Below are 54,398 nucleotides of genomic sequence, written 5' to 3'. Positions count from 1 at the left end.
GAGAAATTGTCCGAGTTTTTATTTCCAATTTCTACACTGGTGACCCCGACGTTTGTCTGCTAGACGTATCTAGAGTATGGAAGGCCAACGGGGCCAAAACGTCTTAAAAAACACGTCGATTTTTCACATGCAAAAAATCAACACGTCGGTTTTTCACATGCAAAAAATCAACACGTCGGTTTTTCACATGCAAAAAATCAACACGTCGATTTTTCACATGCAAAAAAATTAACACGTCGATTTTTCACGGCTAAAGACGTATTTTTTTAACGCCTTCAGACGTCAAAAACAGGCAGAATTTCTCTCTTTTTAAATGAGGACATACACTTAATTATTTTAAAATATGATAAAATATGTGCATGTGCCTATATTATTAATATTCTTAATTACAATTCGTTGGTACTAGTAGTTGTATTTAACAAATTCTTACTACTCTTCTTCTTCTTATTATTATTATTATTATTATTAAAGTGAGTAATAGCTTCCTCATAGCTATGTCATAGCATTCTGCTTACAATCTTGTCAAGTTTTATACTGTATAACACGTATGCCCACTTCACCTCTATTGGCACACACAGATATAGAGAACAGTCAGAGAGAAGGAAGGTGATTCAAGATTCAAGATTCTTTATTTCTCACATGCATAGTCATACAGGTACAACATGCAGTGAAATGTATAGTGAACCGCTCTTTTTGACTGTGCCTCCATTAAATAATTAAACAAAAAATCAAACAAAGAACACAAGTTAAAAAGATAACATTTGTAAAACAATGTAGGAAAATAGTAAAACTTTGAAATAGATTAAACAAGTCTGAGACAGATTTACAGATGTGCAAGTTATAAAGTTAAAGTGCATTTTGCAATGTCTGCACAACAGTGTGAACAGCTTAGAGACCCTTGTAATGGTGTAGCAGCATGAACAGTGCATGTACAGTAATAAATGATAGAGGCAGTATGGAATGACAGACAATTATTATTAATACAGACAAAAATTAGGCTGCTCTGCAGTGATCAAGAATGTAATACTACAAAAAGGAGGGGTTGTACATGTCTCAGTTGAGAAGCTGAATGGCCTGAGGATAAAAACTCCTCACAAGTCTCTCTGTTTTGCCCATAATGGTGCAGAACCTTCTGCCTGATTGCAGAAGCGGAAACAGTCCATTCCTGGGATGAGATTAGTTTTTTACAATCCTTGTTGCTCGGCCCATGTCAGCCCCTCTGAGATATGGATTCCTAGGTACTTGAATATTCAACAGGCCACACTACTTCATCTAGACTCATAGACTTTATAGATCTAATAGATCTAGAGTATGTATACGTATTTGTGTGTGTATATATATAAGTATTAATAAAAGCCCTACTACAATTATACAATATATATATATATATATATATTGTATAATTGTAGTAGGGCTTTTATTAATACTTTATACTAGTACTTTCTTTTGTGCTCACATGTATTTACATTTCTAGTATTTATTATCTTGATTGTATTGGAACAAGGTTTGTTAGGTCAAATTCCTTGTAAATGTCACATTACTTTGGCAATTCTGATGTACAATTTTCCAGGTTTCTCCTAAGAAAAACTTGGGTTTACGTGCGTAGATTAGCTGCACCACTCTGGATTTGTCAATTAATGGCTGTAGTGATTTTTTCTGCTTTGGGACAATTGAAACTGTAATAATAATATACAATTGTAATATATGTTTAATATAATACACCTGACAAACCTTGTTGCTGAGTGAGTGTTTGAATCTCGGCAACAAACTCCGAAATTGTTATCATCTCATCAGCAAATTCATTTTCAATCAATCGCCCACTTGCCCAACGTACACTGCTTTCCATTGTAGTCATTCTATTATAGCAAGATAGAGATATTCAAGGACACGCTAAGGGCATAAATCATAATAACAGCTGTTATATTAAAGTAGCGAAAAATGAGTTACTTCGTCAGTATTGTGTCTACATTAGCTTGTCCATTATTAGACAATGCCAGCCGGGTGTATTCTGTAAATATCTGATTGCAGTTCAAAAGAAAGCTTCTAAGAGCCATTTTCCTTTGCGCTCCGAATCAAGTTCTCTATCTAGTTTAATGGCACGCACACCTCCGTTAAGCAGTCTTCTGTGGCTCATCACAACCACGCAAAGAATCCGTAATCAAAAACGTAAAGTGATGCAGAAATACGTACCTGCGGCGAAGACCTGCGTTGTCTCTTAGTCACGGTATGTTTAAACACGTACGGCGATACGTCCCACTGCTTATTAGTATAATTTATGTATTCATTGATGCGACACGAAACTTCCACTTTCGTAATAATAAATATTTATATTATGTTAATTTTTTCTATGACGTAAGTACACGCGTGGATCGTTGAGGTGTGACTGCAAATTACTTGACAGTGATGTAGGTTAACTATTGTTGTCGTATTTCCTCTTTTCGATTATTCAAATTAGAGCACAAGGTGATTCTGTGTTTATTATGTTGGTTTTACAACTTCAAATCTACAACGTAAAGTGAAAACGAGCCTAGAATAACGCAAAATGCCGATAACAATTTCGATGAATGAAGCACTAATGTGACGGATTTCTCCATCGGGGGAGCTGATCAGACATTGCACGGATGATGTATTTGCGCGTTGCAGTTTTTCTGCACAATCGACCATTTTCACTGATGCCCGAAATGGTAGTCAGAGGCACAATATGCTGCCATCATTTTAACATGTTAAATTTTTAAAATGCAGTAATTTTTGCTCCAACATTTTCATGTTGACTAACTTTAAAATAATGTCTGTGGGACAACGAATGATGAGAAAAAGTAACAGCTGTATATTACAAGAATTAAAATAATAATAACTAATATGTTATGATCTGTCCTTGCGTTTGGAGACGTGTGTCATGACCTGCTCGTATGATCCTCGTGTGTGCCACGCCCCCCTCGTTAGCTCGTGTTAATTCCTGATTGTGATCACCTGTTGCCTGTTATTTTCGCCTTGTCCTGTGTATTTAGTCTGCGTCTGAGTCCGTTTTCCCCAGGTCTGTCATTAATGTTCGTCCTGTGCTGCTCCCTGTCTGCTTTAATAAACCCCGTTTACCCGTCACGGCTTCCTTAGTCTGATTCTCCGCTCCCTGCTCGTTCGTTCGCGCAGGTCTCAACAACTTGTATGTAAAATGCCATTTATACATGGATAATAAGACTTCAATATAGACACCATTAAATACCAGCAGTGCTGGGATAGCTGAATAAATATGTTGAATGTAGTCACTGGATGGAAGTTACCCACCAAACATGAGACGTCCATCAGACGTGCAGATCATGTCTAGATGGAGTCGGTCGGTCCAGAACCATATCTGGATGTCTACACAACGTGCAAATCAGGTGCAGTATCTGCACGTCTAACTCTGACCCCTCTTGGGCGTAGATATGTAGTTCAAGCTGAACGTCTAGGTAGGCGACTTTTGGAAATTTGTAGGCAGATCGTCAATTCCATGTAAACATTGTCAGCGTCAATTCTGGTGCCTATTGTAGCTCATGCTGTTGTCATTTTAATGTTTTAAATTGTCCAAAAATAAACTGCTACACGTAAGCAAATCCCATAATCACAATTTGCCGATGCACGTCCGGTGTGTGGTTTGGCCAAGTTCTGTTGCCGTAGCGCTAAAAATTAAAAAAAAAAAAAAACCCGACACTGTCGCGCATGCGGTCTTTTGCAGTAAAACGGTTGTGAGAAACTGCACGTCGTTGTGGACAAGTTTAAAGTTTAAGGTAAGTAGTATTTAGCATTGTTTAGTTGTGTACATTGTTTAATAATCGCATTGCTGACTTTTTTGCAAACCAATATGTCCACATAATTAATCTGAAGGTAAGACACATCTGTACATATGGAACTCCAAAGTGTTCAAAAGTATTATGAAATATATGAGAATGATATTGTGAAATACAACTCATTATTGTGAAATATATTGCATTCTGTTATATAAATTTACTTATTGTGAAATATGATTTAATATATTTTTAGCGCTCTTGTGAGCACAGAACGACTTCCATTTTGCAGTAAAGCGGGAAAAGTAAAGTATTTCATCATTCAGCGTCATGAAATGATGAAAAACGGCATTATGAAATAAATACTGATTTTGAAAAAATATATATACATATTTCACAATAAGAAGTAGTGCTAGGCGATAAAACGATTTTTTTATCGATAAAAAAATGAGGATGATCACGATGATACACATAGACAATAAAACTCGATCAACCAAGTTGGCTCCGTTTTATAGAATGCGCTGAGACAGACAACTTGATGGCCTATCGAGCAGAGGTTTACTGAACGCTAGCAAAACAGCCAAAAAGTAATCAATGGGTGCGTTCTACTTGGGCTTAGGTCTGTCTGCAGCTGACGCGACGTGGAACGCGATCTGCCGGCGGCTGCAAGGGTGGAATATAAACTGACTGCAGCCAAGTCGGACTACTTATACTCCTCGTAGTCTGTGACACCTGACTGCAATGGCAGCACTACCAGAAGGGTGTAGATAAATCTATACAAAAATCACCTGCATGCACATTACTTCTTTTACAATAACCAACTCCTGATACAAACTGTTAGCAGTGAATAAAATTATTGTGTATTGTGGCTCTGTGTAAAAAGATAGCTGCCAGGAAAATTATCAAATACATGTATTTCAAGGATTCAAAGTTACTATTGTCATGTACTCAGTACAATACAATTCTTACTTGAATGCCTTCTCAGACTGGACGATTAAACCAAATAAAGCAGCGCAACATCACAGTAACTATGTGTATTGTGTATTGAGTGAATTATTGATGTTTAAATTCACTTAGTTTTTGGTTTAAATGTATTTATTTTTGCTGTGATGTTGTAAGACACAAGGAGAGGGGGAGGTGTGTTATCATCTGATCTGATACTCCCAATAAAAATGTATTAAGAATGCTGTGTGAGACTTTTTGTACTGAATTTGCTTAATGATACTAGGTTATTGGGGTGAAACATAATATGGTATTAGAATATATAGTGGGGATTATTTTGTAATGAATAAAGCTGTAAATACATAAATTACGTCTAAAGTAAGTCTATGTGTGACGTTAAAACGACGTCGACACCGACCATTTCCGGACTGTTTTCTCACCTTATACAGACGTCTTATAGTTGTCATAACTGAACATCCAGAGGACGTCTAAAAAAGACGTCATAAAAACTTTCATTCTGCACCCTCTGAAGACGTCTTTTCTACGGTAGGCCAAGACGTCTAAAAGACGTCATTTCAACGTCATATTGTTTGCTGGGTACAAGTATGTGCAATTGTTTGTCTAATGGACAAAAGTACTTGAGGCAGGTGTATGACAGCAGATAGGCAGTATAAAAAGGCAGTATATCCATGTTTTTTATGTTCAGTGTGCATGTATTAATTGATAATGAATAGATAATTTAAAAAGAGGGAAACACTCAACTAAGGGACGTTTGTGGACAGGAGTTGGTGGTGCTTTTATTTTGAAAGGGACGCTTTGTCCATTTCAGCATACGTTGCAAAATGCTGCCTGTTTTTGACGTCTGAAGGTGTGAAAAATCGACGTGTTGATTTTTTGCATGTGAAAAATCGACGTGTTTTTTAAGACGTTTTGGCCCCGTTGGCCTTCCATACTAGAGACTCCCCCGAGCGACCAAAATCTGGATAATTTTTCGCTTTATTCATGCATGAAAGGGCTACAGGACCCCAACTGACCTTTATGGCTGACTGACAATGTTCATGATATTGTCCTTTCTTTGTAAGACAGCCAAAAGTGTCAGACCGGAACTCTCTTCACTAAGTGAGAGGTGTTAACAGTCCATTTCAGGTCCTTTGATATGTGGATCCCCAGGAATTTGATGTCATTTATGGTGCGTTCGATTATTTCTCTCCAAGTCGGAACTTGGATGAAAACGTCACGAAAAACGTCACTTCCCGTCGGAAACACGCCCCTTTTATGACATTGAAGTCGGACCAGATTTTGTTGCCCGAGTTGCCCCTGTGACGTAATTTCAACATGGCGACTTAGTTTGTTTGTAGTTTGTCTACCGATCGAAAAAAGAATATCGCTATAATGTACTAAAATATTTTATAAAGCTTTTAATGTGGTTTGACTGGTTCGTGTTTCTTGTTTGTCTCTCGGAAAAATCTCCATTTCTCCATTTGGAAAACTCCAAATCTGCTAAAATATAAAGCAACAACACACAGCAACGTGTTCATGGAGGCAGCCATGTTTGTTCCGAGATGTGGGTAGCTCGAACGGGAGATTGTCGGACGTGATGTCACTCAACTCGGAGTTTCCGAGTTCCGAGAGAAAAACGAACGCACCATAACCCTCTCCACTTCCTCTCCACTTATGTGGAGGGGGGAAGGTGTCGTTTTCCTGACTGTCCTAAAGTCCATAGCAATGTCCTTTGTCTTGGATATATTCAAGACAAGGTTGCTGTCTGAGCACCACTGTACCAAGTGTTGCACCTCCTCCCTGTAGTGGGTCTCATCCTCTCCTGTTATCAGTCCCACTGCCGTGGTGTCATATGCAAATTTCAACATGTTGTTGGAGGTGCGGATGGGTGTGCAATTGTGCGTGAATATGGTGAAAAGAGCTGGGCTGAGGACACTCCTGAGCTCAGTGTGAGAGTGGATGATATGCGGTTTCCCACCCTAACATTGTGGTCTGTTGGTGAGAAAGTTCAGAGTGGTGGTTAGCCCCAGGTTGGTGAGCTTGGTAATCAGTTTGTGAGGGATTATTGAGTTAAAGGCGGAGCTGAAGTCAATAAATAACATTCTGGCATATGTGTCAGGATGCTCCAGATGAGACAGGGTAGTGTGAAGTGCAAATGAAATTGCATCTTTTGTTGACCTGTTTCCCTGGTAAGCAAACTGATGGCTGTCCAGATCAGTGGGAATTCTGGCCTTGATGTGCGCGAGAACAAGCCTCTCAAAGCACTTCATAGCAATCGGTGTTAGAGCAAGAGAACGATAATCGTTGAGACATGTGACTACTATAAAAAGCATGATTTTCACTGTTCTGCCATCCCCTGATACAAGGTTTTCATTGCTCTATCACTTCTTGAGAATTAGGCTAATATTAGATTAAAAATAGAATCCCTTTCATTCAAGAGAGAGAGCAGAGTACTATACAATACTGTGTAAGGGATAATGTACAGGCAGCCGGTAGTTATCGCAGAAATAAGCCCCGACAGTGTGATCAGGACCCGACGCGAAGCGGAGGGTCTTGTATCACACTGAAGGGGCTTATTTCGCGATAACTACCGGCTGCCTGTACATTATCCCGCTTATTACACGGCTACTTGCCACATAAGGAAAAAAACTGGACATGAATATAAATTTGAAACATTTTATTGACATATTTGTTTTAAATTAACATTTTTAAACGATAATCTTTGTTGGCGCGGACTGATTTTAAACATACAAGTAGTACCGGCTATGCGTTATTACTTTGGAGCGGTCATTATTTGAAAAGAACGAACCTGCAAATGTCTCAACTGACCAATCAGAATCAAGCATTCCAGAGAGCCGTGTAATAAATAATGATAATGTACAACATACTTTATTATTATTGTATTGTTGTAAATGTCTTACAGTTTTCAATTTATCAATTAGACTTTACCATATGCATGTACACGAAAATCACATCACACATGAGTGGTTCACTCTTATCTGCGGTTTTTGCTATCCATGTGTGGTAGGTCTTCGGACGTATTATCCGTGGATAAAAAGGGACTACTGTGTTCTACTTATCACAACTGAGGAGACAGGCATCATTTAACTTAAATAGGCTGATTATTTTAGCCTTTAATGCAGTTTGCTTTTTGCATTCATACAGGACTGTTTTTAATACCACACAGCAATAATAAGACATGGCAGAGCTCAGAAAGATGTATATAGCACAGGTGTAAGTTCATTTTGAATCAGCAGGTAGAAAAAGCATGAATGTTTCAGTGAGGATCCTACACATTCAAACATGTTTGGTCAAGGCCTCTGTTCCCATCAAACTGCGTACAGCGGTTATTTTCACAGCAGTACACAGGCACAGAGTTGATTTGCTTCAACACATTGTATAATTGGTCTACATCAGTGTCTTTATAGAAAATTCTGTCGTAAACAAATGCCTTGTACCCAACTTGCTGCTTAAAGACATCCCCTAACATCCAAATTATATTATTACGATTATTTTCATCAAGACATTTGGTTAAACAGGGGCTGAAGTAAGTGTAGACGACCAGACATTTGGCCTGGTTTCTCCCGAGTCCTTTGAGAACTCGATATTCTGCATGATCTGTGTATATATACTGACCATTATTATTATTATACACTTTCCATGGAATAGCTGCTGTTACACCAGCAGTATTAAACACAGCCTCATTTGCCATTTGATTCCTGACCGCTGCAAAGTTAGCTGTGACGGATGTCATGCTTCCTGAATCACAATCGTCACTTGTGAGCTGGAGACCCACGCTGTATTGGACACCCCTGTAAAAATAACATGCCGTAAATTCCCCATACTTCGATACTATGATTAGATTTTTTTTCCCAGTAATGAATTTAAACTGCACCGTGGTTCTGGGGAACATTATTTTGTGTTACTGAATGCTGAATGTGGATTGAATATAGATGGTATGACAATAAAGACCCACTTGATTGATAGGTACATCTGGTAGTATACATCTCTGCATGTCCTTTAGTACATGAATTAGCAGAAATATTTGGTACTCACGTTGCCATATTGGGGTTGTTTTTATTTCTTATCTCATCTCGTAACTTCTGAGGGTCCAACCTGTTAAGACAGCACATCTTCAGGGTTTAGTGCAGGTATACATGGAAATCAAGTTTCACAGTTTTTTTCCATAGACTATGCTAAAATTCAGTAATGAAAAAATATAATTTTATACGTTTATAAGATATGTCTACTTTGTCCACTTTACCTATTCTTCATTTCCTTTATGATGTTATGCAGGTTTTGGTTGTTTAAGTTACTCTCCCCTTCTTTGAAAATGAGGAAGAGAGTCAGGAGACCCACAGTCCAAACCCCAGACATGACCTGCAGCAAACAGTGACAAACCATGTACATCATACAGTGCACTACGCTCAGCCAGACAGTGACAAACCATGTACAGCATACAGTGCACTACGCTCAGCCAGACAGTGACAAAGCTTGTACAGCATACAGTGTACTACGCTCAGCCAGACAGTGACAAATAATGTACAGCATACAGTGCACTACGCTCAGCCAGACAGTGACAAACCATGTACAGCATACAGTGCACTACGCTCAGCCAGACAGTGACAAACCATGTACAGCATACAGTGCACTACGCTCAGCCAGACAGTGACAAATAATGTACAGCATACAGTGCACTACGCTCAGCCAGACAGTGACAAACCATGTACAGCATACAGTGCACTACGCTCAGCCAGACAGTGACAAATAATGTACAGCATACAGTGCACTACGCTCAGCCAGACAGTGACAAACCATGTACAGCATACAGTGCACTACGCTCAGCCAGACAGTGACAAAATACTTTTAAAATGACTTTAAATAGTTTTAATATTTAAACTGTTTGCCACTGGAACAGAATCAGAGACACTTGAATGCAGTATATCTGTTATATAGCATATTACATTTGTAGTATATCTGTGTTCAAGTATATTAGTCAAAATAATTCATAAGTAAAAGTTTGTATTTTTTTGCCCATTTTAGCAAATTTTACAAAAATGTTTCCAAGCTTCACAAGTATTTCATTAAAGAAACTGGAGAGGAAATTTCCCAAACATGTTTTCGAGAAAATGCTTGCGGAATTTTGGAAATTCAAATGAAAGTTCTTCATTGAATTACATGAGGACTGAGTAAGTTTGGGTTCTTAATACTGTAACATATGATGAGGAAGTCTGACTTCAGATAATTGGAGATCGCATGTCAGAGGCAAAATGGACAGCGAGTTCTGGAAATTTGCTCTTCTCTTGTATTATTAGATGTTTTGAAAGACTGGAAACTTGTTTCTTTTGTATGATTTACTAAAAAGGGCAAACATTGTCCCACATATGTGGCTGCTAGAACTTTATCCATCACGGGTGTGCTGTCAGTGTTTATAAAAAGTACCAAATCAGCTGTGCTCACCATGCTGTTTTCTCAGTGACTGCGTGCAGGAGAAGGTGAACCTCTTGCGTTACTGATCTTCCTTGCAGGATTGACGTTATCTCGTGTCGCTGGTGAGATGGAAATACGCTCCGCACCAGTCTTTATAGTGCAGTCACTGGTAATGAACCCGCCCCTGGTAGGAGTAGCTATGCTTCATTAGAATACAGTGGTACCTCAGTTCTCGAACTCATTAGAACTCGAATTTCTTAAAAGTCGAACCAACCGGACCTGAATTACCTAGAACTTGATTTGAATCTCATTAGTAAAACCGTGAACGCCGACCTAAGATAACTTGTACACGCGGGGAAATGAGTCACGCGGCATGTCTCTCAGCGGAAAAAAAGGGTAACTTCAGTCTCAGCCTCGCATTCGCTGTGATAGCATGTTTACACTAACTGAATACATATGTTTAGACTGTAAAAATACATTTAGACAATGATACACAGTAACAGTAATTATTATTATATAATAAAATGCATTTAAAAATAAAGATTTCTTATTCATTTTTATATTAAAAATAAACCATTAATACATTTAATTATAATAATATTGTCCTGCCGAGCGTGGACGGAACGGAGACAAAGGCGCAGACATCAGGGTATCGGGGAATACGGGGTTTAATTACAGGTAAGGACAATACAATGACCGGACTGGGGAAACAAACTGAAACGCGGACGAAATACAGAGGACTAATGACAACAACCAGAAACAGCTGATCACACGGGGATTCCACACGGTAGTGTTGCCCGGGTCGGCTTTTTTTAACACCCGCCCCAAACCGACCCGTCAGGAGATCCAAACCGCCCCGCCCAACCCGCAAAAATACCCGTGGATAATGACCCAAAACGCGATCCGACCCGAGGAAAAAAAAACAAACACCAGTGAGCCTGTATTGCCATGGAACCTACCAATGAAGTGTCATTTGTGACACTGTAACCCGGAGATGACATAGATTTATGCTAGATTCGCATTGAAGATGATGACACAATTTTATGCAAGATTAACTGTGTACCAAACAACAACAAAGAAACCGAAAGATCGATTTTTACGTCGTTATTTATTGAAGGGTTGCGGAAAATTGCACAAAATTGCATCTCTCTCGCACACACACAAACACACACAAGAGTGCATGTATGCAAAACACACTAGTTGTCAAAACTGTAACATCTGATGTAACATAGGCCTATCAGATCTGAGAACTCTGATTTGAATGAACTTAGTGAACTCTATCAGATTTCCAATTCCAAAAAACTTTATTTGTCCACGAGAGGCAACCCAGATAGCAAAAATCATTTGGCCCAGATCTGGCCCAGGTCCTTCGTAAGTTCTGGGCCAGATCCGCACAACGGACTTGGGCCGGTGTCCTTTGGCACAACGGGCCAATACCGGCGTGGATCCGGTTTCCTTTATCTGGACCAGAACTGGGCCAGCTCCAGACCATGCAGATGAGGATTCTTTTATAGTGATTTGGCCCAAATCTGGGCCAGATCGGGACCAGTTCTGTACTGAATCTGGTCCACATTTGGGACAGATCAGGGCAAGTCTGGCTCAGATCCGTATTGGATCTGGACCAGCTCATTTTGTGGATTTAAAAAATACTTCATATTACTAATAAATCAAGTAGTAGCATACATTTGTTGAACATCAAAATTATTTTCTTATGCTACTAATTCAAATGAGTAACAAACCCCTTCACCACAATAAAGTGGCAATTCTGGAAATTTAGCAACATGACAGCACCACCTAAAATAAAAATAGACTAGCATTTTTGGCATTATGAAATATGACTCAGGAAATTTAAACATTTGAAATTTATTAGAAACAAAACTATACAAAATTACATCGACAACCACAAGTACTGACTGGATATTTATAACTTCTTTATTTTTAACATACAAAAATACATTATGAAAAATTATGCACAAACATCATTTTGCTACTCAACATATGGTTTAATTCCCAAGAGGCATCTGCAAACAAAAAGACCAAGAAAAAAGCTGTTAGTTGAATATTAAAGATTATCTGTCATAATAATCAATGCATATATACTTACCGTAACTTAAGGTATATAAGCAAATTAACTTACTGAACTTCATTAACGTTTAAACGTTTTTCCCCTAATTTGTATAATTATCAGACAACAGTTTTACACGGTGATATTTCTATTTTTTCCAGACAGCTAGAATTATAGAAGAATAAAAAACACTTATCCTTGAATATGTGGCCGAACCTAAAATGGAGACAGAATATGCTATTGAATGTCAAATGTTTCTGCACATTTTCTCGATTAATCTACTAAATTCACCTGAAGAATACAATTAATTAAAATAAAAACATATTTCAGGGTATTATAACTCTCATTATTGCCTTTTATTACCCGACCCACGCTTTTATTAACCGACCCACGCTTATTTTAGTACGAGCTATAGCTAACACAGACTCAGTTGCCAGCTAGCAAACTAGTTATAAGTCCAAACATTTTAAGATTAACTTAACAATTAACAGCCCACCAAAATCAAAAAGGTACTAATTTACTTCTAGCACAGTTTGACCGCACTATGTGACTAAATTGCACGTACCTCAATAAAGCGGCTTCCTAGAACTTTATCTGCACGCTCCGGTGATCCTGTCAGAAAATGAAAATTCGCGCGCTCGTCCCCCGGATCCGGCCCGTAGCTGCTTTGATTCTGCTGACATTATTGCGTTCCCGCCACGGAAGCCTGGGCCCGGGCCATGTCCATATCGCAGCTGTAAAACGGATGTGACTGTAACGCGGATCTGCCGGACTAGAGGCGGATCCGGATCGGAGTCAGCTGCTATCTGGGAATTTAAAAGGCATAGAGGAGCAGCGCACACAAATAACAGTTGTAACATTTGACACAACAGATGACACAATAGACACACAATGAACTATGAACAATAATAAATAAATGACTTTTAAGTACAGAGGCAATAAGGTGCATGATGATGAAAGTGGAGAAATGAGAAGTGAGAGACTCAGATCTGAGGAGGTCTGGATTGTAGGGGGAGGGGAGGTGGGAGTGTGAGGTGATAATTGTGGGTTTGGGGGGGTGTCAGGAGTTCAAAAGAAGGACAGCTTTAGGAACAAAAGTGGCCCTCCTCCTCTGTGTCTTGCAACCGGGACATCGGAGCCGGCGTTTGGAGGGGAGCCACTCAAAGGCAGAGTTCAGTGGGTGTGATGGGTCTTTAATGATTTGGAGTGCTAGCCTGTGTGTCTGCTGGTCACAGATGTGTGATATGGATCTCAAGGGCAGACCAATAATCTTAGAGCACATGCTGACAGTGCTCTGTAGCTGATTTCTGTGCTGCGTGCTGGTGAAATGGAACCAGCAGATGATGGAGAATGAGATGACATTCTCTATGAAGGAGTAATAAAAAGACCTCAAAATGTCTTTCCTGACTCCAAAGGAATTCAGCTTCCTGATGAGGTATTGCTGCTGATGACACTTCCTGAGAATCTCCTCTGTGTTGGAGGAGAATTTCAGCAGGTGGTCAAAGATGGTGCCCAGATATTTATACTCCTGGACTAGCTCCACTGGTTTACCATGGATGAAGGTGGTAACTGCTGCAGCCAGGTCCCTCTGTTTGTTGGTGTAAGTCACCATCATCTTCTTGGTTTTACTGACGTTTAGTTCCAGACATGAGGTGTCACACCAGTCCACAAACTTCTGCAGAGCCTGACCATGGTTGTGTGAGAACACACAGGAACAACAAGCAACAAGTGAAACTACTAACAACAACAAGCACATGGAAGCTGGGTGACATAGGAACACCGAAAACTAAGAAACAAAGCAAACACTAGGATGACAATACTAAGAAATACTGGAACTATCAAAATGATAATAATAAGTGATAATAAAACACGGCAGAGGCTGGGATAAACCAAAACAGGAAAACAAAATTCGATAATAAACACTAGAAGACACCGGGGAACAGAAAGCTAACAGATACAAATGAGTGGTGAGGCTGGTCACTGGCCAGCCTCAGACCCATGACCCGAGGGTTTTAGCGTCTGTGCCACACGATCAACCCACTGAGCTATGAGACGGTCCGGGATTCAGGGCAAACACACAAGGGTATTCAGAAAGGGGGTGAAAGGTGGGATGGCCAGCAACACCTGGGATTGATGAGGAGTCACATTTCATTAACAATGAACAAACGTGAGATCAGTATTTTACATGTGTTATTCATTATTTGTTCCTACAGTGGTTCCTTCAGTAGTTCACTGAGATTTACAGAATTTACAGATATAGTATCAAATATAATAATTGCTTGGGATAAAAGTTGCATCATGATTCATTAATGATGAACAAGCATCAGTTTATAACTAACATCTATTGTGGTTAATTAATACGTAAGTAATAGCATAATTATTTGTGTACCCTGAAGTATGACCGAAACTCAAACTGCCATTAAATTTTTGAACATGCTGTATTCATACACAATGGGACAGAATGGGAATTAGGAATATTTTTTCTATTGCCTCTGAAAATATTCAGTTTTGAATATCTTCCAGCCATTCATTCTTAAAAAATATCAGATGCATCTTTAATACTTATTCTTCTGTATATAAACACTTACGGATAAATTCTTCCATGCACTTAACTAAAAGGCATGCACTTCCCATGCAATTAAGTAAAAAAAAACATGCAGGCCTAGCTGCATGCTTTTTGACTTAAGTGCATGGGAAAATCGACCCCTATATGTTCTGAAATAAAATAAGTCAAATAATACAAAACAACTTAAGTGCAACAAACTGCAACTTGCAAATCGTTAGCTTTAATGCTATGTTTTAGGAAAGCTTTTAATTTTTATTCTAGGTTTTACAAATTCTGCCATTGAAGAACAAACAGTCAGCCACAGTACAATTAACTGTCAGCAGGCTGCTAGGGTGCTGTATTAACGGTTATCTGACAGAACATGGAATTTTAAGTTTTTATGTCTTCTCTTTTACTTTATCCTGTTTTTCTGCGTTTCTCAATTTCTTTGAGACAACTGATGCCTTTGCACATAAGAAGTTAACGGCTCTTCGCAGTCTTACTCTGTGTTTCAGAGAAAATGCTAAAATCCTTCTCTGGTAATTTCCACCCTCTGTCATCTAGAGTGGTGGAGAGAATGAACAGGACTCTGAAGACAGCCTTGAAAAAGGCTGTACTAGATGCTGGGCAGGACTGGTGTCGTCACTTACCAGGAATCCTAATGGCCGTTAGGGCCACCAGCCGTAAGAGTACTGGCATTAGCCTTCATGAACTGATGACAGGCAGGAAGATGCCTTTGTTGCGTCCCAACATGGGAGATGTGACAAAACCAATTCTAGATCGAGTGCAACATGACCAGTTTCTGAAAAATGTCCAGAGTACTCTGGAAGACAAATTACTGTTTGCCACTCACAATATGGGAGTAGCCCACCAGGGAAACAAAAAACGATGTGATGATGCTGTAAAACCCAGCATCCACAAATTTGAAATAGGGGAGCAAGTATTGGTCAAAAATTACCTCCAGAAAGGGCCTTGGGATGCAAATTGGACAGGACCACATGAAATTGTTGATACCTGTGGGGAGGGCAATCTTAAGCTTAGGCTGAAAGGGAGGAAAGAACCAGTATACAGATGTTCCATGCTGACCAATGCAAATTGTATAAAAATCCAAGATGTTAACCTGACATAAGAATGAATGCTGCACTTGTTTTTCAGGTTTTTATCGCATCAAGTCATGACACAGAGGAGAAACGATCAAGGGGGGCTCATCCAGCCCTTCCTACTCATGGTATGCTTCGCATTTGCGTACTGCAGCGACACAGCAAGCAAATACATGGTGCATGACAATGGAACAGCATACCTTCAGTACAAGGACTACAACGTGACATGCCATGCAAATTCCACGTGTTCAAGGACTTCCTTTGGACAAGAACAATGCCACTGCTCTGCAGGCCTCATGGGAAATGGAGTTGGTAGTTGTGAGGACATTGATGAATGCAAAGGAAGTAAGACACCTTATGGTCTCAACCAAATTTGCATCAATACAATTGGGAACTTCAAATGTGATTGTAAGCTGGTGTGGGGAATGAATCAGGAGCAAAGGTGTGAGGAACGGTGTCCCAGGATGTGGCCCATTCCAGTCAATGGAATAATCACTGTTCCTACACCCTACACGTATATTAATAATGTGCAATGGGGATTCGTAACAGTTGTGATGGATGGGAATGATTTAAACACACAACTAATTGATGCCTGCAGAGATGAGCCTACCATTAGTAAGCCTTTTGATGACATAATGCAGAAAGAATGGGAGGAATGAGGACTCAGAGGGACGGCCGAGAAGTGAAAAAATCAGGTTCATTGGTAACAACACCTATTGCATTAATGCAATTAACAACAGTTTAACCACAACCAATTTACAGTGCAGAGCACCGAGCAATGCTTTCTGCATTCAGGTGATCTACCCAATGAATATTGGAGGCAGAAAATTGTACTATACCAAGAATAGGATTTATCTTTACTTAGATGACCCATATGCAGAATTCCTCCAGTTTGAACCTTTACCTGAAACAAACAGGATTCAAGACCTGCAGGAGGTTGAGCAGCAACTGAAGGTTCAGCTGCTTAAAATGCATGAGCGTGAGAAGGAACTGACAGAGCAGGTCAGTAACTATATCAGTGGAATGTCGACGCTGAAGGAGAACTACCAGGACATGTACTGGGATGTACAGTTCAAAGCAGTTATCACTGCATGTGTCGTGGTACTGCTGCTGGGTGTGGCCTTGATGGTCTATCTCAGATTCCTAAGGGAACAGCGGAAAAGGGACCTTGGATATGTGGAGAGGAAAGTGTGCATGACACCAAGTAGGGTGTAGGTTATAGAGACGGACAACCACACCGCTACGACCTCCCCTGTCCTACCCTTGTATGTTGACCACTGATCAGTTTGATGCTGGTACTGTGCGCTAGGTAAACCTTTCACTGCTCTTCCACTGAGGCTCAAGGTTTAAGGGGGGATTATGTAAGGAAAAGTAGTAAAGATGTCCCAATGTTCTTGGTTGATCATTTGAATACAGACAGTTTTAGCAATTAATGATCATGGGGGGAAGCCAGGGAGAGAATGGGGGTTCCAGTCGGCACCACTAGGGTGATAAGGAAGATAATTGAATTACAATCATTAGAAAGTCTCCATCCTGTCCTGCCCCATTTCTGCCTCTTTATACTGTATGTAAACTCACTCACAACACCTACACACAGCACCTTGTTGGGGAGAGTCTTTTTGGGGTATAATGGGGGGTGAAAAAAACTGTCCTTAATTTGTATTTGAGCTGCCTTTCAGTACCCGGAGTATGTCTACACTGTATTACATTATATTATTTTTTACTGTTCAATAAACCACCGTTTTGCCGAAACTGCCGAGACTCTGCAAGTGGATTCCTTACAACATGGTGGGTTTTTTCGATTATGATGATCAGCATAGTTGATTTTTAAGTTTAGTTTAATGGCTCAGGAAGTCTTTTAAATACAATTACACAATATATTAAACCTAAGGTTTGTTTTGCTGAGGACTGGGGTATAGTCATTTTCTCTGATGAATCCCCTTTCAGATTGGTTGGGGCATCTGGAAAAAAGATTGTCTAGAGAAAAAATGGTGAGTGCTACTATCATACCTGTATCATGCCAACAGTAAAGCATGGTGAGACCATTCATGTGTGGGGTTGCTTCTCATCCAAGGGAGTGGGCTCACTCTCAGTACTGCCTAAGAACACAGCCATGAATAAAGAATTCTTGCCTAATCCTATAACTTGTCTTAGCCATTGTGTAACGGGCTCTTTGACGTCACATCTGCAAGCGCGAAATACGGCTCACTTGCTTCCTGTTTGAGGAATTATGGGTGCAAGAAAGGATAAACATGTGTTTCATCCATCCATTTTCCAAACCACTTATCCTTCTGGGTTGTGGGGGTCCAGAGCCTATCCCGGAAGCTACGGGAAGAGAACAAGCCAGGACGGAGGGCCAGCCCATCACAGGGCACATCACACACCATTCACACCTATTATCGTGACCTGTGCGTCCAGTCCTCATGTGTGCCACACCCACCTCATTACCCACATGTGAATTCCCATTGGACCAGCTGTCTTGTGTTTATTCTGATGTCATGTCCTGTATTTAGTCCACGTTCGGGTCTGTCATTAACATTGTCTACCGTTTCATACCCTGCCTTGACGGTTCTCCCAATTAAACCCTGTATTCCCTGAACCTTCATCTCCCTGATCCTGATCCCCCGACCGACCGCAACACCTATGGGCATACCTCAGCATGTCTTTGGACTGTGGGGGGGAAATCAGAGTACCCAGAAGAAACCCCACAAAAACATGGGGAGAACACACATGTAAGCCAGGCGGAGACTTGAACCCTGGTACCAGAGTTGGGAGGCAACCGTGCTAACCACTGCATCACCATGCCACCAATGATATAGTTATTCGTGCACAAATGTATTTATTTAATAAAATTTGAATAATCACTCCATACAAAAGGGTTCATCTCGTGAACACAGTAAACATGAGCCCATTTGAACGTGCCATAAAAGGCATGCAACAACAACAGAATCGATAACACAGCAACCTTTCACATATGTGAAAGAACATATTAAGTTAGACATTCTCCGTTAGAAAGACTGGGGATGCTCACAGATACTTCATTAGCACATACATACACTGTCCAGGAGTAATGTTTATTAACGTAAGCTATAGCTAACACCAGCGACAAAGTTGAAAGAATAAAAGACTCCCATTCGTATCCGTGGATGCAAGATGAGGCATACATCTGAAAACCCTCCTCTGATTTATTTTTTTGTGCTTTGGAGATGGATTTACAAAGGCTATGCTCCCTAAGGAAATGGTCCAAACTTGATAAAGGCTACAAATCCTTCATCGAACAGAATCTGTTTGATTATGAAGGTGATTTCATTGCGTTAACGAATTTGAAAAAATAACTATAGCAGGCTATAAAAATGGCTTGCATACACAGATGCTGCTCATTGGGTTAATATAGAACTGATAGTGTGTATGTAATTTCAGATTTGAATTCAGCAGCGAAAACGCCTTTAGGAACACCACTTTTTATTTTGGAAGCAGAAAGTAAGTTAAAATTTGTTGCCCAGTGCTATTAGTGTCATTGTGTAGCCTGGTGCAGGTGGAAAAAAGGGGACGATCCACTTATTGCTTCAAGACAAAAATGGTTTAATAAAGAGAAACAGGACACATTGGGATAAAGCACGAGCAAAGAAACCACGAGGGGTCAATAACAAACAGGGAAAAATAAGAATACTGCAGGCAGTAACAAACGGGTCCAAAGCGTAGGATGATCGTCCTGGTAGGACAAACAGTAGAGGAGGGTACTAACAAGTCAGACAGAACTACAGGTCAGCAGATGTCAGACAGAACAGGACTGGTTTGGGTCAGATGGTCTGAGTAGTAGGTAGAAATCAGGATGGAGATTGTTGAGTGTCGGTCTAACAGGTCAGCAAATGTAGGACAGAATGTAGAACCCTGTGGTGCAGTGCCTGAGCCTGATTGAATGCATGGTTTGGGTCTGATGGTCTGACTAGTTGGTAGATTTAGGCACCTTCATAACTGATCTGGTAAGTCTAGATGTTACAGGGTTGCTTTGTTTACACTGACTGGGTAAACATAGGCTGTGTTGCATATTCTTAACAAAGTGCTGAGTTGCGGGACTGCTGCATGTAACAGCAGTAATATCATGCTGTATCCTATTCTAGGCTGTTCATTTAGACAGGAAAAAGGCTGAAAGTATTGGATGGCATTATTGAAATGGAGCACTGACTCCACCTGCTGGCTAATTTATTAAAAAATTGTAATTGCTGCAGTGAACACAGCCTGAAGTATCATTGAAGTTTGATAAATTTCTAAAAGTCAAATGGCAGGAAAAATGAAAGGGAATCTTTACTCACTGAAACAGTTTCACCACATTGTTGTTCTTGCTGTACATTCTTGTCATCTATACGTTTGATAAGAATAGTACACTTGTATGATTTATCAGTTTCCTTTGTGAAATACTTTGCGAATTCCATCTCGGCCAGTCTGTGTAACAGTCTCGATAATTGTACAGATGAATTCTGGGTAGACTTGGGTACGTCTCAGAATCGTAGTGTGAGCGGTATCAGAGCGAAATTGGAGCGACCGCTCCAGCCTTTATTAGAAAACCGCTCCGCGCTCTGACCAAATTCCGCCCGCTCCGCTCCTCGCTCACAGTCCGCTCCACTCCGCTTACATGCTCTGGTAAACATACGCCAAATTTCACTTGGTTAGGCCAAGCAGTTCAGGAGATATTGGAAGTAGGTATTTGTAGCGCTCCCTATTGACTAAATGCGGGCCGCTTTGTATGGTGTCCCCAGAAACGGAGCAGGGAGGTAGGATTTTAAGTTTGGTTAAGGTAGGCTAAGGCAGGGAGAAGTTATAGCAGTCAGACTGAAACTGGCCAAATTTGGGTGGAGTTTGGGCGTGGCAGATGACCGTATGATACAGAAATGTTAGACTTCTTTTATAACAATTGATCAGCTCAGAGGACTGATCAGTTTGACACCTCATTTGTCTGATTTGGTTAGATAGTGTAGGACTTTAAGGCAGAAGTAAGTTTTGCAAATTATGCAAATTAACAAAAAATCTAAGTAGGCATAACGTAATAGTTTCACTCTGAAAGTTGTAGTGAATATGTGCCTGTATCAATAGAAAAAAGAATTTCAATTGTAGGACTAACAGGACAGGAGATATTGGCCGAAAAGTGTATGGGGGGCGCTATAGCGCCGCCATCTGGCTGACAGACTTGGGTCGGAGGGTCTGAGTAGTGGGTAGGAATTGACATCATCCTACCAAGTTTGGTCAGCCTCGGTCTTACGATTTAGGCTGCGAATTCAGTTTTAGGGGAGAATAATAATAAATACTCCTAAGAAAAACAATAATGGTCCATAGCGCTACATGCTTTGGACCCTTAACAAAGAAACTACAAAGTAATGCAAATAGGGAACTGGGCTAAACAAGGAGCAGGACTAGGAAACCAAGCAGAGCTTCAAAACGCACAGTAACATGAACAATGACGGACTAAGGAACAGAAACAGGGCAGCTGTACTTGTGGCAGATGTACCAGAGACTGGGTGAATTCCATGAGAAAGTATTAATATAAATGTTACCTTTTTTCAGTTGATTAGTGTTGAACTTCTGTAATGTTTAGAAATCATCCGACTCGAACACATACAGATCAGTCACGTACTCGTTCTTTATTATTATTTTTAGTCCCGCCTCCTACTCTCCTTTCCCGGTCTTTTTTATCTCTCTTAGCCTAGCCCTAGACCATTGGGACCTCTTGAGGACACTCCAGACATAACAACTTCCTTGTATTCCAAAGTTTCACTAAGGAAATGAAGATGTTAAGTGTCAAAACCAAGATTTAATCCAAGAATCTCACCCGCCATTAATTAAACACCACATACAACCTGCAGTTATTAAAACATTCTCACAGAAACGTGTATAAATGTCTGCACTGGGCTAGTGTCCCATCCTGCCTTACAACTGTAGCTTATTTATGAGGCCCTGTGATCCTGCATAGGACAAGCAGGTGGATGGATGGAAGGATAAATATATAAATATCCGGTGATACTACACAACAATTCACCAGCAGGGGGCCCCTGTTTACTGCTTTATATTGACATCTACCAGAAGCTAATAATGACAAAATGTATGTTTAGTTAAACTCAAAAGGTATAACATTACTTGTCCCTTGAACAGAAGTTGTGGGGTCCAACATTTTGTACACCAGACATTAATTACTGACATTTTTAAACATTAATTTAAAATTAATTCACAGACATTCTTAATTGTTCCAAATTTGTTATAACAACATGACAGAAGATAATGAGGCTTTAACCCTAATCAGAGTGACATCAGCAACCCAAAATTCATGATCAATAGGAAACAAAACAGAGAATATACATCAGCAAGGAAAGAGTGTTGAAAACAGTCAAAAAGCTAAAGGTAGTATCCTGTACTGACACATTAATGTCTATATAAATAGACATAAATAGACAGATCCATATGACACATTATCAGGCACATTTTTAACAGATTTTTTTTTATTAAGGACAGGGTTTGTTCATTCATACACCCTAAATGATGATGAGCTATTAACCAACTAACCAGTTCAAATGGCGAAGTATTGGACTTGTTCCCAACCTGCCCAGCTCTTATAGAGGCAAGTTCACCTTAGGAATACATTTTCACTGTTATTTGGAGATACAAAAATAAGCTTTCTGCTGTTAGCGAAAAATTGGCTTACTAAAGATGCCGATTGTTAAAACTAGTTTTCTCATAAATGTCGATCGTTGTTATGACATCATTAGTAGGTCTATTTAGCTTACCGTTTGGGATTCAGCTGAATTCAGTGCTTTTTATGGGTTCACTTGATAAATGCTATCAATTAAGTTGCCATGTCAAAGATTGCTGCAATGACACGCTAATCAATAGAACACAATAAAGAAAATTAATTTAAATCACCATTTCCCCATGATTTATACCATAATTTCAGCTTAATTAGAATCAAATAATTTGTGTGTCAAATATAGATAGAAAGAAAATTTGATGCAATCCTGAGGAACTCTATTATAATTTCAGTATAAGATGCAGGCTGTCTTCCGTGGATGCAAATTGGACAAAATCATCTGCTTATCCTCATCCCCGTCCTTCCTAGTTGCATTGCCAAAACACCTGAACAAAATAACATAGCTACAGTAAAAATCATGCCTTCCATAATACCATAATACAACTTGCATTAAATAAACTGAAGAGGACGGGACAGTTCTTCAGTCGATTGAATTACAGAATATGTACCTGGTACTTTCAGTGAAACCTAGGCAGTATGGTACACGCCGATATGTCTCTTGCCATCACCTGACATGTTTTGGAAACTTTCTAATTAAACATTTTATGTTAAATGTGTCCATTCAGGCCATAATGCTTGGCCTTAATGTAGAAGAGATTGCCTTTATTTGTCATTGTACAAAGAGGTTAGAGCAGGGTTCTTCAAATCTGGACCTCGATTCCAAATCCAGGCCTTGTTTTCAGTTCAACCAGATAGCTAGATTAATAATTACTGATTTTATTTTTATTTTATTTTTTTATTTGTGATTATTTGTTTCTGATTGGTCAGAGGCTTCACACCTGACTGACGGGTAAAGGAAGGCTGGAAAACCAGCAGTGCTTGGACCTCAAGGACCGTGATTTGAATAACCCTGGGTTAGAGTAAAGCTAGGGTTAAACATTTATCTGGTGCCCGTAGAGCAGCTGAGCCTAAGAACCTTGTCCAGGGGCCAAATGGCAATATGATCATAGAATTTGAAGCGGTGACCTTCAGATTACAGTCATACACTGCCCCAGGGGGACCATTCTGCCCCCGGTTAGTGTGTTTAGGGCAGGAGTCCCCAAGGACGAAATTCCATTAGCAATACAAAAATCGGGGGTGGGTTTGGGGTGTTCCCGATGGTTAAATTTGACAAGCTGGGGGCTCAGATTCAATTATATTTTAAACCGGAGTCCACCAGTAGGTGATAAATGGTTTAGGGCAGCACCACTACCGTCAGGGTAGGCTGATTCTGCTGGAACTCGGCCCTCAGAAGAGCGACTTGCCTTCACATGCCCATGTAAACATCTGTCCTTTGTTTCTCTTCGGGTTTGTTTAATACTGCGGTGGCACAGAAGAGACAAGTACAACAGGCTTGATTGTTGCTTATTAACTATTGGAGTCCATATAAGAGACAGACAGTCAAAGATGAAATTAGACCAGCCTGTAAAGGAGAAGCAACAGCGGCAGCAATCAGGGCTAAAAGCGGAGCTGCTACACTGTTTCTGTGACAATGATTAGCATTTATCTGTTATTATTTAGCCATTTGCTGTATGTTTTATGCTAGAGTTCTTTTACCTTAATTTAGATAGATACTCATTCTGACCTAGTTAGGTGGTGCTTGAAGGTTCCAACTTAATTTACGTTATAGTTTCTAGTTTCCCTCTAATTCCATATCCAAAGTACTTTTGCTGTATTCTAGGACTACACAAACCTAAAAACATCCAAAAATAATGCTGAATAGCCTTTGTTTGCCAACTATAGCACTGACCAATGCCATTGCTTTCAGAGGAAACTGATGAAAATGTAATGCTTGGATAGCAAAGAGTGTTAGCTGATTGAGTGAAGATAATGATTTCATATTTGAACACTCTGGACGGCAGGCTGGGGGTTTTAACGTTCTCTTTGATCTGATCCTCCTGTGTTGTTTGGGTATCTTCCTGCAGTCAAAATACATGCAATCAGGCTCAATGGCCTCTCTGGATTCACAACAATTTAATCTGGTTTCATACTGGGTGAATTCGAGTCATCCCCTCGCTTATAACCCAGTGGAGGTTTGGCATCTAAAGCCTGTCATAGGCTGAAAAAGGCACTATAAAGGGGACACTCTGGACAAGATGCCAGTTAATCATGATGAGTAGAACACAGTTACACACACTTTGGGCAATTAGAAAATGCCAGTTGACCTAAAAGCATGTGTATGGTGTGTAGGGACTGGGGGACGAAACACAGAGAAAACGTGAGAACAGAAAAGGGCAGGAGTTACACCCGCAACTCTGGGCCTTTGAGGTATCTATGCTACTCACTGACACACCATTCTCTCCTGTTTTTAAATTAAATTTCATATGTTTGGTGTGTTGGGTTGAGGGAAAGGGTGCATTTCTTTTGAGATGATTGTTGAGAGGATTGTTTTTTGTGTATATTTAAAAATGATGCTTTAAATATTTTATTAACTGTCCTGCTCTATTTGGAATGTATGTTTTGCTTTTAGGGAGTGTTGAAATTGCTATATTTGCTTAACATTTGGTTAACCACTGCCCACACTGACACAGAGAAAGTGAATCCTTCAACTGTAAAGTAAACGTCTACAGCAGGTAATATAATGTAAGTGTAAGGTGAGTGTAATATTTTTACACTCCATCAACCGATCCATCCTCGGCAGTAATAAAACCAGGCCTTTCTGTCTAATGCCACAAACTCTATCCCCCTCTTGATGACTGCCAAACGATTCCAAGTCAACTGGTAAGTATAATCCCTCCAGTATGTTCCTGAGTCTGTCCCCAGCGATCTGGCCAATGGGAAGTTTCTGGAAGCACTTCCTTGGGTGCCAATGAGGTGGTATCATTATGAGATGTCAGGACCATCCACAGTTCCCTGCTCTCAATCTGAGGGAACAGCAGCTCTGCTTCAAGCTTACTTCAGATATTCAAGCTCTGATTAAGTCCAGCAACATTTTGAGAAACCTCATTTCAGCCTCTAATCTCATTTACATTTTATTTATTTAGCTGATTTTAGCTTTTTTTAATTTTTTTTTGAGAAAACAGGGTCAAACAGTCCCTGGAGGCCCAATGGTGAAATCACTCTACCAGCCATGAGATTTGAACCAGCATATCAAAAATGTCCCATCTGGCTGAGCCATACATTGCCCCCAAAGGAATTTAGTGACGTTGTTCAGTCATTACTCGCAACTTATGAGGAGAGTAAACCAGTAAGCCTTGTCTGATGACATAGTTCCTGCTACCCCACCATAGACCTGCTCAATGCGCTCAAAGCTGCTATTGCATGTTTTCAGGTCCTAAGATTTGTGTGTGCTTACTTGGCACAAAGTTTTTTAGAACGGACGTTGGCCTCAAGCCTCCTAACACAGAACAGGCCATACTGCTCAGAAATGAGGATTTCTCCTTTCCGATGAGAAGGGAGAGTCTGCCCTCACTAAACCATTTTAGAGACCTCAGTGTAATGTTTTATGTGTTTTACTTAAACTGACACATTAATATTACTGGAATAACAACATAAACTCAAGGCTACAGCAGAACATGCTGTTTACTTTTTTCACTTCCTCTTGCATGAACATTTCCTGATATACACAATGGCTTCTGGGTAGTGTGGCTGAACACTTAAGACACTACACTCAGGAGAATGTTGACTCTTCAGTGCTATTTATTATGCTGGTGAAGAATATATAGGAAACCTTTATGGCATTAAATGAGTAGTGAGAGGAATTTTCAATAAAAAATGCCACCAGTGTTATGCAAGATACTGAAAATTCGTAATTAATTAAAACTGTAACACTTTACTTGATGGAACACAAATATTTAGTAATAACTCAGTTACTACTGAAGTACAGATCATAAACAAACCATGAACAAATATAGTTGCTACTTGAGATAAAACATGCATCATGATTTTTAATGATGAACAAACATTCATTCTTCTTCTGACTCCTATCCAGAGTTGCAGGGGGTCCAGACCCTATGGGCATAAGGCAGGGAACAACCCAGGATGGGGCACCAACCCATCACAGGACACACTCACACACACCATGCACACTCACACACCATTCACTCACACGCACACACCTACGGGCAATTTGGTAACTCCAATCAGCCTCAGCATGTTTTCAATGAACAAACATACGATCAGTATATCACTTGCATTATTCATTACTTGCTCCTTCAGAAGTTCCTTAGTAGATCCTTTAGTAGTTCACACGGGATTACAGAATTAACAGATATAGTAACAAATATAGTAACTCCTTGGCAAGAAAGATGCATCATGATTCATTAATGATGAACAAACATGAGATCAGAATTTAACATGTTATTCATGACTTGTTCCTTCAGTAGTTCACAAAGGTTTACAGAAATAACATATAGTAACAAATATAGTAACTGCTTGAGATAAAACATGCGTCACAATTCATTAATGATGAATTAACATGAGATCAGTATGTAACTAAGACTTAGCTTGTGGTTAATTAATACATAAGCAATGGCATAATACTGTATCATTTGTACCCTGTCAAGTAAAGCGTTAACGTTACAATTACTAGTTACTTCATTCAAAAGTAATTGAATTACTTTACAAATTACTGCATATAAAAGTGCTTCTACTTTGTGTGAACAGTTTGGGGAAGAGCCCTTTTCTGTTCCAGCATGACTGTGCCCCACTGCACAAAGCAAGATCCATAAAGACATGGTTGGGTTAGTTTGGTGTGGAAGATCTTGACTGGCCCACACAGAGCCCTGACCTCAACCCCATCAAACACCTTTGGGACGAACTAGAAGAGAGATTGCGAGTCAGGCCCAACATCAGCGACTGACCTCACGAATGCTCTTCTGGATGAATGGGCACAAATTCCCAGAGACGCACTCCATAAACTTGTGGAAAGCCTTCACAGAAGAGTGGCAGCTGCTATAAGAGCAAAGGGGGGACCGACTCCATATCGATGCCTAAGGATTTAGAATAGGATGAAGTAGAGGTCCCTCTACATGTAATGGCCAGGTGTGCTAATACTTTTGTCCATGTAGTGTATTGTCTAGATTGATGGAAGGATCATTTCTGTTGATTGATCCCATTGCTAATGCTCACTTTGAGGCACCATACTTAATATGTGTATATGTAATATAATGCTCTTTACATTTTCTCTCTGTACTAGATGTGCAGCTGTATACAATATGTTCGCTCATTCTAAGTTGATATGCCCCATAAGCCAATTGTTAACATCGAACTAGGCTGATGGACTGGTCAATAACATACTGTACATGGCATTGATGTCTATAGATTTCGAATGGGATGTCATACCAACACTGAATGTCACAAATGTTTGTTTTTTTTGGAAAAAAATTAATGAATTACAGAATTCTGTACAACAAAACGTTATCAATAACAAGTGAAAAATACTTTCAAACACATGCCTGAGTATCTACGTGTCTACTGTATATTCCAAATAATGAAGAAAAAGCATTACAGTAAGTAGAAAGTAGTTAGCAGGCATTACAGTAAGTAGAAAGGACATGATCACATTTCCATGACATGGAAAGAACCTAAGAAACAACTTCCCAATAACATTAAATACTGATATATATATATATTATCTGTACAGTATGTACACACTTTGATTGCATTTTCACTTAATTTGCCTTTTTTCTTGTAAGAACACTTTAAGATTTAGATCGGATTTATCTGAATTTGCAGTGCGGAATTCTATTTTTATCTAATATCCTTCTCACAGACAGACCTGTTCAGCTGCGTCACAATGGCTTGATAATAATTAGCATTTCACACACAAGGTAGAAACAGACAGCCAGTTCGACACAGAAAACAGATGAACTGACTTTTCTTCCCAGAATCCTTTATTTGTCCTGGCTTCTCCCCACCTCTGCCCTGTAACTGGGACAGCTGTGTCTTTAGCATTAGTCTGCATTCCCTGGCCACCAGTTAGTATCCCACTCGTCACTGCAGATTCTGTGCAGCTCCTTCACAGTAGCTGTATTATTATTGACTGACTCTCATCACAGGACAGATTCATAGGTGTCCTCTCTTTCTCACCTTAAAAGCATAAGGCGATCAGATATAATATATTGTCTTAATTATTTAACTCTTACAGCATTGCTAATGGAGCAGTTCATGTCACTCTGAAATCTGATACTTTTCGGTGTAGTGTTAATTTCACAGTGTTACTACTTTTCTGTCCTTTTCCCTGTTACTCCTCATATTGGCACTGGTGCCTCTGTCTCTTTGCTTAATCCCTCGCGATATGCTTCTCCAAGATGTCTTCTCATGCGTGGAGACTTGCACGTGGGTGCAACAAACGTGCAACTACACATTGACACTTTAAAGTGTTCGCATTCCCTGTGACAGTTCTGCTTGTTGTCCATGCATACAACTGTGTGTTAGTATCTATGTTAATCTATGTTGTGTGAATGTCTCTCTCTACTTCCTTTTAAATGCAAATTTTTAATTCCAGGGCTTTTAGATTTCTGAAGATTACTGCTTGCATTTATCTTCTGTTGAATCTATTTACATATACATTTAGAATTCACTGTTTCTCTGACTTAGTTCTGTATGGTATTAAGGTGTATCTGAGTGCAGTTATGTGGTCATATTTTCATATTTTGTCTTATCGGACAGCTGCCAGACAATGTCTTAATTTCCTTCTTTTTCATTCAATTCCTTTCATCCCCAGCTACTCCTACATTGCCAGACTCACATTAAAAACCAAGGTTTTGCTCATCTAGCGGATCTACTGTTCTTGTATTGACAGAGGAGGAGGTGTTTGAAGGTCTTTTTGAATGTGACATTGCAGAGGGCATAGCAGGCGGGGTTTACTGTGCTGTTAATATAGCAAAGCCAATAGCCAATAGTCCACATAGTGATGGGGATGCAGCTGGAGCAGAACGTGTTGATGAGCACCATGACATTGTAGGGCGTCCAGGTGACCACAAATGCCACGAGGATAGCCATGATTGTCCGTGTGACCTTCTTCTCCCGCGATGATGTCATCTTCTTCTTTTTGGGTGAATTTATGGGGTTCTTCGCTATATTTTGGGTCGTATGGCTCTGCTGTTCCACTTCAGGGACAATCTCTACTCTGGCACTGGTGATCGTGCAGTTGCCATCCTTGTTAAAAACTTTAGACCTGCTACTATTTGAATCCAACAGATAGGAAGGTAGAGGGCTGGGATTAACCTTAGAGGTTCTCCTCGACAGAGCTACATCTTCATATTTAAGGTTAGAGGCAATGTGACTAATGGACGTAGAATCATTAGAGCTCTCCCTTTCCTCTCCTGGGGTACAGCCATCCATTTCTGTGTCTGCAATAAGCTCCTCTCTGCCAATTGTGAATGTTCCATTGCCATTGGGGAGCTTCAGATTGTGTCCACTGTTCTCTTTTTCTGTGCTCAGTGTCTGGTTTTTGTCAGTGTTCTCAGCTTTTAGTTTGTTGTCGTTAGGTTTATTGCTGTGACTTTGTGTCTGTTTTTTGTGAAGAGCCTTCTGAAGAACCTCCGAATGCATCTGTTTGTCCTTCTGCACACGGCTCCTGCTGGCCCGGGAGACCTGCCAGTACAGGAACGTCATAATGATGACAGGCAAATAGAAGGCGGCGATGGCAGTGCCGAAGGTGACTGCGGCATTTGAGAAGAACTGGATGTAGCACTCCTTCTCAGGCACGGTGCGAACCCCAACGATAAACTGCCAGAAAAGTATGGCTGGAGCCCACAAGATGAAAGACAAGACCCAGGCTCCCGCAATCATCATGCCTGCCATTTTGGTTGTCCTTTTGATTGGATAGCTGAGTGGCTTGGTGACACAGAAATATCTATCAAAACTAATGATAAGGAGATTCATGACTGAGGCGTTACTTACAACGTAGTCCAGGGCTAGCCACAGATCACACACTACCGGCCCCATCGGCCAGTATCCAATCACAATGTAAACTGTGTACAGGTTCATGGAGCAAAGGCCAATGATCAGGTCTGCACACGCCAGACTAAAGAGAAAGTAGTTGTTGACAGTCTGCAGGTTCCTGTTAACTTTAATAGATAGCATGACTAGGATGTTCCCAATTATGGTGACCAGGCTAAGAGATCCAGCAACCAGGACAATGAATATAACCTCCATCATCTTGTAGGGGTCCTTCAGTAGCTGGGAACCAGAACCCCAAGTTTCATTGAAGCTAGACAAGTTGAGCGTCATTTTGTCATCGATTTCGAAGCTTCAACACCTAGAGGAAAGGCAAACAAAAACTGTTATAAAGCAGTAGACAGGTGATAAAATTTAACTCTGTTTTATTACCAATCATGTAACATTGGTTTCTGTTTTTTTTCTTGGGCCCAAGACCAAGCTGTATCTGGTTAAAGAATACCAAAATAATTAATAAATAGTACCAAAGTAATAAAATAAACTACCATATACTGGTATAAAGACAATATCTTCAAATATGGAAAACACCATCCTTTAACTACATCAATCAACTCGGTAATTGCTTATCTTATCAAACTGACAGGCACTCGACAAAGAAAACCCCAAAATATGAATCTAAAAAACCCTATGGCTTACATTTGGTGTCATAAATGAAAGACACTAAAATAAACAGAAATCTTGCACTTCTATTTACATTTCATGCATTAATTAACATCAAAAACCTTCATAGCATGACTAGGATCATATGTGTAAATTTGGCTGTGTTTTGCTAGACTGTGTGTGCAACAGAGTTCAAAAGAGGAGGTGGATCCTTCATTTTGGAAACATCTGCAAGCCTTCCATATCTGATCACAAACAAATATCCACTACCATAAACAATCACGAATGAGGCTTTGAATCTTCACTGTCCTTTGCTTTATAATCCACGGTTGCTTCATTTAATATAAATACACAATAGAATCACAGAATTTATCAATTAAAATACTTAATGGAGGTGCTGAGCCAGCCAATTTCAGTAGTCTAAATAGAGGCCGTACAGGCACCAAAAGATGAAATCGATGTCAGGAAGAATTATACTGTTTGGTGTTTACAACACGGGACGTTCTTTCAGACAATACAGGAAACGGTGAAGGAGAGATACGATCCACATTCACATTCACACTGTTTTGTTGCCTCTGGATAGAAATGATATACACAAACTTTACTGGGTTTATTGTAAACCAGAGGCAAACTTTATTGAGTTGCTTATATAACGAACATAAACCTAGGAGGACAAAAATCTGGACTTAAAAGGAACCTTTATACTTAGATGATGCCTCTGTTCACATCAGAGTGAGAAAGGATATATTCCAGTCTATTAAAAATCTCAAGCAATTTTAAAATACAAGCAGCCTGAGGTCAATCATTGGCCAGTTAAACAATAGGCACTGCTTGTGGTTCATTAGGGCACATATAAAGCACTCCCTGACATTCGACGATTAAACAGTGAAAATGACCGTGCCATTTCAACTTGGTGATTTTGGTAAATCTTAAAGTGTTTCTCTTAATACAGAGCCTAAATTGTAGAGGTATATGTAACAGTGTAAGGATCTACTAAGGAACTTCTGAAGGAACAAGTCACATTTCTAAATGAGAGCCAGAATGCCTGACAATGGAACTATTATGGATCCGGAAGGGTTTCGTGCGAGGACAAGACATGATGTAGGCTGAACAGAAATGCGGACGACACAGTTGTGGCTCACCGGAACAGAAGGGGTTTATTTAACGAAACAGAAAACACTACAAACAAAAAAAGACCTTGAGGAGCCAGAAACAAATGGGATAAGCAATCTAACTTCTAAAAGGGGCAGGGCAACAAAAGGTGGGTAGGCAGGTAGGCAGGTAGGCGGGCAGGCGGGTAGGCAGGTAGGCAGCCTGCCGGCCAAACGGAGAAGGGACATAGAGTGGAACAACAGGAGCTGATCCTGACAGGAACACTCCTTCATAGGACTAATCACTCTAATACGTTCCACTAACGTGTTTGTATATTGCCAACTTGGATAAACTCTTACATCTTCTTTTATATTTAAACATTTATGTGACACAACAGGAAAAGAAGTGCTGAAGGGAATAAAAAGATATACAATCTTATGTAATCAAAGAAAGTGTTTAAAGCTATTTATCTGTGTAGTAACTAATATGTGTATATTTGCTCAAAAAGAAACACAATTTAGGATTAGAATATATGCAAATGAACAGAAGCAGAAGCACAATGAAAACTAACAAGAACGTCTTCCATCCTCCAAAGCGTTACTGATATCTTGTTGGATAGCTAGAAGAACCTTGCTTTGGCTCCAAATTCATTCAGTCCAACTCAATTCAATCTATGTTTATATAGCGCCTTTCACAACAGTCACCCCAAGGTGCTTTACATGGGTGTCTTGTGATACATTACAACATCATTATTCGTACTCATGTAAACTGTCCATCAGTTAGCTGTTTCTCATTCATATGCCCAAATATGCATCAGAGCTGAGTGAGGAACAGGGGATGATATGTGGCTGAGACAGTGGTTTATAGACAAAGGACCAGATAATGACTTCTGTACTGTAACTATGCACAGAGCAAATATACAGGAGCTACTTCTGGGTTCCCTCTGCATTTTTAATATATGTAGTTTACATACTTTACAGAGTATGTGTATTTTATAGAGTGCATATTTATACACATATAACTATATCTCATTTTTTTTATAATTTATTACAGAGCCCCTGAAGGGACTTGTGCAAAAAATGAAAATGCTCTGTACTTTACGTGTATTTCATATACACTGCTCAAAAAAATTAAAGGAACACTTTTAAATCAGAGTGTAGCAGCAGATGGGGTTGTTAATCAGTTTCGACTTGAGGGATTTCCCTAGTTAAATTGTAGTTATTTAATTATGTTCATTTAGTTCATTCATTTATAGCCTTCATATTTCTTATTTATATATTTCTTTCTCTCCTCGCTACTCGCTCATCATGTTCTTTGCCTCTCATACAACTTACTCTCACCAAGGCCGTCTGACCCCCCCGGCTCCGGGAGTCTGTATGAAGACCATAGATAAAGGGGCTGTTTCCCTCAGGGGGGGCAGAGACAGACACAGACAGACACTGAACCGGCCGTGTGAAACATCTTCATTCTGTCTTAATAAACTGCTTAAGCTTAAGGAACCAGCCTCATCATTCAACTAAAAGAACCTGAGGTTTCACTGAAGAAATCTATCAGGCTGCTTTGGTGTTAATGAAATTAACAACAGGTGCACTAGAGCGGCAACAATGAGACGACCCCCAAAACAGGAGTGGTTTACCAGATGGAGGCCATTGACATTTTCCCTCTTCATCTTTTCTGACTGTTTTTTTTCACTAGTTTTGCATTTGGCTACAGTCAATGTCACCAATGGTAGCATGAGGTGGTACCTGGACCCTACAGAGGTTGCACAGATAGTCCAGCTCCTCCAGGATGGCACATCAATATGTGCCACTACAAAGAAGGTTTCTCAAGGGTATGAAGGAAATTCCAGGAGAAAGGCAGTTACTCTAGGAGAGCTGGACAGGGCCGTAGAAGGTCCTTAACTAATCAGCAGGACCTGTATCTTCTCCTTTGTGCAAGAAGGAACAGGACAAGCACCGTCAGAGCCCTACAAAATGACCTCCAGCTGGCCACTGGTGTGAATGTCTCTAACCAAACAATCAGAAACATACTATATATATTATAATTTTCAATTACACATTCCTATTTTTTTTTTTTATTCTATCATATGGTAGCAACTACTATTATCCTCACATAGTCACTTTTATCTGTACAGTTCCTTCCCCCTCAACATTTGCAATCCTTGTATTTTATCCTATTACCATGTGTCTTACTGTCTCTACCACTGTATTTTTCGAGGTACTAGATGCCTAAATTTCCTTCGGGATTATTAAAGTATTGCGGCGTTGGGCGGACCGAGGCATCGCGGGAGCAGAGAGAGACACAGACAGGCACTTGCCGGGGAGAACACGCTCTTTATTAGCAGTCCTGAAAAGGACTACATCAGGCACCCAACAAACACCGAACCAATTACACGCAGGAAACACAAGGTTGTCAGACGCCGAACTGTAAGATACACACACAGTGGGAGATTTACGTAAACTATAAACACACGCGAGGATCGGACAGGGTACACATAAGGCATGGGAAAACAAGGGCGCAACAATAAGGAAATGTAACCATTAAGTTAACACTAACAACAACACAACAACAGCTAATTATAACTGCACGCGGTGCATGCTGGGACATACGCCCCGCCTTGTGCTACAGTATCTATCCATCCATTAATCCATCCATCTATCTATACAAGTATGGGAATCTATATACTCTGATACTTAATCTCTGTCTCTTTCTCTCAGGTAAGGGGTTAGTTTTCCCCTACGGACATCTCTCTTAGAAACATTAATCTTCACCAATCCCAGCAGGGTATTACAATAAGATCTCTGCTTATTTTAGAAAGATCTCTTTTTTTCTGTTTTGTTTTTGTCTTCTGACCTATGAATAATTTATGTCTATCCATCTTCCAACCACTTATCCAGCTGAGGGTCTTGGATAAAAATGATTCTTAATGCAGACTTTTACATTTCATTTTTGCTGGTCAGAATATCCTCTCCAGTGCAAATCTCTTTAAGCCAGTGTTTCCTCAGGGGCCCCCAGTCCACATTTGTACTCATCGGGAGCTAGGAGGAAGGGGGGGGGGGGGGGGGTCCCCAAGGACCAGGTTGGAAAACGCTGCTTTAAGCTATGTCTGCCCTGTCTACCGAGAACCTGGTTTTCCTCATGTTACCTTCAGGACCATAAAACAGGTGGACGTTCTCTTCTTTTGGAATGTAGGTTGCTGTAAGTTACATCTTTCTGGCCAAAGTTCATACTGCCTCAGAAGATCTTCTTTTCCTTTTTGTGGTATTCTGTCCATTCTTGGTCAGATAAAACCACTAGATTTACTACGTATTTATTCAGTAGGTTAATTTAACCCTAAGTGTTTATTTCTGTCCCTGTATATTCAGGTATGGTTTTGCTAACTTTTTCTTCCGGTTCGAATTTATTATATAACTGTTCATGTGTGTTGGGATTTATTATCTGTAGTCTATGTTTGAGCCATCTGGAGAAAAGTGATCAAGGAATGAAAACCCTGAGCGTTAGTTTTACTGGGGCTGCTGTATTTGTTTATAGTAGAGGGTCAACAGTCCAAAGCTCAGTGTGATGCTACATTCTGTGTCTGCATGATAGCTGTGACTCTGAAGGGTGCAAACAGGCTGGACTGAATAGTTCAGAGTCTGACCTCAGACCTGAGAGGACAGTGTGAACGTGTAAGAAACATCACTTCTGTGGTTCATCCTGGAATTTGTGTCTGCTATGGGTTAATGCAGTTCGTTAGCTTTGTGTTATGTATTACTGAATGTTTTTACGGTTGTTTTTTTTCCCCTTGTGTTTTGACGTGCCACAGATTTCTGGGCACAGGTCGCAGTTAGCTTTATTTGTGCTGTAACCATAACACTGTATCGTCTGTGTTGTCCTGCACATTTCTCTATGACTCGTTCTGTGTGTTGCTGCCAATGGGCCTTAAAAGTGATTGTGTGGTAAGAGGTACACAGGAAATCACAGTAAGAATCACTCCTGATTGGTCAGCGCAGATAATCACACTAACCTAATTGGCAGTGACAGTAAGCAACATTGCTGTTTTTAACCTTCCATGTAGAGGAGAAGGAAAGCTCCAGTGAAATAAAATTATCTAGTAATGAAAACTGCATTTCAAACTGCAACACCTTAGTAGCCATCAGATACTGACCTCAAAGACTAGAATAAAAACATTGATGTTTTTTAATCAGCCTTTTCCCTGATCGTTTGATGTGCAGCCAAAATGAGGCATGAATGTCCTGTGTGGGACAGCATGAGTATTCTCTCTAAATGAAAAGGCTTTCAGAAACATTAGCAGAAGATAGCACTGAAGCTGTTAATGGGGGGTGAGGGTCAGGAAGGGAGAATGAGGTTGGGGGAGTGAGCGAGTGACGTGGTTAATGGGAGTCAGGTAAGTGAAGCTGTGAAGGAAGCGTGACTGAAGAAATGGGACACTCAGATGGGGAATTGGCTTAGATATGAGCTGCAAAATGTCGATGGATAATAAAGACAGACGGATTCTAAAGAACAATATTGTTTTAACAATGTCAGGTCCAGAACAAAATCATTAAGACTGCATCAGATATTATTGAGGGGGCACAAACCCCATAACCATGTGGCAGTCATGGACTGATTGACTTCCGCCTGAGGGAAGTCATCATTAATTTGAGGATGCTGTACACCTTAGGCACCCCGGTTTTTCATTTTAATTTGTAAAATTATATACTGTGGAATATAAGAAGCACTATCACAGTAAGTCTCTGATGTCTGTACTTCAGCAGTAGCTAAAACTGGTTGTTCATATTGGCCTGATAGAGCCATCTCTCAGGAAGTGTGTGTGTGTGTGTGTGTGTGTGCATGTGTACATACACTTTTCTGTAATTATTACATTGTGGCCCAGATTTTCCCACATTGTGACAAAAAGCTGTTGCTTTTTATCATGTGGGGACATTTTTCCAGTCCCCACAAGGGTAAGCTCAATTTGATAAAAATCGGAATGTAAGCAAACAACTAAAAATGTAAAAAGTCATTGTCAGGGTTAGGACTGGGTAGGGGTTAAGTTTGTCATTGTTGGGATTAGGGTTTTTCCCATATAATTGAATGGACAGTCTTGTATTTTGTTTGGTTACTTATGGTTAAGGTTAGGATTGGGTAGGGGTTAAGGTTATCATGTTTCGATTAGAGTTCTTCCCATAAAAATGAATGGAGAGTCCCTGCAAAGATAGAACTATAAACCTGTGTGTGTGCATGAAGACAGAGTCAAGAATCTGATGGTAGTGTAAACACAGCTGGTTTAGAAGTCACAAAATGCCTTATAGTACATAGCCTGTACAGGAACTGAGATCAGAGAGAACAGCTTTGGGTAGATTTAAAAAGTGGCTTCTCATGTAAGAGTCAGGAGTGTATTTTAGTACATTTTACTGTAAGATTTTTTGACAACTTCTACTTCCTCAGTGTCTTACACATCCATTTCACATTTGCTCTCTAGACATCCCACAACCAATGACATTCATTCGACAATAAATTTGTTACATTTTGCAATCATTCCACATCTATTCTGTATCTTTGTACCATCATCCTTTCCTTGTTTCACCACTGTTCCGCAGTGTATAATTACACACTGAGTGACTACTCGAAAACCCATTGCATTCTGCTGCAGTTCACATGAACTCCATTGTATAAACATTTTCATAGCCTTTCCCCAGCAATTCTGCCACCCAGATTCGCCCATAGCCTTTTCTGGGTGCACCAGAGTTGAAAAGACACATGGTGGGTGGCAGAATGCGCTATAAGAATATTTCTGGATCTCAAAACAAAGGCAACACCTTAGCAGTGACTCATGAATTCATAACTTCAGCAGTAAACAACTTGGATAGACTCACAAACTAGTGTCAGGCAAATCTAATCAGTCCCTGCACCAAGTACAGCAGGTGGGTGAGCTGAGGCAAACACTTAGTAAAACCTGTGAGCAATCACTGGGCCTTGAATAGTTACATATCAGCCTAAAGCATCAGACCAACCATCTTCGATGGAGTTAGGGACCTATTATTAATCCATCGTAAACACACAAGTAGGGCACTACAAAAGATAATGTAAAATGAAAAGGGAAATGACTCCCTGGTTGTTCAGAGCTGTTTACTCTGACTTTACTTTCTGTTTTCTAAAGTTTGAGATGGAGAAACATACAAAGTCATCCTCACAAACCAGCAAAGCTGAAAGGGTGCAGAAACCCTCAATTTAAGTGTTGAAACAGACTATATTTACAACATGGGATTTTCAGCAACAGTGACAGCATGTAAGGATTAAACTGATCAATAGTTCTCAAAGTCTGAAATATAAGCTACAAATCATACCGTATTTTCTAATGCGGAGCACTGACTTTCAGAGAAGCAGCAGCATTCCTTTGGGCTGTCATAGTGTCCTGAGAAATCACTGAGGGCGTAACAGTCTGGACTTGCCAAATCCACAGGTAATGTGCCAAATGAGAAGCACCCTTAAATAATCAAAATCTCTGCTCCATGAGTCTCTTTGTCATACCAGTGATTAATCCACACTGTTCAATATTTGGGTGTAATACAGAGAAGCATTAAATCCAGCTTGACACATAAGTGTTGCCAAAGGGCCATTGGATCTGCACGGCAACATTAAGGAACCCTCCCTATCGGACCCTATGCCAAAAACCAAGGCTGAACTGGAGGAACCTATGTGCACTGGGGCTCACTGGGTAGCACTGTCACCCTGCACCTATGGGGCTGCAATCCTGACTGTGATCTGTCTGTTTAAGGTTTGCATGTTGCCCTATGGGGCTGCAATCCTGACTGTGATCTGTCTGTTTAAGGTTTGCATGTTGCCCTATGGGGCTGCAATCCTGACTGTGATCTGTCTGTTTAAGGTTTGCATGTTGCCCTATGGGGCTGCAATCCTGACTGTGATCTGTCTGTTTAAGGTTTGCATGTTGCCCTATGGGGCTGCAATCCTGACTGTGATCTGTCTGTTTAAGGTTTGCATGTTCTCCCTAGGCTGCCTCCCACAATCCAATGATAAAGTTGGCTTACTTGATTTTTTTTAGTTTCCTATTATGTCTACGATGGACTGGCATCCTAAAAGTCTCCCAGAAATAGGCACCAGCACCCTGACACTGAACAATGATGGGCAATGTCCCTAAAACCAAGGTACAGATAATTAAAAATTATGTAATAATGTCTAATATGGGATGTCTGATATTGTGCCATTAAAAACACAGTTCAAATTATGTGTCGTGCAGTAAACTCATCTTAAATATTACTCGACTTAAATATTTTAATGGAGAAATTAGTGTTATTCGGTATTGTAAGTGCAATATGGAGTGCAGGGTGTGGAGGTAGTGATGCTGAAGATAGTCTTTTGAAAAGGAGCAGCAAATTAACAAATGTCAAAGCCCATTGTTAAGTCTATGACGCATTACACATGCCATCCCATGTAGGATATGATGCAATGATCTTCTAATGCTCATGTAAGAAATACACAAACATACACTTGCAGAAAAACATCTAAGGTACATTTACAGAGAAATACACGTAAACTGCCAAACCCTTTTTCTTTTAAGTGGCAACATGTCCCACCCCGACCCCCACCCCCACCCCCACCCCCTACCCAGGACTGCTTGAATCCTCATCTGACATTTTAACAGTCCATGGTAAACTCACTCACCGTCTCTGTGATTCTCACTGAAATGTCTAATTCCCATTGAAATTTTCTAATTAGGAACAACTGAGGCACCGAGCTGCAGGTAAACTGCATGAAGACACTGACATTTCCAAAATAGCTAAGTAGCCACAGGACAGGCCCTGTATAAGAAACACCAACACCCCTTCATTCTTTGAGTTTACAGCTTTTTGCTATTCCCTCTTCAAAACAACGACAAGGTGTCCTAGATATTGATTACTTAAATTCTTGTTCATTTATTTAACTTAATTTAGTTTATCTAATTTTAAAACTGGACAGCTGAAGACTGGAAAAAAAGAAGCCTGGTGTAATGAATCTCGATTTATCTCGAGCACATAGATGAGGTCAGAATTTGGCATCAACAGCATGAATCCATAGAGCTAACCAGCCTTGTGTCATCAGTCCAGGCTGCTGGTGGTGGTATAATTATGTGGGAAATATTTATTAGCATGCTTTGGACCCATTAATACCAATTGATCATCACTTGAATGCTACAGCTATTTCAATACTGGTGCGAAACATGTGCATTGTTTAATGGCCGCTCTTTACCTATGTTCTGTGGATACTTCCAGCACGATAATGTACCATGACACAAGGCAAAAGTCTTCTGAAACTGGTTTCATAAACATGACAATGAGTTCAGTGTTCTTCAGTGGCCATCACAGTCATCTGAATCCAACAGAACACCTTTGGTATGTGATAGAAGGGGAGATTCACAGCATGAATTTGCAGCTGACAAATCTGCAAAAAATGCATGATAAAATCATATCAGAATGGACCAGAATCTCAAAGGATTGTTTCCAACATGTTGTGGAATCCATCCATGCCATGACGAATTGAGCCTGTTTTAAGAGCAAAGGGAGGACCTACCCAGCATTAGTATGGTATTCTTAATAAAGTATCCTGTACGTACACAGAACAGACTGGAATCATATTGTGACAATCAGGCACAGAATTTGGCATCAGGGCCTGGGAGCTTTACTGGGGGTGGGAGAAAGTAAGCCTACATCTGCATACCGGACCTTGCCCCCCTCCCCTATTACTGTAGCACAGGTATAGTGTAAGTACTTTGCTACTGTGAGTGATACTGTCACACCTGTTGCCGATTAATAAAGTAACTGAGCCTGCTCTGTGATCTTGCTCTGACCCAGTGGTAATTAGATCTCAACCATATTTAAATAGGGCAGGGAGCAGTAGCTGCTGCACAGTCATCATTACAGCTGTTAAAGTGTAGGGCTCAGAGTGGTATTCAAGTCAGAGGCTCATTTGTGAGGCCTGGTGTAGTCTATCCTATGTTTCTCCCATGCTTTTGTCAGTTGCAAGCATGTTGACTGGCTGTGTGGTTTTGGGTCTCAGTGTCGTGTTTTAGGGTCCATGGTTTTTGTTGGCCTATGTCTCGTCTTGAGTTTCTGGGCCTTGTTAGCTAGAGTTCTGCTCCTGGAGTCAGGGTGCTGACTAGCTAGCATTCTGCAGCTGGTGAGCTGTGCAACTGGAGTCTTGTTCTTTGATTGTCTGCAAGTGTCCTGGTTTCTGTGTTTCAGCCCTACTTCAAATTTCCAGGTTCCTGTTCTGCTTTCCTTTTGTTTGCTGCAGAGTGCTGTCTGCAGGTCTCAGGAGCCAGTGGGCGGAAGACCTGGCATGATGGATGGATGGTCCAGGTTCAGATGCTTTGTCTCAGACCCTGTATATGAAGGCCAATAAATATGTTTTTACCTTAAAGCTGAGTGCGAGATATTAAGATATTACTTGGAAAATTCCGGAGTTTATCGCACTTGATGATCAGCCCTTCTCTGTTATAAATATATAAGATGTATACAGTTATAAATTACAGTGCTCTGGAACTGTTGTTGTATGCCACAGTTGGTGTTTTCTTACCTGAAAATGAATACTTTTTCATATTTTTGTAATGTAATTTATTATATTAAATAATTGGCTATTGCTATCAGCCAGAAATGTCCTTATTGGTGCATCACTAACATAGACTTTAAATAGGTCAGGGTTGTTGTTTCAATCATTCTGCTGTACTTGACAGAATGCTACATCCATTGCACTCACCCTGCAAGTGTGGACACTGCAGGACAAATTGGGCACCCTCCCTGAAATTTTAAGATCCTGACAAAATATAATCTAGAGTCAATATATGTTTTTCTGGGTAATTCACACACAGTGGTATCTTCTAAGGTTCAAGCAATGTCTGTATCTGGAAGGTTCATCACCTCCTGCTCACGTTCCAGCTGCACAGCACAGGATCTCAGTGTTATGTGTCCTACTCTTCAATTCACTGATGCAACATGGTGTCAGAAAGGTATTCGAGGTCTCAGGTGGCTCGTTGGCCATCTCTCTAATACATGCACCCTGTCCTGTATTGTTCGCTACCTAAAACCCACAGCCTCTGGGATAGGCTCCAGACCCCCCACGACCAGGAACAGGACAAATGGTTTCAGAAAAAGGATAAATGGACATAAGGATGAATGGACATAAGGAGTGATTTATTATGTAACCCATGTTAATCATTTCCGTTCTAGTTCGCATCGCAAGTTACTTCAGTCCTTTATTCATTAAGTGAATTATAAGTGTTTCTATAAGTATGCAACAGAAAACCAGGAGCCACCTATTGACTCCTGGGTCACCAAATCCGCCAATGTCCAGGTCAGACACTCTTGTTTTCTCTCTTCTTACACACGGTCCAATTCTGATACTGATACTGGTAACTGTTCAGTGTTTTTGCTGACGCTGACAGCAATTTCCTGTTTTTCCCCAATATTCTGGAACATCCACAATGTTCTTTCTCCTAGCATGCTGCTGCCTCAGCTTTCCCCATTTTCCTGCCTGGACAGGGACATTCACAAATACTCACACAGACAAATAAGTCAAGGCTTGACCACAGTCCCATCATGCACTTCCTCTCCAGGCCTCCCAGTCTCCCCCACCACAGCATCACAAAAACAAAGCCTCTCTAGGACATGCCCATGACTGTGGAACATGCACAGCAGCTCGGGCTGGACCTGAATGTAAAGATTAATCATCAGCCACTTTTCAGAAAAAATCGATACGTGTACGATGTAGGCTGTTCCAGTCTGGCTGACGCCACAGAGACACCAGACCTTAAAATTCTGCGCCTCTGGTTCTCCTCAACTCTAAAGTTAGCTGGGTCATATGCCCCCCTTATTTAGACCTAATGTCTGCTGGATCCAATTAATTTACCGAAGATCTCCTTTATGCAGTTAGTATAAAGAAGCTTGCTCTTCCTCAGCTTGTGTCCAGTGAGGGCTCCATGACCCACTTGTTCAGTACGTTACAGTATCCATCCATCCATCTGGCCCTAATCCCTTGTATCGTATTGACTCCTGAGAGTTCCACATAATGCCACTAATTCCTGTGCCCAGAAAAAATACCATAAATGCCATAGATACTGTAGCTCCATACAAGCCTCTGGCAACTTTCTTGTCTCCTACATTTGAGTTCCTGCAACATTTCTGGATATAAGTGATAGGAGGCATGCCTGAGATGAGACTCAGTCACATCACTCAGAGATGACAGCTAGCAGGGGAAGCCCACCACCCTTACACACTGACAAACATTTACACAGAGACACTGCTCTTCTCTACATTAATAGTGCTCTTCTTTCCACACAATGTTTTTAACATCTTTACTGGGCTGCCAAGGCTGTGTCCTTCTGAACCTTCCTTCTTGTGAAATAGTCTGGACACTGTCCCAAATGTTTTTTATTTCCTTCAGGCAGTTACTCAACTTATTCAAGCGGTGGAGCTGAAATCAGTGTCTATTTCTCTTGGCAAATATCTGCAAATTTGATGAATTGCATCATCTTGCTCTACACTTTAAAATGAGAATTTTCTAACATTTGAAACCTTCCGCATAATTGTATTTTCCTGAAGACGTTCAGATATTACCTCACAGAGACAGTCCAGTGTTCGCAATAGCCCTGTATTCTATTCAATTGAATCAGCTTTTTATCTAGCACCTTTATTTCAATGGTTGCAAAAACACTTAAGCCATGCACCAAGTGAAATTCAAACGATTACAGTTAGTAACACTGTATCATAAACACCTGAGATCCTAACACACAACTATAAGGTATATGTAGACATTTCACAGAGCAGAGGATCCGTATATGGATCCTCAGATTACAATGGATCCGTTTTACGGTCTGATGTGGTAGCTTTATTAACCTGACAATCAGCCATGCAATAATCTGGAGCCTTGGTGCACTCATTTGATCTGGAAGAGTAAACCTGTCACTGGGGCAGATGTCTGTGAAGCCGGCCCTTTCTCCTGTCCTGGAAGCTGAGAAGGTCAGAAATAAACTAGCAATAAATTCCAAGCATACCTTATGCTCTCTCAAATTTATTTTCCCTCCGTGCCAATCGAGTATGTGTCATAAAATGCAGAATTAAAATTTTAAAAAAAACGAACTTAATTTTTCAATTTCAGAGCATCTCTGATAGGAATAGCAGGTGTTCGTTATAACATAAATTTTTCTACACTGGATTGGATGAGATAAGATAAAACTATTTTGCATACAGAAACACAGGTTTAAAAACATTCGGTAGGAATTAAATATAACGGGTAGTGTAATTTCTATTTAAATTGTACAAATAATAAAGTCCAGTGCTCTCTTTTAAAAATTAGATGCTGTCCTAACATGTAATCCAACACCAGTAAAACTGATTAGTGTCCAGAATGTAATACATACATTGCATTATTCACAAAGCATTTTAGCAACAAACATATATAGTCTTGTTTTTAAATGCTTCACTTAATGTATTTCAGGCTTCAGCTTCCGCTCACGTTCCCGTAGCACAACACAGGGTTTCACTCTAAGCAGAAATCTCAGTGAAACTGGATTCTTCTAGGTTTTTGTTTCCAAATATACAAACCTATCGAAGTTCTTTCAGTCTCTAAATTCAGGCATAGTTATAGACAGTTTCCCCCCATCCTCCAGCATGTGACCATAACTTACGATGCTTAAGTTCAGCATCTACAATAACTTTACTACAATAACTACATCGACTTTAATGCAACACTCACCTTAAGAAGAGAAGTAGTAGATAAGAAGTAGTAGTATTAAAAGACTTTTATGCAGCCCCGGGTCTGAATGCAATATTCTTTCGTTACAGAAAAATTCTCCATGCGAGCTTAACTGCGTGAAAGTATTAGGACGTCTTATGGTCTAGTATCTAAAGCTTAAAAAACTCTCGAAGTGCAGTGAGATGTATAGGTTTATGTAGACGCAGTCTGCTCTAATAAGTAAGCGGATTTTCCCCCCACAATCTTCCCACAGCCTCCTCCCAAACGAGACGAAAAAAAAAAAACTGCCGTTACTTGCATGCCTTTCGTGTTCACATTTTGGCATTCATAACTTCACATAACGTAAATGCACTAGTCATCAGTCAAGAGTACTATTGGCTTTATTTTTATTGATATTAAAATGAAATAACATTAGTTTTAGTAGCAATGTAATGTGAATTACGAATAACACGGTCATTACTCTTGTTTATTACAACACAGCAAGTGGAAATTTTGGGACCTATAGATTATTCATTTGGCTTTAATGCATAGACCAGTGGCATTACAGTCAAAGGCAGACATGACGTTTCCGGTTAAGCAGGAACCCTATTTATTAGCACCTTTCTGCATAATACACAAAAACCCATAACTAACCCACAGTAACGTAACGCAAGGTGGTCTGACGCAGGACGGTAAACACACACACGATGGGCAGTTTACACAATAGCTAAATACACGCGAGGATCGGACAGGATTCACTCAGGACAAATGCAAGTGCACACACGACAATCAGGTACATCACAAGTATTTATAATAACACACGACACGGTAGCTATTCACAACTTTCGCGAGCATGCCGGGATATGCTAATATACTCCACTAAACGGAGCCATCTCACTGGCGCTACATCATGTTTATTCACATCACCACTATTTGAATACCACGAGAAGTAAAAAAAAATTATGGTGGATCCCCAAACATACTTATTAAATACCCGCTTTAAATCTTCCCGGATTTTCTTTAATCTCGTTTTAGTTTGTTCCCTTTATTGTGTTTCACACCTGATAACATATTCGAGCTGCAGTTTGATGTTTGCACTATACGTGATCATATTCTGCAGCTGAAACTGAGAAAAAGAGAAAAAAGTTGGAATTTAGTATTTTCTGAATGTCAGCAGTAACATTATGTAAGTGTATTGCAGTACATTAGGTAAAAAAACAACCTTTCATTACAATGGCAAGAACTATGTTTCCTTTTGCTCCAGCCAGCAGAATCAAGCCAGTCTCTCTTAAAAAATGGTAAATGCTGTGTCACTGTTAAAATTATTTAAAATATATACATAAAATATTTATTCTTGATGGTAAAATGTCTTTATTAAGAGCAACAGCAAATAGCGACCGAAGCCAGTCTGTTCTTAGTACCTTGGAGAGCGCGTCTACTATACCACCTGTTCTAATAGGAAGAAATAAATTAACATGCAAATATTGAAACAAAGTGTTTAGGCCAGGGCTCACCAACCTTTTTCAAACTGAGAGCTACTTCACGGGTACTGAGCCATAGGAAGGGCTACCAGTTTGATACACTCTTCTAAACGATGATGGATGGATGGATGGATGCTTTAAATGCTTTTTTTTTTAGTTATTGTCATTTTCAAATCTATATGTGATTAAAGAAGAATAGCAACAGCATAAAATAAAATTTTAGAGGCTGCTTACTGGTGAGTTGTGCTATTTTTAGAACAGGTCCGCGGGCGACTCCTTGAGGGCATCCTGGTGCAGATGGGCACCACGTTGGTGACCCCTGGCTTAGGCTGTATGACAAACTGTACAACCTTCGTATAAAATAACTCTTTAATCGTTTATACTGGTTTAGGCCTATATAATGTCGCCTTCAGTTTCATATAGACTGTAAAAAAAACGTTTTCTTGAATTTATGAATATATGTCAAATTAGCATATGCAGTCACAAACAATGCATTTCCCACAGAATAAGTAATATAGGCTTACCACAGTTGTGTAGATCTGGATGGATTGCATTTTATTTTCAAAATTGATGGTTATTTTGGTAACTGTTAGGTCACGATATTTAATATGTATTTCATAAGAAGAGTAACTTATCCTGCATAGTTAGGGTACCAATTTGTTCAAGTGAACAGCCATTTCACTGAATTCACCATGAAGTACTGTGTCCCACAAGGATTAGAGCTAGTGTTGTTTATTTTGTATGTAGTGCCACTTGGTAATGGTGTTGCTACACATATCACTCAAAGCAGGTGAGCTGTCACAGTTGTCAAAGACTGAAGACTGTTTATTAGTCGGGTCACCATACATCTGGGTTTCTCCGGACACGTCTTGGTTTTGGGCTCCAGTCCAGTTTTTCAAAAATCTGTGGTTTAGTGGCGCAACCCGTATAACCTAATGTTGCAAGTTACAGTGGAGTATCAAATGAATGAAAATGCAACAATTTTCAACATACGACAACCCTTCAGTATCATCACACAGCATTTGCAAGGCTCATGCACACGTTCACTTAAAAAAAAATAACGATATGCACATCCCTATATGTCATGCTGCTCATGAGTGATCTTCTGCAAACCATTGGCATTTTGGAATTATTCTTGTTTTCGTGTGAACAGTGAATTGCATCGTTTGCTTGAAGTTCGATAAACCTGATTGGTGAACATGAAAACTCCCTGGACATGTCCTGTTTTTCGTCTGACCAAATATAGTATCCCTGTTTATTAGATGTGAGAAGCTGCATAACCATTTGCTTCCTTTTACTAAGAATAGTGGTATTGTTTACTTGGCCTAAGGCATCTAGGGCTGTGCTTGCTGATGAAACTTGATGATTTTACTGTTAAACATTTTGATCTTGGGGGTGGCACAGTGGTTAGTGCTATTGCCTCACACCTCTAGGACTGGGGTTTGAGTCTCTGCCATGGCTTCCAGTGTGTAGTTTACCTGTTCTCTTTGTGTCATCATGGGTTTCATCCTGATACTCTGGTTTCACTCCCACAGTACAAAAAAAAAACTGAGATTAATTGATGTTACTAAATTGCCCAGCTTCCTGCAAGGGGTTTGTGCCCCATCCGGGGTAACTCCCTGCTATGTGCCCATAGGCTCCAGACACCCCACAACCCTGAAGAGGACAAGTTACAGAAAATGGAGGAATTGAAATTGCCCATCCTTGGTTGTTCCCTGCCTTGTGCCTGTAGCCTTTGAGATAGGGTCCAGATCTGAATATGAAATGATCAGGTGGACACCTTGATCTAATAGTTGATTCAGACTTATCTTTGGATTTACATCTGTTTATTTATTTTAGCAGATGCTTTTATTAAGAGCCATGTACAGTTGAGAAAACAGGATCAGGCAGTCCCTGGAGCAATTGAGGGTTATGGGACTCGCTTAAGGGACTAACAGTGAAATCACTCTGCTGGCCACAGGGTTTGAAACTGCGACCTGCTGAACATGGGCACAAAGTCCTAATCCACAAAGCCACATACCATCCCACATAAAACCTAGAGACGACTCAACCCATAGGCAGCTCTAGACCCTATTTTGGTGGGGCTTCGACACCCTATTCTTTGTTTAAAACCATTTAATGATTTCCTCCATATTATCATATATATTTTGTATCCCCCTCTTCAGTAACTTTATTGGGGGGGGGGGGGGGTTCCTATTTCTTCAGGGGTGAAATTCTAGAATCACCTCTAACTTGACAATCCCCAGAAAAGCCGATGCCTTATTCTTTAGCTTGCTGGGTCACGTGATTTTAAATGTTGACAGAACAGTAGTATAGTATAGAATATAGCCAAACTTAAGGAGATGCTGTGCTTCAGTCTTCTGACTAAGCCCCTGAACAGAATCAATTTTCTGCATAATTGTGCAGAATATCGTTTGAGTGACATCATGACCATTGCAACCCTAATCCAGTAATGCAATGTTGTCCTGCACTGAGTAACCAAAAATTGGGCATCGCTTGTTATAATTGTACACAGCCATGTGCAAGAGAAGCGAATGTTTTCCCCAGTCTTTGTCACCCTGGTCTTGCCTGTAGCACCTGTCCCTCTGTGAGCTCGCCCCTTCAGTCTCTCCATGCTCTGCCCTCTCCATGTCTCAGATTGTATACCTGCTTTAAGATGCAAATGTGGGAGACAATTACGGTCCAGTGAGTGCACCATTAACATGATAAAGATCTTTGTTCTTTGACCTCTTTTATACCTGACCTAAATGCACTAGAATTGCTTTCCATGCTTTTCGGCGTCTTGCTTCACACGAAAATGGAGGGAAGAAGGACAATAACTAAGTGTCTGCATTGTCTCTGAGCATGACAGGCAGTTCAGTTTGAATCATGCAGATCAGAAACCACTGATAGTACAACGAGACCTTTGATCCACTAGCGTTCCTCAGCCTTTTGGCTAATATGGAAAATCTACTTTATTTTCCCATTGACACAGTAAAAAAAGGAATCTTGGGAAATATAGATTAAGGGAACACTCAACTTATACGTGTGGAAACAAACAAACAAATAAAGCAAAATAATGAAACAGTATTTGTACTCGTATACAAAAGGCATGGTTCCTGATTTCATTTGCTGCTTCGAAATTGTTATTTTGGAGATTTTTGTAAAACTGGCATGTCTGCTCAGCACTAGGTTTTAATCGATGTTGGGGAGTAACTAGTTACATGTATTACCCTTACATAATTAAATAAAATTTATATAATTGTAATCTGTTACAGCTACTGAGAAAAAATATGTGATTAGTTACTAATAAAAATACTGGTGATTACAAAGGGGTTACATCTGAATTGATTCTTTTCGGTAAAAAGCTTATGTATAGAATATAACATTAATTTTGTTGCTTTGCATCTTTTCATCATACATAAGAACATAAGAACATAAGAACATAAGAACTATACAAACGAGAGGAGGCCATTCGGCCCATCGAGCTCGCTTGGGGAGAACTTAACTAATAGCTCAGAGTTGTTAAAATTTTATCTAGCTCTGATTTAAAGGAACCCAAGGATTCAGCTTGCACTACGTTATCAGGAAGACTATTCCATACTCTGACTACACGCTGTGTAAAGAAGTGCTTCCTTAAATCCAGTTTGAAATGTTCTCCCGCTAATTTCCACCTATGGCCACGAGTTCTTGTATTTGAACTAATGCTGAAGTAACTATTCGGTTGAACAGCATCCAAACCTGTTAGAATCTTATAGACCTGGATCATGTCCCCCCTCAGTCTCCTTTGCTTGAGGCTGAACAGATTTAGCTCAAATAACCTTTCCTCGTATGACATTCCTCTAAGACCAGGAATCATTCTTGTGGCCCTACGCTGCACCTTTTCTAAGGCCGCTATGTCCTTTTTAAGATATGGTGACCAAACCTGTACACAATATTCTAGGTGAGGTCTCACCAAGGAATTGTATAATCTTAGCATTACCTCCCTTGACTTAAACTCCACACACCTGGAGATGTACCCCAACATCCTATTGGCCTTTTTTATTGCTTCCCCACACTGGCGAGAATGAGACATGGAAGCATCAACATACACACCAAGGTCTTTCTCATAATCAGCTACCTTTATTTCAGTAGGTCCCATAAAATACCTGTACTTTATATTTCTGCTCCCTACATGGAGTACCTTACATTTGTCTATGTTAAATTTCATCTGCCAGGTGTCAGCCCAGTCACTAATTAAATTAAGATCCCGCTGTAGCTGCTGAGCCGCTAGTTCAGTATCTGCTACACCACCCACCTTGGTGTCATCTGCAAATTTCACCAGTTTACTGTATATATTGGTGTCTATATCATTTATGTAAATTAGGAACAAAAGTGGTCCTAAAATTGAACCCTGCGGTACCCCACTATGAACGCAGGCCCACTGTGACATCGAGCCTCTTATAACTACTCGCTGCTTCCTATCCGTTAACCAGTTATCAATCCAAGTCGCTACAGTTCCTAAAATACCTGTCGCTTTGAGTTTAAGTGAGAGCCTCTTGTGGGGAACAACATCAAAAGCCTTTTGGAAATCTAAATAGATGACATCATAGGCCTTCTTATCATCAACTTCCTGAGTAGCTTCCTCAAAAAACTCCAACAGATTTGTTAAACAGGATCTACCTCTCCTAAATCCATGCTGGCTATCCCTCAAAATGTTATTTGAGTCCAGGTAATCTACCATTTTCTCTTTGATTATAGCCTCCATAACTTTACCAGTTATACAAGTTAGACTGATTGGCCTATAGTTTGACAAATTACTTCTATCCCCTTTTTTGAAAATGGGCGTTATGTTGGCATGCTTCCAATCAGAAGGTACCACACCTTCAGATAAGGATTTTTGAAACAGTAATGTTAAGGGTCGGCAAATAATATCCCTCATCTCTTTTAACACTATAGGTAAGATGCCATCAGGGCCCTGTGATTTATTTATTTTGAGCTTAGCTAGGCTTTGCAAAACATCAGCTTCAGTTATATATATATTAGTTATAGACGATGTTGAATTAGTAATAAGAACTGGTAAGTTACTAGTGTCCTCGACAGTGAATACCCGTGCAAAACTATCATTGAACTCATTTACTATGTCAATGTCGTTTTCAATTATAAGACCCTTACTATCCTGCAGATTAGTAATTTCAGCTTTTAGAGCTCTTTTAGAGTTAAAATACTGGAAGAAACTTTTAACGTCATCCTTAGCCTCCAATGCGATCTTCCTTTCGACATTCCTTTTAGCTCGTCTAATGTCATTTTTTAATTCAGCCTGTAGATTTAGATACTCTTGCTTTATTATGTCATCATCAGTTATTTTCCATCTCTGGAACAAAGCCCTTTTCCTCCTTACTTTATACTTTATGTCCCTATTAAACCACCTAGGTTGCAATTTCCTAGATTTATTCTTGCTAGAAACAGGTATGAAGTCCTCTTGTACTTGCAATAATGTGCTTTTAAAAAATTCCCATGCCTCTTCAACAGTTTTGTTATTTAACTCCATCCAGTTCACGGTTTCTAGTTTTAATCTCATACAATTGAAGTTAGCCTTCCTAACATTATATATTTTTGATTTGGACTTTGCTCTTCGGGCACTAAACTTAACCTCAAATTTAACCATGTTATGATCGCTACTGTCAAGTGGTTCTAAAACATCTAATTTACCAATCCTGTCCTGGTTATTAGACAAAACAAGATCAAGAATGGCATCTCCCCTGGTAGGGGTGTTAACAAACTGAGTAAAAAAACAATCCTGTACTAATTCCACCATCTCAAGTTCATTTTCAGAAGAGCCAGCAACAATGTCCCACTGTATCCCCGGTAGATTAAAATCACCCATAACTACCACATCATTTTTATTGCTCATAATCCTAATATCACTGTATAACAATCTGCTTTCCTCAGCAGCTACATTGGGTGCTCTGTAACAAACACCGACAATTAGGCTATTTGAGTTTGTAGCATCTAATTTTACCCATATAGCTTCCGTACTTTTACTTATATCAGTAAGCTCCCTTGCCTGCAAGATTTCCTTTACATATACTGCAACACCACCTCCCTTCTTACCTATACGGTCTTTACGGAACAATGTGTAACCATCCATATTATATTCTTGTCCATCCTTATCACTCAACCACGTTTCAGTTATTGCTATAATATCATAAGAGTCCAATGAGATAAGAGCCTCTAAATCATGAATTTTATTCCTAATACTCCTGGCGTTTAAATACAGACAACAAAGGGTAGGCTTATTACAGTGCCTACTTATAATATGATTTTTTTGGGCTTTCCGTTTCCCCCCAGTTACATACTTAACTAACCTCCCTGCCCCCCCAGTCCCTAGTTTAAACATTCCTCAACTACTCTACAAATACGCCTTCCCAATACACTGGTTCCCCTCCGGTTCAGATGCAACCCATCCGGCTTGAACAGGTCCCACCTGTTCCAGAAGGTCCTCCAGTGCCCCATAAACCTAAACCCCTCTTTCCTACACCATCCTTTTAGCCACGCATTTAATCTCCTTATCTCAGCTAACTTAGCCTCACTTGCGCGTGGCACGGGGAGTATTTCGGAAAATACCACCATGGACGTTCTGCTTCTAAGCTTATTGGCGACTTCTATAAATTTATCCTGCAGAACAGCCCTTCTACCCTTGCCTATGTCGTTGGTGCCAACATGCACCACGACAACTGGATCCACCCCAGCTGGGGCCAAAAGCTTGTCCACACGATCTGGAAGGTCTCCTACCTGGGCACCAGGCAGGCAAGACACCGTACGGGACCCTCTATCACGCGTGCACACATAACTGTCTACTCCCCTAATAATTGAATCCCCCACTACCACAACCTCCCTCTTTCTGGGGGGAGGGGGCTCCTCAGTGCCCAAGGGCCCACCTGCTTCCCCAGTCCCTTCCGGCTCTAAAGCTGGAAGCACCTGAAACCTGTTAGACACAGACACCTCAGGTGATGCCGCCTCTGTAACGTGTGTACGCCTTTTCCTGCGTCTACGACCTACGGTCACCCAGCTCTCTCGACCTCTCTGCTCTTCATTCTCCCTCCCCCCCGTTAGTGGCGTACACACCGTCTCCCTAAACGGCGTATCAACTAGCTCATCTAACTCACTGTTGCATTGGATGCGAGCCAGTTGCTCCTCAAGGTCGCGAACCTTGACCATGAGTGAGTCCACTAGCTTACATCGCTCGCAGATGAAGTCCGACTGGACACTAACGTCCAGAAGGGCAAACATCTTGCAAACGCAACACTGAGCTGGCCCCATAATTAACTAACTCACTATGACCCCGTACTCCCAGCCCAGTAAATTTATATAGTGTATTTAACTATAAAGATTAATTTGCGTAACAATAAATGCAGTAACGTGCGGAGTACACTAAAATAAGTTATTACTTGTGTTAAAACGGAACTTAATTATTATTTTATTAAAAATTTTAAACCTGATAAACTTACTACTACTTACCAGAAGAACTTCTGCCTGAACCAAGTATGAACTAAAAACAAGGCGAAATCGAAGTTGCTCTTGGGAGGTCGAAAAACCACAAAAACCCCCTCACAGCAGGCTACTGCCGGAGCGGGAAAAAAGTGGAAAATGTCCTCCCGGCCCCGACTGGCGACCGAGCAAAGCTCAGGAGCAACTGTCCTTTTCCGACGCTTGGTAGCGATACCGACGTTAGATGTTGTTAGTTATAATCGCCCCGCGGGTGTTCGTTACGGAGTTTAAACGCGGACAGAAAAACGCCGCGCACGCGACACCCGCAGCTCTCCGTCGGTAATAATCGCGCTGTTGATTAACAGACAGGACAGACAAGCACTCACGCTGACCGAAATATGTCCTCTTTTGGCATATTTCCAGACAATGTGGGTCAGCAAAGCTGTTTGGACAGATTTGACTTTTCAGCTTTATTGGCCAATTTGCAACATTTGTTTGAAATGTAATCAAAAAGTAATAAAATGAAATAAGGTATGTTACTTTGATGA

General features: G+C 40.3%; 1 protein-coding gene and 2 long non-coding RNA genes across 5 annotated transcripts; 1 reads left to right on the top strand and 2 right to left on the bottom strand.

Moving 5' to 3' along the window:
• Positions 1-3,283: 3,283 nt before the first annotated feature.
• Positions 3,284-4,945, top strand: LOC140578648 (uncharacterized). 2 transcript variants are annotated; one of them, XR_011982921.1, is made up of 3 exons: positions 3,284-3,377; positions 3,713-3,764; positions 4,381-4,945. It is a non-coding gene; the product is annotated as an uncharacterized lncRNA (long non-coding RNA). The 2 variants fall into 2 exon arrangements; XR_011982919.1 differs by having other exon boundaries at positions 3,284-3,446.
• A 2,861-nt stretch (positions 4,946-7,806) lies between these two features.
• LOC111847029 (uncharacterized) lies at positions 7,807-10,303 on the bottom strand. Its single transcript, XR_011982916.1, has 4 exons — positions 10,164-10,303; positions 8,968-9,083; positions 8,760-8,819; positions 7,807-8,515 (listed from the first exon to the last, which is right to left on the bottom strand). It is a non-coding gene; the product is annotated as an uncharacterized lncRNA (long non-coding RNA).
• Positions 10,304-26,234: 15,931 nt separating this feature from the next.
• On the bottom strand, positions 26,235-45,185 carry LOC111846991 (muscarinic acetylcholine receptor M2-like). Of its 2 annotated transcripts, none has more exons than XM_023817777.2 (2): positions 44,942-45,185; positions 26,235-30,821 (listed from the first exon to the last, which is right to left on the bottom strand). In XM_023817777.2, exon 2 carries the CDS (start codon positions 30,791-30,793, stop codon positions 29,327-29,329), a length of 1,467 nt encoding a protein of 488 aa, XP_023673545.2. In that variant the 5' UTR covers positions 30,794-30,821; positions 44,942-45,185; the 3' UTR covers positions 26,235-29,326. The 2 variants fall into 2 exon arrangements, with proteins under 2 accessions (XP_023673545.2, XP_072567089.1); XM_072710988.1 differs by lacking the exon at positions 44,942-45,185 and adding an exon at positions 40,442-40,553.
• Positions 45,186-54,398: the final 9,213 nt, after the last annotated feature.

Source organism: Paramormyrops kingsleyae, chromosome 1 (assembly GCF_048594095.1).
Source record: "Paramormyrops kingsleyae isolate MSU_618 chromosome 1, PKINGS_0.4, whole genome shotgun sequence".
NCBI classification, from domain to species: domain Eukaryota; kingdom Metazoa; phylum Chordata; class Actinopteri; order Osteoglossiformes; family Mormyridae; genus Paramormyrops; species Paramormyrops kingsleyae.
Note: the sequence above shows the minus strand (reverse complement) of the source record. Positions and strands in the feature narration are given on the sequence as shown.

Excerpts from the sequence above, each read along its gene's own strand:
- LOC111846991 (XM_023817777.2), bottom strand. The coding sequence starts at position 30,793 with ATGACGCTCAACTTGTCTAGCTTCAATGAAACTTGGGGTTCTGGTTCC.